The 72,089-nt window shown below is 38.5% G+C and overlaps 2 non-coding genes across 2 annotated transcripts; one reads left to right on the plus strand and one right to left on the minus strand.

Annotated features, from left to right (window-relative positions):
* Positions 1-6,080: 6,080 nt before the first annotated feature.
* LOC112787826 (small nucleolar RNA R71) lies at positions 6,081-6,184 on the plus strand. Its single transcript, XR_003195216.1, has one exon. It is a non-coding gene; the product is annotated as a small nucleolar RNA R71 (small nucleolar RNA).
* Positions 6,185-48,202: 42,018 nt separating this feature from the next.
* On the minus strand, positions 48,203-48,306 carry LOC112787793 (small nucleolar RNA R71). The gene has a single exon (XR_003195185.1). It is a non-coding gene; the product is annotated as a small nucleolar RNA R71 (small nucleolar RNA).
* Between the last annotated feature and the right edge of the window lie 23,783 nt (positions 48,307-72,089).

The following is a 72,089-nucleotide window of genomic DNA, read 5'->3' on the forward strand; positions in this document are numbered from 1 at the left end:
TTAGTTTTTATTATATTTTTATTAGTTTTTATTCAAAAATCACATTTCTGGACTTTATTATGAGTTTGTGTGTTTTTCTGTGATTTCAGGTATTTTCTGGCTAAAATTGAGGGACCTGAGCAAAAATCTGATTCAGAGGCTGAAAAAGGACTGCAGATGCTGTTGGATTCTGACCTCCCTGCACTCGAAGTGTATTTTCTAGAGCTACAAAAGCCCAATTGGCACGCTCTTAATTGCGTTGGAAAGTAGACATCCTGGGCTTTCCAGAAATATATAATAGTTTATACTTTGCTTGAGATTTGATGGCCTAAACTGGCGTTCCAAGTCAGCATAGAAATTCTGGCGTCAAAACACCAGAACTGGCATGAAAGCTGGAGTTAAACGCCCAAACTGGCTCAAAAGCTGGCGTTTAACTCCAAGAAAGGTCTCTACACGTGAAAGCTTCAATTTTCAGCCCAAGCACACACCATGTGGGCCCCGGAAGTAGATTTTTACACTAACTATTCTAGCTTACTCATTTTCTGTAACCCTAGGTCACTAGTTTATTATAAAAACTACTTTTAGTGATTCATCTTGTATCTCATGACACTCTACACATTTCATATTGTATCTTCTATGGCGTGAGTCTCTAAACCCCATGGTTGGGGGTGAGGAGCTCTGCTGTGTTTTGATGAATTAATGCAATTACTACTATTTTCCATTCAATCACGCTTGCTTCCATTCTAAGATATTCACTCGTACTTCAACTTGATGAATGTGATGATCTGTGACACTCATCACCATTCTCAACCTATGAACGCGTGCCTGACAACCACCTCCGTTCTAGCTTAGATTGAGTGCTTATCTCTTAGCCTCCTGGTTCAGATCAGAGTCTTCGTGGTATAAGCTAGAATCAACTGGCAGCATTCTTGAGATCCGGAACGTCTAAACCTTGTCTGTGGTATTCTGAGTAGGATCTGGGATAGGATGACTGTGACGAGCTTCAAACTCACAAGTGCTAGGCATAGTGACAGATGCAAAAGGATCAATGGATCCTATTCCAGCATGAGTGAGAACCGACAGATGATTAGCCGTGCGGTGATAGCGCATTTGGACCATTTTCACTTAGAGGACGGATGGTAGCCATTGACAATGGTGATCCACCAACATACAGCTTGCCATGGAAGGAACCTTACGTGCATGAAGAAGAAGATAGTAGGAAAGCAGAAATTCAGAAGACAGAGCATCTCCAAAACCTCAACCTGTTCTCCATTACTGCATAACAAGTTTTTATTTCATGTTCTTTTACTTTTTACAATTAAATCTAAGAATTATTGATATCCTGACTAAGAGTTACAAGATAACCATAGCTTGCTTAATGCCGAGAATCTCCGTGGGATCGACCCTTACTCACATAAGGTATTACTTGGACGACCCAGTGCACTTGCTGGTTAGTTGTGCGGAATTGCAAAAGTGTGATTGTGATTTCGTGCACCAGTGGGCAATCTTGGCCTGATCTAACGTTAGTGACAAAGGTGAGTATCACTAACGTTCGCGATCTCTTCTCACTCCACGTTAGAGTTCACGTTAATTGAATTAACGTGACTCTTAACGTGGCTATGTGTGGCCTTTTGGAACGTTAGTGGTGTTCACTTTTACCACTAACATTGGAGCTCCCCCTTTCTTCTTATGATGGCATTCGAAGGCGTTATTGGTGGTAACTTTTACCACTAACATTGCAAGCTCGCTCCTATTCCACGTTAGTGGTCACGTTAGTGAAGCTAACATGGCTGCAGCGTACAATGCCTTACCTTCTGCACAATAAAACATCACTAAGTGATGTGTTAAAGTGAAGAGAGGCCAAGAAGACAGAAAGCCAAGAGGGTTATCGCCCGATAATGTTAAATTGATTCATGCATCATCCATATTATCATTCAATTCCTGCATAATTCTCATGAAATCATGTAAAGTTCACAATTTTTGCTTGAATCAAGATGTAAGAGTATATTTACCCAAAACTTGCTTATTTACTAAGAAAATGCATGAAACTATCCTAAAATAGTAAAGAAAAAGGTTAGTGAAACTGGCCAAAATGCCCTAGCATCATAACACTAAAATTAAAGCTTGCTTGTCCCTAAGCAAGTACTAAAACATAAGAATGATGAATGAAAGAACAAGAGAAACAAGTTCTTATTATAGAAGTAAGGTTCTTGGTTTATGGAGTTTCATGCATAGCAACTTAGGTTCATTCTTTTACTGGTTTTCAGGTCCTTATCATGCTCTTGAATACTTGCTTGATTGCATCCTATGAGATCCTTATACCTTGATCTCCCCCTTCTTTTCAGGGTTTATTGCATTTTTAGGCTAAGTGCTTTGTGAGGGGGCAACTCTTTAAAATAAGCTTTCAGCCAACACTCCCGAACCAGTTGGTTCAAGGTGCTAGGTGTTGAAACACCCCTAAGGACTTACTCCCTCAAGTCTCTCTCCCCCATACATGTACACCACAGGCATATGATTTGTTATTTTCTTTTTACTTGAGGCCTTGGTGTCCAGCACCTCTTTGGGTTACTAAGTGTTCTGTAGCAAGGTTACTCTTGATAGTGGATTTTCAGTTGATAATCCCGGGTTAGTTAACCCAAGTTACTAAGTGATGAGGCACTCCAGAGAACTTATTCATCCAAGCAGATCCTTTGCACAAGAACACCATAGACACATGCTTCAAGATTCAAACCCATGGTGCCTAGCCTAATTTCTTTTTCTTTCTTTTTCAACTCTCACTGTTCTTTTCTTTTTTTTTCTTATTAGGATCTTGTTGTTTAGCTAGTCTCATAAAATGTGCTTCAAGCATATGATTCAGAACATCTAGTTGTCTGTATACCTTGTTGGGAAACCAACTTAGCTAACTAATTACCACACCACAAACATTAGGAACTTACTTCACAAGATGAACTCCACTATGGTTTTTCATAACATTTTCTTTTATTTAGCTTAAAGGACAAGCATACATTTAAGTAGGGTGAAAATGACAACAAGAAACTTAGACTAGCACACATAGACTTAAGCAATGAAATCTTAAAGACAGAATTGAAAATTCCTAAGCTACTATGGATGCATGTTCTATTTCATACATGATCTTCCTTATTTTAGGCTTTGAAAGAAAGAAAATGAAAAAGGAACTCCGCCACATTTTACTCATGAGGGTGCCCACGCTCTCTCTCTTGTTTGTCCTCTTTCTGTCCACTTGCGTTTCCTTGTGTTCGTGTCATTCTGGCTCTTTTCCAATCCTCTAGTGCCTTCCTTACTGATTCATGACTCTTTTATGCTCTTTCTCTTTCTTCTCATGCTAATTCATCCTTCCAATGTTGCATGACAACATTTCCCAATGCATTCCCTTAGAAGAGATGTGTATAGTCCCCCTTTGTGAAGTGGCCGAACCTCCCTCTCAAATTGTCTCATCAATTCTCTTCAATCCTTCCTTCATTTCCTATATAAGACAAAAAGGAAAGCAAAAGTTAGCATTGAATTTTTGGTGGCAAAAGTTTTAAGAGTGGACTGACTATTTTTCAAAATTTTGTTTTTAAATAACTAAATGCTATTCATGAATACAACCCAACTGACCGATTAATTGTTCATGTATGCAACATTGGTGACACCAAACTTAGTTTGTGACCATGTGGTGTAAAAAGAGTTGATTAAGTCTCTAAGAGTAACACGATATGAATTGTGTTTTTGTCCTCTTAGTGTGCCTGGAACACCAAACTTGTTGTTCACTATACGTTGCATACAAGGATTCATCTAAGTGTTTGTCAAAGTTGATTTGGAATTCATGAACCTTGCTTTATTAACTACTTTAAACATCCTAAAAAAAACTGAAAGGATATAAAACATGGGTTGCCTCCCATGAAGCGCTTCTTTAGCGTCATTAGTTTGACGTTTTGCCTTTGTCAGGGTGGTTGGTAATGCCTCAAATCCTCCCCTCTCGCAGTGAATCTATCTCTGTTGGCTTCATTAAGAATCTCCACATGTTCCAAAGAGAGAATTCTGCTGATGGTGTAAACTTTAGGCAGCTGAGATAGAATGGTGGAGAGATGAGGTAGAATAACTGAGAAATGAGCAGAGATTACTTTATCCCCTGGAGAGAAATCCTCTGTAGGGATCTTTTTGTTCCTCCATCCCCTTGGCGCCTTCTTCCTTGTTTCTTTTAATGCTATCTTGCTCCTTGTGACCTCTTTTCCCAGGGAGATTTTGTTGGTGGTCTCATATGACTCTAGTGGGTTTATCTCCTCTTGGGTTTCCTTTAGCTGTTGTACCTTCTGACTATATTATTTGTCAACCAAAGGGATTCCCAGGGGTATTGTTCGTGCTTCAGTGCTTGTTTCTTCCACCATTTCTTTATTGTGATCCTCCCTTGATTCCTTGTTTTCTTGATCTGCTTCTTGTGAAGGTCTGAAGACATTGAAGGTAAGTTGTTCATCATGTATCCTCAATATTAGCTCTCCTCGCTCCACATCTATAAGTGCTCTGGATGTGGCTAGGAATGGTCTTCCCAATATGATTGGATGGAGGTGACTTTCTTCCATCTCCAAAATAACAAAGTCTGTGGGAATGAAGTAGTTCCCAACCTTTACCAGCACGTTTTTAACCACTCCTATGGCTTGTTTTTGAGTTTTGTCAGCCAACTTGATGACTACGTCTGTGGGCATTAGCTCATTGATCTAAAGCTTCTTCATGAGGGATAAAGGCATTAAGTTGATGCTTGCTCCCAGGTCACAGAGTCCTTTATCAATTCCTGTTTATCCTATAGCACAAGGGATGTGAAAACTCCCTGGATCCTTCCTTTTTGTAGGCAACTCTGTTTGAATGAGAGCACTACACTCCTTATTCATCAATTTTGTTTGTCCTCCCTTTAGTGAATTTTTCTTGGTCAGCAGCTCCTTCATACATTTAATGTATGAGGGCATTTGTTGGAGAGCCTTGATGAATGGTATGTTTACATGGAGAGATACAAACATGTCGAGAAATTTTGAGTACACTCTCCTTTCTACACCACCCTTGAGTCTTTGGGGGAAAAAGGTGCATATGGGTTCAGAATCTCCTTCTCCCTTAACCCCTTCTTCTGTGTGGAGTTGGTTTCTTGGTCACCCTCTTCCTGCTTCTCTGCTGTAATATCTCGAGAGTGTTCTAAGGATTTGTTCAGTTCTTCCACACTCACCTCATCACTTATAGTGACCATCTTGCATTCTTCCCATCTTACTTTCTTTGCTTCACCTCTCGGGTTTTTCTCTGTGTCACTTGGGAAGATATCAGTAGGTTTAGAAATCTTCTCAGAGAGGTATCCCACTTGAAATTCTAGCCTCTTGATAGTGTCTCCCTGGTTTTTGATATTAGCTCGCACCTCATCCTTGAACACTCTGTTGTCTTGGATTTCCTTGCATATACCTTCAAGTGGAGTCTCAATTCTGGAGAGTCTATCTTCGGATGGTGATGGTGAGTTGAGGTTGGAGAGGTGAGAAGGGCCATTTTGGTTTTGATATGGATGTTGAGAGGTATTGTTGGGTAGGTGTTGATATGATCTCTGTGTGGGATGTTGGTGAGTTGCATTGTTGTTAGGGTTGTGACGTCTCTGATCTTGGCCTTGATCTTGTTGATTTCCCCACCCAAAGTTTGGGTGGTTCTTCCAACCAGGATTATAAGTTTTGGAGTATGGATCATGGGTTTGCCTAGGTGAGTTCCCAATATAGTTGGCTTGTTCCTGGTCACCCTCTTCCACTGCATTCACTCCTTCTTGAGCTGCTGATGAGGTGGTGACTGCTGCAACTTGGTTTCTTTCCATCTTCTTGGTAAGGTCAGCCAGCTGCTTGGTGATCATCTTGTTTTGAGCCAGCAGCGCGTCCATGTTGTTCAGCTCCATCACTCCTCGAGTATTGCCCCTTTCAGAAGCATAGAAGTAGTCATTCTCAGCTACAGTCTCGATGACATCTATGGCTTCTTCAATGGTCTTCTTCTTGTTCAGATATCCCCCGGATGAGTGGTCTATTGCCTTCTTTGATTCATAAGAAAGACCCTCATAGAAAATGTGTAACTGCACCTATTCATTCAACATGTCTGGCGGGCACCTTCTTGTTAAGTCCTTAAACCTCTCCCATGCTTCATAGAGAGTTTCACCATCTTGTTGCCTGAAGGTTTGTACCTCAGCTCTCAACCTTTTGATTCTTTGAGGAGGGTAGAATCTCGCCAAGAATTTTTTCACCACATCCTACCAGGTTATTAAACTCTCCTTTGGGAAGGATTCCAGCCATTTAGATGCTTTGTCCTTGAGTGAAAAGGCGAACAGAAGCAGTCTATAGGTGTCGGGATGAACACCATTAGACTTCACAGTATCACATATCCTTAGGAAGGTGGTTAGATGTTGATTGGGGTCTTCTTGGGCACTTCTTCCGAATGCACAGTTGTTCTAAACGAGGGTGATGAGCTGGGGTTTTAGTTCAAAGTTATTGGCATATATGGTTGGCTTTTGGATGCTACTTCCACAATTGCCTGGGTTTGGATTGATGTAAGAGCCTAGAACTCTTCTCTGTTGCCCAGCATAATTTACTGGACCTCCTATGGCATGGTTGTGAGCTTCTTCTTCATGGTGGTTCTCCATATTCGCCTCCATGTCTGTTTCAAAATACTCTTCCTCTTCCTCAGCACCAACTACTTTCTTCCCTCTTGCTTCCCTCCTTAATCTAAGGAAGGTCCTCTCAGGTTCAGAATCAAAGGAAGTTGAAGCCCCGCTTCTTCTAACTATCATACAACCCACAAAGCAAAAAGCAAGAAAGAGAAAAAAAATGAATGAAGAAATTACTCTTGTTAGAATGGCTGTTAGTGTGAGTGGTGCAATGTATCAAACAGTTAGTGGGTTAGTAAACTAAATTGTAAATAATGAAGAAAACACAACAAACGGGTAAGGGATAAAGGAAAAAAAATAACTAAAACTGAAAGTAAATCACTCAAATGAAATTAAACAAAACAAAAGAAAAATGCTCAATCTAGTTATCCTCCAAGTTAATCATTGTCGATACAAAATCAATCCCCGGCAACGACGCCATAAACTTGATGCACGGAAACTTATCTCTCAACAAATTTCCCTCGGCAAGTATACCAAATTGTCGTCAAGTAAAAACTCACAATAGAGTGAGGTCGAATCCCACAGGGATTGATTGGTCAAGCAACTTTAATTAGAGAAATGTTCTAGTTGAGCTAAGCAGAAATTGAGTTGAGGAATTGCAGAAAATTAAATGGCGGGAAAGTAAATAACAGGAAATGTAAATGCTGGAAATAATGGCAGAAAGTAAATTGCAGAAACTAAATTTCAGAATCTTAAATGGGGATTTGGGGAGATGAGCATAAAAATAAATGGCAGAAGGTAAAGAGAATGGGTAAGATCAGAAATGGGGGATTCATTGGGCTTAGTAGATGTTGCATTCTCTGGATCAAGTTCATTCTCATCTCTTCCTCAATCAATGCATTCATTGATCTCCTTGGCAATCTTAAGTGATTGGATCCCAATTCCTTGGCAACCCAATCTCTCTAAGCTTGAATAATTGCCCAATTCCTTGATTTAATTGCTCATGGGAAGAGATGAAGTATGGTCACTGATTATACCACATGCATTCCCAAATCAAAGTGTTGGTAGGATTATATGTCACTATATCCATCTAAACCCCAATTTGGTCCATCATGAGAAAGCATTTCTAGCATGATCTTTTTATTCCTCTTCCAAGGTTCCGAGGAGATCCAATTATGGAGAGCTTCTCTTCCAAGATAGCTAACCAATTTGATGAAGAACGAAAGCTTTATAGTAAAATCAAGAGAAAAGAAAGTGGAAGAATAATGAAAACTATAATTGATCCATCAAATTACAACAAATCTCCCTAACCCAATGAAAATGGGTTTAGTTGTTCATAGCTCTGGAAATGGAAAATCATTAAGAAGAATGCATTCCAGCCTTCTTTTCAATTCAAAACTATCCCTATATATAATACTCTTCAGATCTTCTAGTTAGCTCTTCAAGTCTTGGATATGGGCCCTTGATCTTTAGTTGAAGCAGTTACAATCTTTAGTGGGCTCAGCTTTGCTTGCAAAGAAAGTGCGAGTTAGGCATGATGGGAAGTTAGTTAGGACATTAGTGGCGTTAACGTTAAGTATAAACTTGGGTTCGAGAGCGTTAGTGATGATAACTTTGTCACTAACGTTCCAAACTAGTTGATCCACGTTAACTTCAACGTTAGTGGTACTAACGTAGCCACTAACGTAGCCTCTTAGCCCTTTGCAAACGTTATTGGCACTCACTTTTACCAATAACGTTGCTCTTTGTCCCTCTCTTCCATGTTAATGGTCCACGTTAGTGTAACTAACGTGGCCTTTAACATGGGCTTGCCAAGGCTTCGAGAGTGTTAGTGACACTTACCTTTGTCACTAACGCTTCAAAGTGCCCCCTTTTTCCACGTTAGTGCCTCATGTTAATGGCATTAACGTGACCACTAACGTGGGTGTGCTTGCCATGTCCAATGTTAGTAACAAAGGTTAATGTCACTAACGTTGGCACATCATTCTTTTGCTCCACGTTACCCTTCACGTTAGTGGTCTTAACGTGACCACTAACGTGGGCAATCTTGGCCTGATCCAACGTTAGTGACAAAGGTAAGTGTCACTAACGTTGGCGATCTCTTCTCACTCCACGTTAGAGTTCACGTTAATTCGATTAACGTGACTCTTAATGTGGCTATGTGTGGCCTTTTGGAACGTTAGTGGTGTTAACTTTTACCACTAACGTTGGAGCTCCCCCTTTCTTCTACGGTAGTTCCCACGTTAGTGTAACTAACGTGGTAACTAACGTGGGTTATGATGGTATTCGAAGGCGTTATTGGTGGTAACTTTTACCACTAACGTTGCAAGCTCGCTTCCATTCCACGTTAGTGGTCACGTTAGTGAAGCTAACGTGGCTGCTAACGTGGTTCTTCTTTGCTTCCTTTGTCCTGAAATCAAACAAACAAGGTACATCAAAGGTTTGTTTCAAGTCATGAGATCATGCATCATCCATATTATCATTCAATTCATGCATAATTCTCATGAAATCATGTAAAGTTCACAATGTTTCCTTGAATCAAGATGTAAGTGTATATTTACCCAAAACTTGCTTATTTACTAAGAAAATGCATGAAACTATCCTAAAATAGTAAAGAAAAAGGTCAGTGAAACTGGCCAAAATGCCCTGGCATCACGCAGACGTGTACAATACGCATACGCGTCGGCATACACACTCCTTCCTCACGCGTATGCGCGCTTGGCGCTTCCGTGTCCATCTCCTCTTTTGGCCATCCACGCGGACACGTAATGGACTCGCACGGGTGGGTTCAAATCCATTAACCCCATCTACGCGAGACTAACCTAGCCATTCGTGCACCCTCAGGCTCTCCTCTCCTCCAACGTTCTCTCTTCCCTCCTCCACAACTCCCACAACCACCACCGTCCGGCGCCGAACCCGCCACCGTCGACTACCCCTCTTCTTCTGCCCTCGCTTTCTCTCTTCCCCTCTCCTCACCTCTACATCTCTCTCTCCCTCTTTCTCACCGCTTCGCCTCCTGCACCACCCAGCCCCACCACAACCACCATCCATCGCCGGCGAGCACTACACACCACTCACACCCTCCTTTCCCTTCTTCCCCACTGCTCAGAACCCTGTTAGGCACCCCGTCCTCTTCACCCTGCTCTGCCCGCACTATTCCCTGCGTCACCTTCTGCGCCACCGCGAGCCACCCCATGCTGCCATCTCTGGGTGGCCCTGCATCCTTCTTCCTTTCCCAACTCCATTCCTCTTCTGCTCTATCCCCAGGTTACACCCTGACCTGCCCATTTTCCATTCCTTTCACTCTGATTTTCAGTTCTTTTTTAGTGCATTCTGTTTTAGTTAGTAATGTTTAATTTCTGCTTGTTAGGATAGTTAGATATACATGTTTTATTTGATCCTAGGAGGTTAGGTAGATAGGATGTGGTTAGAAGATCTTAGGCCTGATAAGTGCTCCGTTCCTGCTTATTTGAATTGGCTAAATTGAAACTATGTGCTGCATGGTGGTTGAAATTTTCTCACTGCTGTATTAAGTGCTGATTCATGAGGATTATATCACTGCTACCCTGTTACTTTCACTTGTGTCATCTGATTAACATTGTCTAAGCATATGCAATCCCTACTTGCAATTGTGTTTAACATATTTTTGGATTCATATGTGATTTTTGCTACTTTTGTTATCTGGGAACGTCCAAACTCCTGCCAAAATGCTGCCCAAAATTTTTGAAAACTGCCTAGTGTTAACTTGCAGCTGTGAAGGGATTTGGCATCTCTTGATTAGTAAACCTATTTTAGCCCATGCCAAGTTCAATTCATATGCTAAATTGGCCAGCATTTCCATTTCCATTCCTATTCCCTTATTTGTGTGATTAACGATTGAACCTTGTTATGTTTCCACTAGTGCCAGTTTTATTCAAATGCTTCAAGACCTCTATGGTTTTGTCAATTAACCCAAACCTCTGCCTTTTTTATTAAGGTTCATTCTTTGGTGATATTTGGTGCATTCCACTTCTGTGACACTTTTTATTTCATATGGTTTTCAACTTGCTTTAGTCACACAAAATGCATTTCAGTTTTTGCACACCAATTATCATAAACTTGGTGACCATGGCATTTTTGATGACTGTTTTCTATTTGATGCTTCTATGCAAACTCATATTTCATCATCAATGACTGCATCATCCTCATGATTGTGGGCATGCTTGTTTTTTTTTATATAGACTTATTTGGGCTTCTCTTGGTTAAGTTCCATCATTGTCATGCCACTGATATATGACTTAGTTTTCTAACTTTTTGACCTTGTTAACATTCTAACTTGTTAACATTCCAACTCTCTCTTTAGTTTTCTCACTAACACTTATATTCTTTTGGGCCTGATAACTATAGTTGCTTAACAAACAAGCATTCTGTTATCATTACATGACATGGTTGCAATTGATTTGAATTTTGTATGCTCTTTGCTTGCATTCCAAGCCTTCATTCTTTTTGCCTCACTTTATGAACATGTCAATCATCTTGCCCTTTGTATATGCTTAATGCCTTGCTTTATTTTCCTATACGTGGCTTAATTGTTTATATCATGTATATCTATTTTTCAGGATGGCCGATAGAGGAAAAGCCAAAGTTACTTCTAGAAAGCACAAGAAACCTCAGCCCTCCACTATTTCTCCTTACTATGACTATGCTAAAAACTCTCTTAATGAGGAGGACAAAGCTAACCAGCAGCTGCCGCCTACAGAGGTGTATAGGTTCCCTAACCTATACTGTGAGATCCGCTTTCCGACATACCGGAAGAAAAATCTGAATATAGAGAAGAAACTGGTCCTCCCAATTAACGTGCGGTGAGCCATTACGACACGTATTCAGGGGATGGGTCTAAGCTTTATTGACAGGGAGCTAGGCAGGGTAAATTCATCATGGGTGAAGGAATTTTACTGTAACTTCTTTAGACACACCCTTGAGTCAGTTCACCTGTGAGGCGGTCAGATATTGGTTACGGAGGTGGCTATTGAGGATAGACTCCGCTGTCTGCCTAGGACCGGTACTACAGATGCCATTGAGCAGGTAGAGGTGGCTATACATTGTATGACCTTTGATTATGATGCGCTGAGGGATGTTATTGCCACCCCGGATGCCCCTTGGGTGATGGACGCTAACAACAAGAAGCCCAAGGGGATGCTATTTACATATCTTTCGAGGGAGGCCAGGACGTGGCAACAGACCTTTGCCCATTATGTCATGCCGACCACCCACTTTACGGAAATACCGGTGGACATGCTCATCCTGATTGGATGTGTTATGGAGGGGAAGGAGGTCTACTTCCCCCGGTTTATCAGGAGATACATGTGGCGAGCACATGTCCGTGACATACTTCCCTTTCCCAATTTGGTCACCGAGATGATTCAGCTAGCCGGCGCTCCATGGGAGGCAGATGATGAGACACCACCCCCTAACTACAGAAAGGAGGAAGTGATTCTGTGGGGGACATGGGTGCACGAAAAACCTCCATCCCGGCGCCGCTTTAGAGCCAGAGCAGTAGTGGCACCTAGCGCATCTTTTTCCATAGCCGCAGCAGGTCCATCAGCACCACCAGCGCCCCAGCCGACCTATCTCTTAGTACAGCACCTGATCCACTTCATGGAGCACAGTGAGCACCGCATCATGCGACGTCTCGATAGAGTGGATCAGATGTTTGTGGCGCTGAGCGTTGAGTTGCCCCCTCTTCCCGACTCTTCTGCATCCGAGGAGGAGGAGCACGAGGCTGAGCAGGCTCAGCAGGAGGTACCACTACAGGCACAGGCTACCCTGGAGGTCCAGCACCCCCTAGAGGAGCCACAACCTCAGTCCCAGCAGCCAGAGACGACAATTGCACCTCACACTGAGCCCGAGCAGTAGCATCGAGGACGATGCTCCATTTTACGTGTGGGGAGGTCGCCGTCATCGCCGTCGGTGGAGATGCCATTTTGGGTGATGATTTCGGACATTTATCACTTGTTTTATGTTATTCTTAGTACTTTTCACTTTATTTTGATTGTACCTTTGTTATTATTGTGTATATACTTATTATTTTTGAGATTGTGGGATTGTGAAATTGGATCGAAAGCTTACCTAGTAACATATTTTTGAGCTTTGTAAAGCTTTGTGGATCATGCTTGCTATGTAAGTGATTTTTACTTCTATTTTCTTTTTCCTAAGTCGCATAGCACCCATGTGTTCCATTTCTATGTCACTTAGGTGTTGCAAAAAAACTTAAAAATGTGTCATTGTTTGATGTGTGAGCTCTATATTTCATTTGGTTCATTAAGTTACCTTGCACATCAATCAATGTCCATCCATTATCCAATTTACAATTGCTTGATTTTTGCTTGAATGCTTTTATGCTTCTTCACTAGTTGTTTGTATCTTAACTTACAAGTTACCTTGAAGTATTTCAAGCACACTAGGATGAGTGAAGTGTAACTTTCTTTGGTATAATTGTGACATGGAGTTTAAATACTAGGGTGTGAGTTCTAAATCTCGCACAATCTTAGAATTCACACACCTATTTTTCATTAATGTCACACTAATTTTCACTCGCTTAATTCTAGTGATCATTACCTCATTCCAATAATGTATGCTTCCTTGCTTTTGCATTTACTTGTCTTATTATATTCTATTTTCTATTTTCAGGATAAGTCATCACAAGCAAAAATGGAAGCGAAAGAAAGAACACGCAGCACCGGTTGATCCACTAGTTGAAGGTTGCAATTCAGAAAGTTACCGTACCCCCTTGCTCATCTCTGAATGCGCCGAGGACGGTAGAAACTTTTAAGTGTGGGGAGGTCGTCCGACCAATCGGCATTTTAGGGTGACAGATTTCTAATCCCAATACTTTTGCATTTCATATTTAGGTCTTTTAGAATTTTTAGTTGTATTTTCTTATTTTGCATCTATATATAATAAGCTTAGTCAAAATAATAAAATTTTTCAAGAAATTTATCTATAGGGCACCCCAATTGATTTGAAAAAAAAAATTTTAGAACATGCTTGAATTACATATATTGTGGATCATGTTTTTGAGCTAAGAACACAATCATGTGAGTTTTGAGCCTAATTGTGTGGTTACATCATATAACCACTTATTTTCATTCTTGTGTGCATTATTCTCTTTCTATGATTGTAATCTTTGATTTGTTTGATTTTTTATGTCCATTATTTTGTGTATGAATGCACTTATATGATTGAGGCCATTGTTTCAAATAGCTCACTTACCCAAATAATCTTACCTTTTAACTTCCATTGTTAGCCAACTTTGAGCCTATGCTAAACCCATTTATTCTTAATTTCAGCACATTACAAGCCTTAAAGTGAAAAATAATAAATGTCCCTTGCTTGGATCTTTGATTAACTTAGGCTAATGAGAGTGTTTACCATTTAATTGTGGGAGAGTTGGAAACATTGGTTGGGATAAAAGAGTGTTTTTGTATTTTTATTGAAAATATTAGGAATTTGGTACATACTCATGTATCAATTAAATGTTAAACTATATGCATTGATGCCTTTGTATATACTTTATTGCAAAAAGAAAAAAATAAAAAATAAAGAAAAACATATATCAAAAGAAAAAATATATAGAAAAAGAAAGAAAAAGAAAAAAGGAATAAAAAGGGGACAAAATGCCCCAAAGTGAAGCTCAATAATAACTAACGCATATGAGTTGTGATAAAAAAGAGAATGCATGAGTGTGTGAAAAAGTGAAGAATGGGTAGTTAGGTTAGCTTTGAAATTGTATAGGTTGTCATAGGTTAGGTGGGAAGTTTAAGTTAATCAAATATTCAAATTCTAGTCCACTTGACCATATGCACCTTACCTTGACCCTAGCCCCATTACAACCTATGGATATGACCTCATGATATTTGTATGCATGCATGAAATAATTGTTGATTTTTAGATGAAAAACAAATCTTGGAAAGCATGATTAGGAGAGAAGTGAGTGAATCAACCCTATACACTTGAGTGACTTGAGCGGATACACATCCGGTAAGGGTTCGAGTGCTCAATTACAGGTTTTCACCCATGATCATCTCTTTTCTTTCAAGTTTTAAAATCTTTTTAATAACTCAATTCAATTGTGGCTTTGATTTGATTGCTACTACTTTAGCCCTCATGTTCATATATGTATTCTTGGAAATTTATTTATTTTGACCAAGTAGTTGCATTCATTTAGATAGATTGCATGTAGATAGGTTGCATATAAATAGTTTGCATTGAATAAATGTTGATATCTTTTGTTTCTTTCTTGAGTTTAGCATGAGGACATGCTTAGTTTAAGTGTGGGGAGTTTTGATAAACCCCAATTTTGTGATTTATCTTGTGCTTAATTTAGGAAATTTTATCAACTTATTCCACATTTATTAAATGAAATAGCATGGTTTTGTAATTCTCCCTAAATCTGTGCTTAAGTATGAAAACATGCTTTTTAGGCCTTTAAATAGCTAAATTTAATCCACTTTAATTCCATTCGATGCCTTGTTGTGTTTGTTGAGTGATTTCAGATTCATAAGGAGAGGTTTGGATGGATGAACTGAAGAGAAAAGCATGCAAAGTGCAGAATTCATGAAGAAATGAGCATTTGGAGAATTGAAGGCCACGCGCACGCGTCACCCACGCGTACGCATGAGAAGAGATTTGCAAGCCACGCGCACGCGTCACCTACGCGTACGCGTGAAGAGGAATTTTGGCCAGTGACGCGCACGCATCACCCACGCGCACGCGTGACGCTGATCACGTGACCTCATTAAAGTGAATTCGCTGGGGGCAATTTCTGAGCTTCCCAGGCCCAAATCCAACACGTTTCTGAGGCTATTTCATGCAGAATTGAAGATTGAACAAAGGGGGAGCAATTAGTTTTTTGTTAGCATCATGTAGGTTAGTTTTCTAGAGAGAGAAGCTCCCTCTTCTCTCTAGAATTAGGGTTCTTAGGATAATTTCAATCTTAGATCTAGGTTTAAATTCTTGTTTTCATCTTGTTTCCTTTACAATTTCTTGTTCTTATATCTTTGCTCTTCTTAGTTTTCTTGTTAATTTTCCGTTTATGCCTCTTTTATGTTGATGAACTCTTGTTGGATTTGGATTTTCATTTAATGTAATTTATGTTTTATGGTCCCTTGATGTTTAATTGAGTTGTTATTCTTACTTTCCTTGCATTGGGTAGTTGTAGATTTTACAATTTCTTGTCATTTACAATGCTTTCCTTCTATGCCTTCCAAGGGTTTGATAAAATGCTTGGTTGGATGCTAGAGTAGCTTTTTGAGCATTCTTGGCTTGGAAAGAGAAATTGGGTAATCTTGAGTCATTAATATCCAATTTAGATTGGTAATCTAGAGTTGATTAGAATTTTTGGATTGAGATTAACTAGTCTTATTTGACTTTCTCTCGTGTGAAGATAACATTGTACTTTCTTCTATTGTTGGTGTTAACTAAATAGGATAAATTCTTGTTAATTATTGTTATGATTAGTGACTAGGATAGAAAGCCTATATTATCAATCCTTGCCATGAATGTCTCTTTTTATTACTTGCTTTCTTTAGTTACTTGATTTACTTTTCTTGTCATTCATTTTCTTGCCCTTTAATCAAATCAAACCCCCTTGTTCCTTCAGAGCCAATAATTGATCACTTCGTTGCAATTCCTTGTGAGACAACCCGAGGTTTAAATACTTCAGTTTATTTTTATTTGGGTTTGTACTTGTGACAACCAAAAATATTAAAATTTGATGTGAGAGTTATTAGTTGGTTTGGAGCAATGCTTACAACAAAGTAATTCTTTTCTATAAGAGAAATTCTAGACCGACCATAATTCTCACTATCAGTGTACCTTTCCACCTTACAACCAGTGAAAGATGTGGAGAAAAATAATACGAAGGAGAGTGCTTTTCCACCTTCCCCACATTCATACCATGACAAGAGAGGGAATCCTTGATAAACCCCAATTTTGTGGTTTATATTGTGTAGAATTTGGGGGTTTTGTCAATATATTTCACATTTATTCACAAGAATTGTATGGTTTTGTGTTCTCTTCCTAATATTGCTCCATGATGGAAAACAAGCTTCTTTTTCCTTAGAATTGCTATATTTTGATCCTCTTTTATTACCATTCGATGCCGTGACGTGTTCGTTGAGTGATTTCAGAATTTATAGGGCAAGAATGGCCTAGAAGAGAGAAAGAAAGCATGCACAAGAATGAGGAACATGAAGACTTGGATTTTAGGAACTTCAGCATGGGCACGCACGCGTACCTTGCGCGCACGCGTGGATGTGGACAGCTGGAAGCAGCGCACAAAGATTGGCGCATCTGCGCAGATTAGATAAATCCACACCGGTGCGCACGCATACATGGCGCACACGCGTGGATCACAAAATCAATCGGCGCACACGCACGCATGGCGCGTACGCGCGACAAGCTGCACGTGACCTCATTAAAGGAAATCGTGCCTGGCGATTTCTGAGGCTCAAGAGGCCCAAATTCAAGCTGGTTCTGCATGGAAAAGACCCAAGGATGTTAGGGGAAATGGGGGATCATTCATTCACACTTAGACATAATTTTTAGCTAGTTTTGGTTCTTGTTATTCTAGAGAGAGAAACCCTTGTTCCTCTCTAGATCTGGTTTGATTTGATCTTCCCTAGTTGAATTCTGAATTGGATCTTGTTAATTACTAGTTTTGATTGCTTAGTTTGAATTCCTTAGCATAATTTTGTTTAGATCTTGTGTAGTTTTATGTTTTCTTATCAATTGTCATTTTATACATATTCCATGAATCTTGTGAATCTTGAATTGTTAATGTTACATTGATGATTTTCATGGTTAATTGTGTTGTTTGAGTGATTGTATGTTGATAATTGTTAGTGGGTACTTGTTAATTTCAATTTAATTGCGCTTTGAATATGTCTTTTAGTAATTCTCACCATGTGTTTGATGAAATGTTTCCTTTGATTATGGAGTAGTTCTCTTTACTCTTGGCCTAGGCTAAGGGAATTGGGTAAACTTGAGTCATTGGGTCTAATGGATTTGATGATTTGGGAACCCTTAGTGGTCAATTTGATAACCATTGACACTAGCCCACTACTAAGTCGATTAGTAGCTAGGTTGGACCTTATGGGTTGATGTTGAGTAATCCATTTAATATACTTCAAGTATAGAAGTAAACTTAATGAGTTTGGTTCCTCATAATTGTCAAGATATGGTTATTAGACAAGGATAGTGACCCCAATTCCCATGTCTAGCCAAGAGTTGCTTTATTATTCATATTTGAAAACCCAAAAATCCTAATTGCTTTGTCTTAGTCATAGTTATTTGTTTGGTTTTAGAGCAGACTTATATTGGATGTTATCTTATTAGTTTGGAACTACTCACATCTTACTTTAGTTATTTGAATTAGTTTCTTGCACTTCAAGATTACTTGCTTGTTAGGATTCTTAGTTTAATTTCTTGCTCATGACTTGCAACCCTGGAATTCTAACCAATGTTGATGCATATGTTTGCCCATTCCTTGTGAGACGACCCGAGGTTTGAATACTTCGGTTACTTTTATTGGGGTTGAACTTGTGACAACCAATTCCTTCGAAATTTGATTCGCGGATTATTTGTCGGTTGAGGGCTATACTTACAACATGAAAATCTTGTGAAATTCCTTACCGACGGTATTCCGTGACCATCAATCCTTCATCCTCAACTTACCAAATGTGTGAGCAGGACGAAACCACCATCCTCACAATATTAATCATACTCACATGTCAATCTCAAACACATAAGCGGGATTAGACCAACGTCCTTGCCAATCACATTTCAATAAATCAACTCAAGACAAGATAAGTTATTAAATTAGATCAAATTTCCTTAAGTCAAGATTTATTAAATTGAATTCCACGACAAAGTCTCTAAACTTTTAGGGGAGCGACAACCAATCTTTTTTTCGTTCAATCAAATATCCAAAATATAATCATTTTTCTAATTAATTAAACCAAATTCATTCTTTTGAGAAGCAAGTTAAAACCTCATTTTTACTATACCAAAACCCCAAACGACATCAAAACCACTTAGAGATTAAGACATTTTTAAAAATCTCAAAATCCATTTAATTTTTACTAAATCAAGTTCTAAATGCTTTATCTCCTCAAAACAGAATGCTTTAATTGAATAAATTAACTCCAACTTCTTTTCAAACTCGAAAGTCTTCCTCGAAGACATAAAAATCGTTATTCTTGAATATTCATAAAAATTTTGGAAGCACCTCTGGTGCACAAAACTGACTCTGCATGTTTCGCACAGATAGACCGGCAAGTATACCGAGTCGTCCAAGTAATACCTCAGGTGAGTGAGGGTCGATCCCATGGAGATTGTTGGTTTGAGAAAGCAATGCATACCTTGCAGATCTTAGTCAGGAAGATAGAAAATATAGTTGTCACGAGAAAACACATAAAATGGATAAATAAATAAATGTTACTAGATAGGTGTGAAATCAATGGTATGAGAACGGTTGAGGCTTCGGAGATGTTTCTTCCTTCTGGATCAACTTTTCTCAACATCTACTCCAACTTCTGATTGATTCATTCCATGGCAGGCTGTAAATGATTAACGCCGGGTCAGCGGTCAATAATCTCCTCTGCTTGAGATCAAACGACGGGTCAGTGGTCATCTAATCTGAATGGGGGTGAAGCTCTAGCAGTCCATTCCCTTGGTGATACTACTCAAAATGCGACAGATAAGGTCGCATCTTCTGGATCAAAGAATGCTGCTCCTTTGGTTCTAGCCTATAACACAATGGCCCTAATCTCCCCACACCTTGGCTGAACTAATGTCTCAAGAATTCCCAATGAAGTCATGGATTAGCCGTCTAAGAGATGTATAATTAAGCTTGTGGTTCAATACTATCCCGTCAAGAACTCGCAGGAACCCATGTGGAATTGGGATGACGGTCAAGTTACACTCCCAACCCATTAGGATGAAGAATGAAGATACATCTTAGAATAGAATCAAGCATAGATTGAAGTAGAATAGTGATATTATTAATTCATAAGAATCAGCAGAGCTCCTAACCTTAACCTTAGAAGGTTAGTGACTCATACTGTACAGAAAATAATAGTGAAAGGTTCGAATGGGCAAAGATCCCTAACAAGGGTGATCTTTGTTCTATATATACTAGTCTAGCAACTAAGGATTATAGAATATAAGATAAACTAGTCTAGTAGTGCGAAAATTCACTTTTCGGGCCCACTTGGTGAGTGTTTGGGCTGAGCTTGAGTGAAGCCATGAGCTAATGCTCCCTTTTATGCGTTCAATGCCAGCTTTGGACCCCTGAATGGGCGTTGGATGCCAGCTACTCCTTTTTGGGCGTTGGACGCTAGGAATGGGGCTGGTGGCTGGCGTTAAACACCATTTTTGGCTTTCATTTCCAAATCAAAGTATGGACTATTATATATTTATTGAAAGCCCTGGATGTTAGCTTTCCATAGCTGTTGAGAGAGCGCAATTTGGTCTTTTTTAGCTCCAAAAATGCTCTTTCAAATGCATGGAGGTTAAATCCTGACAGCATCTGCGGTCCTTTCTTTGTCTTTGAATCAAACTTTGCCAAAACTCCTCAATTTTAGCCAAAAAATACCTGAAATCATCATAAAACACAACATCTCAAAGTAGAATAAAAAAATGTGAATATAGCACTAAAACCTATGAAAACATAATAAAATTTAAGCAAAACATAATAAAAACTATATGAAAATGATGCCAAAAAGCGTATAAAATATCTACTGCAATTTGATTATAGCTTGAATAGCCATCCAAAAGCAGTAGAATGCATGACCTGGTAGTCTCTCCAGTATTTGATCTATAAATGGTAATGGAAAGTGATATTTTCTGGTGGCGTTATTGAGCTTCCTGTGGTCAATACACATACGCCACCCCATAACTATCCTTGTAGGAATCAGTTCATTCTTTTCATTATGAACCACTGTCATGCCTCCCATTTTGGGAACAGCTTGGACTGGGCTCACCGAGGGGCTGTCAGAATTGGGATAAATAATCCTAGCCTCCCATAATTTTGTGACTTTCTTTTGCACTACTTTCTTCATGGCTGGAGACATCATAGCCATGTCTCTGAGGCCATAATAGAGGATGTTTAATTGCACCCATTATGAAAATATTTCAGTGGGGCATTTCCATAGCATTCTTCTATACCTCCCCCAGGCATCATGAAGAGATTCATTATTCTCTTGCTTGAAGTCTTGGATGTCTAGCTTTAACTAAGTCAACTTCCTTGGGAAAAAGTATTGATTTAGAAACTTGTCTACTAGCTGCCTCCAGGTTTTCAAGCTGGTATTGGGTTGGTTATCTAACCACCTCTTTGCTTGATCTCTTACAGCAAAGGGAAAGAATAGCAGTCTGTGGACATCTTGATCTACTCCCTCAGTGCGTGCTGTATCAGCAATTACTAAAAATTTTACCAGGAACTTAGTAGGCTCTTCCTGTGGAAGTCTAGAGTACTGGCAGTTTTGGTGCACCAGAATAATGAGCTGAGGATTTAGCTCAAAATTACTTGCTCTAATGGGGGGTATACTGATACTTCTCCCATAGAAGTCGGAAGTAGGGGCCATATAGGACCCTAAAGTTCTTCTGAATTGTTCATTCCCATTTGGCTTCATGGTGAAGAAAGGTAGGAGAATTTGGGTATTAAGAAGTAAAAAGGGAAACTAGAATTAAAATATTTTTGTTTTTATTTTTATTTATTAATTAAATTCAAAAAGAAGAAGAAAATTGAAGACTAAGATAATTAATTGATTAAAAAGATTTGAAAATTAAATAGGTGATTTTTCAAAAAGGAAGAGAGAGAGATGTAAGAGATTTTCGAAAATAGAAGAGAGAGGAATTAGTTAGGAATTTTTGAAAAAGAGGAAAGAGAAAACAAGTAACTAATTAAGAAAGATTTGAAAATAGGATAAGATAGGAGATTTGAAAAAGATTTGATTTTAAAATTTTTTGAAATTAAAAATTTGAAAGGAAAAGTCAACAAGATAAGATAAGAATTGAAAAGATTTGTAAAAGATTTGATTTTGAAATTTAAAATTAAGATAAGATAAGATAAAGATTTGAATTTTTAAATTTAAAAGAAAGATAAGATAAGACAGAATCAAATTAAAAGAAAAGATTTGAAAAGATTTACAAAGATAAGATTTGAAATTTGACTTTACTCACAAGAAAATACCAAACTTAAAAATTTTTAAACAAAAATAAGAAAAGAAACAAGATTTTCGAAAATTTTTGAATAAAGATAAAAATATATTATTTTGATTTTTCAAATTAATGAAGAAAGAGAAAAACAACCAAAAGACACCAAACATAAAATTTTTAAATGAAAGGTACTAGTTTTTTCAAAAAAATTTAAGAAAAACATTAAAGGACACTAAACTTAAAAATTTTAAGATTAAAACAAGAAAAGAAACAAGAACAACTTGAATACCAAGAAGAACACTCAAGAACAATTTGAAAATTTAAAGAAAATAAAGAACACACAAGGGACACCAAACTTAAGAACTAACACTAGACTCAAACAAAAGACAAAAAAGATGGATTTTTGAAAAAGTTTTTGAAAAAGAAAACAAAATACACGAAACAAAATAGTAAAAAGTACCCAATCTAAGCAACAAGATAATCCGGCTGTTTGTCAAATCCGAACAATCCCTGGCAACAGTGCCAAAAAATTGGTGCATGAAACTGACTCTGCACGTTTCGCACAGATAGACCGGCAAGTATACCGGGTCGTCCAAGTAATACCTCAGGTGAGTGAGGATCGATCCCACAGAGATTGTTGGTTTGAGCAAGCAATGGATACCATGCAGATCTCAGTTAAGCGGATAGAAAATATAGTTGTCACGAGAAAATGCATAAAAGAGATAAATAAATAAACGTTACTAGATAGGTGTGAAATCAATGGTATGAGAATGGTTCAGGCTTTGGAGATGCTTCTTCCTTCTGGATCAACTTGTCTCACCAACTACTCCAACTTCTGATTGGCTATAAATGATTAACGCTGGGTCAACGGTCATTAATCTCCTCTGCTTCAGATGAAATGTCGAGTCAGCGGTCATCCAATCTGAACGAGGGGGAAGCTTTAGCAGTCCATTCCCTTAGGGATCCTACTCAAAATGCCACAGACAAGGTTGGATCTTCTGGATCAAAAAATACTGCTCCTTTGGTTCTAGTTATACCACAAAGGCCCTAATCTCCCCGCAGCTTGGCTGAACTGATGTCTCGAGAAGTCCCCAACGAAGCCGTGGATTAGCCGTCTAAGAGATGTATAGTCAAGCTTGTGGTTCAATACTATCCCGTCAAGGACTCGAAAGAACCCATGTGGAATTGGGATGATGGTCAAGTTACACTCCCAACCCATTAGGGTGAAGAACGAAGATACATCTTAGAATAGAATCAAGCATAGATTGAAGTAGAATAGTGATATTATTAATTCATAAGAATCAGCAGAGCTCCTAACCATAACCTTAGGAAGTTAGTGACTCATACTGTACAGAAAATAATAGTGAAAGGTTCGAATGGGCAAAGATCCCTAACAAGGGTGATCTTTGTTCTATATATACTAGTCTAGCAACTAAGCATTATAGAAAATAAGTTAAACTAGTCTAGTAGTGCAAAAATCCACTTTCTGGGCCCACTTGGTGAGTGTTTGGGCTGAGCTTGAGTGAAGCCACGAGCTAATGCTCCCTTTTGAGCCTCCAACGCCAGCTTTGGACTCCTGAATAGGCGTTGGACGCCAGCTACTCCCCTTTGGGCGCTGGACGCTAGGAATGGAGTTGGTAGCTGGCGTTGAACGCTAGTTTTGGGCCTTTATTTCTAAAGAAAAGTATAAACTATTATATTTTTATGGAAAGCCCTGGATGTTAGCTTTCCATAGCCGTTGAGAGAGCGCCATTTGGACTTCTGTAGCTCCAGAAATGCTCTTTTGAATGCATAGAGGTCAGATCCTGACAGCATCTGCAGTCCTTTTTCTATCTCTAAATCAGACTTTACCAAAACTCCTCAATTTTAGCCAAAAAATACTTGAAATCATTATAAAACACAACAACTCAAAATAGAATCCAAAAATGTGAATTTATCACTAAAACCTATGAAAACATAATAAAACTTAAGCAAAACATAATATAACTTACGCAAAACATAATAAAAACTACATGAAAATGATGCCAAAAAGTGTATAAAATATCCGCACATCAACCTCCCCTTAAAACATGGACTTTGTCACCCTCTATGGGACCCGTCCAAACATTTCTCAAATAAACACAAAATTCAAATTTCTAACTATCAATTCGTTTGCAATAACAAATCGCTTCCAAAATCAAATCATTTTCAATACATCAACAAAACCAATTCCAATCGTTTCCAATAAATTATTATCACAATTACACCAAACTCAACTCAATGAACTTAACAAAATCCAAAAATTCAAACCACCAATCCAGTGAATTACAATTTAACCAACTTTCATATAATCAATTAAGATCCACAATTTCCGGCCACCTCAACCAATCAATAACTCAATCGAGCAAACAAATTCATTTGTACAGACATAATTCAATTCAATCCATAAGATTTACATAATCATAAAAATATATTTTTCACATTAATATTGACTTGTAACAATTCTTGAAAGTAAAATAAGTTTAAGAAATCGCCCCCTACCTCGAACCATCGAAACCCGAAAGCTATAAAACGCACAAAACACCTTCCTACTGGCACGCAATGGCAGCAGCTTCATCAGTTGATTCCAGCGACTTCTCCCAAACAAAAGTGATGTTCACATGAAGAGGAGAAAGATACGAATACTTTAATCAGATTAGATTTTTTATTGGAGTTACGGATTGCAAGAAATCGAACGCTGAAGGTTGGAGGTTCCATGGTTTCTTACATTCCCTTTCTCTCTCGGTTCATTCCTTTTCTTTTTTTTCTTTCCAAGAGTGATTCGGTCAAGAGGAAAAGAGAATGCTATTTGTGATGTTAAATCATGATTAAGTGTCAAGGTGTTACATATATACAAGCCACGTTTTCCTTTCTTTTCTTTGGTTTTCTTAATGGCTTCGCCAAAAATGAATGAAACTAAGGAAATAATGATTATGAATGGTGATTTAATGAATAACCATGAAATTACAAATATATTTCTTGGGAATATATATTTACTCGTATTAATATATATCAGAACTCTATAATATATATTAACAACTCTATAATATTCGTATTTCATTAATATATATATATATATATATATATATATATATTAAAGTCAAATAGTTATAAAATTAATTTAATTATTTTTAGAAAAATAATTTTTTTTAAATAAAATTATCAACAAATATTATGAAATATAAATAACATACTATCTAATTTCTAAAAATTTGGGGTCTTACAAGAAGCACTTTTCTTAAATTCATTTTATTGTCAATAATTGTTATAAATCAATATTGATGCAAAAAATATATTTTTAGTGATTATGTGAGTCTTATGAATTGACTCAGTTATTTTAAAAAAATGTGATTGTTTACTTGATTGAATTCTTGATTGATTGAGTTGGCATTGTGATAGTTAGTGAAAGCTTGATTTGGAAATTTGATTGTCATATTTCTATTGAAAAATGAGTTACATTGGAAATCTGGTTTATATATATTTATATTGAGGAATGATTTGATTTTGAAGCTGTTTGAGAAGGCTGAAAATTTCGATTTATTGATTAATTTTGTTGAAATTGGTTTAAATTGTGATTGATGAGATTGGTTGTTTGAGTTGTGGACTTTGTTGATTTTCATGAGTTGAGTTGGTATTGTTATGATATTGAGTTGAGTTTGATTTGGTTGGGTCCCATGCATGAAGGGTGGCAAAGTTCAAATTTTAGAGGGGATGCTGTCAAATTTTTTATAAAAATTGGAGACTTTGTTTGAAGTAATTATTTAGAAAGATTTGGATTTAATAATTATATTATTTGATTTTGATTTATTAAGAAAAGAATTATGTTTTGAGTTTGATTTATTAAGAAAATAATGAATTATGTTTTGAGTTTGAATTATTGAGAAAAGAATTGTGTTTTGAGTTTTATTTATTTAAGAAAGAATTTTACTATTTTTAGTTAGATTTATTAAGAAAAGAATCATGTTTCATGTTTGATTTATTTAAGAAAAAAATTATGTTTTGAGTTCGATTTGATATGAAAAGACTTATATTTTTAGTTTGACTAAAAAGTTACCTTTTTAGGAGTTTTGGTGAATTTATGGTATTTGAATTTGATTGGTGAAGAAAGATAATTTTTGCGCCTCTTGAAAAATTATTGAACTTGAGAATGAAGTTGAAAGTGAGCTTTATGTAATTATTTCTAATATGAGAGTTTTGCTTTTGGAGATTTCAAATGGAATTGAAGAATGGATTATTGCAGTTAAATTGAGACTTTTGATTTGGTGAAAATGAGTTTTAGGAAAGAAAAATAAATTTAAATTATATTTTAAAAAGAGATTTCAGTATTTCAGATGTACCTGCCTGGGTAGATGCTATAGAGTGATTCTACTTGTTCTGGGATGTGGTTGAGATGTACCTGCCTGGGTAAATACAGTAGAGTGATTCTACTTGCTTCGGGATGTAGTTGAGATGTACCTTCTTGCGTAGATACATTAGAGTGATTATACTTGCTCCGAGATGTGATTGAAACGTAACTGCCTGTGTAGATGCAGTGGCATGGTTCCACTTGCTCTGTGTTTAGCGAGGATAGTAGTTGATGTAGGTTACTGTCGGCTTTGAATTTCTTCTCGGTAAGAGGAAATAACTTCGTTGCAATTATAGTTCCAAACTGACAAACAACACTCAATCAAAGTTTAATTTTGTTTATCACAAGTGCAAACCAATAAAAATAACCAAGAGTATTAGATCTCGGGTCATCTCTTAAAGAAATTGTAGTGAGGTATGCGCATTATTGGTTATGAGGTTCTCAAAGGGGTTTGCAAATAAGGGGACAAGAAATTTAATGGCAAGAAAATAAAGCAAACAACTAAAGATAACAAATACTAAAAAGAGGCATTCACGGTAAGGATTGAGAATCAAGGCTTTCTATCCTAGTCATTAATCATGATACAATAGTTAACAAGAGCTAATCATATTTCGTCATATCCAACATCGGAAGAAGGTGCAATGTTATCTTCACATTGAGAGAAACTCAAATAAGACTAGTTAATCTCAATCCATAAGTCCTAATCAACTTACTAATTGAATTAGCAAGAGATTAGAGTCAATGAAAACAACATTAACTAACAACTCTAGATCACCAACATAAGCTGGGTATTAATGACTCAAGATTGCCTAATTTCTCTTTCCAAGCCAAGAATGCTAAAAAAACTACTCTAAAGTCCAACTAATCATTTTTTCAAATACTTGGAAGTTATAAAAGGAAAGTATGGTAAAATTGCAAGAATAATAAAATCTACTACTACCCAATGCAAGAAATTAACACTAACAACTCAAGAAAGAAACATTAAACATGAAATACCTCAAATTGCATTAAAGAAAATCCAAATCCAACAAGAGTACATCAACATAAAAGAGGCATAAAAAGGGAAATTAACAAGAGAACTAAGAAGAACAAAGATGTAAGAACAAGAAATTATAAAGAAAATTAGATGAAAACAAGAATTAAATCTTAGATCTAAAAGAGATTAACCTAATTCTACCCAAATTCTAGAGAGAAGAGGGAGCTTCTCTCTCTAGAAAACTACCTAAAGCATGATCCTAAGCTAATCTAATTGCTCCCCCTTTTGTTCTCTCTTGAATTTTGCATCGAATAGCTTCATAAATGAGTTGGATTTGGGCCTGAAATGCTCAGAAATTGCCTCCAGCGTATTCACTTTAATGAGATCACGTGACCAACGTCACGCGTGCGCGTGGTCGATGCGTGCACGTCGCTTGCCGAAATTCCTCTTCACGCGTACGCGTGGGTGAGGCGTGCGCATCGCTGGCTGATTTCCTCCTCATGCGTATGCGTGGATGACGTGTGCGCGTGGCCTTGAGTTCTGCAAATCCTCATTTCTTCACGAATTCTCCACTTTGCATGCTTTTCTCTTCACCTCTTCCATCCAATCCTTGCCTTATAAGTTTGAAATCACGCAACAAACATATCAAGGCATCGAATGGGATTGAAGCGAATTAAAATTTGAAAATTAAAGGACCAAAAAGCATGTTTCTAATTCTTCAGCACAAATTAGGGAGAATTACAAAACCACGCTATTTCATTGAATAAATGTGAGATAAGTTGATAAAAACCGCTAAATTCAACACAAGATAAACCACAAAATTGGGGTTTATCAAACCTCCCCACACTTAAACCAAGCATGTTCTCATGCTAAACTCAAGAAAAAGACAAAGGGTATCAACATTTATTCGATGCAAGTAAACTATCTATATGCAATCTATCTACATGCATGCAATTTGTAACACCCTAACTACCAAAGCTCACGCTTCCGGCTGCGCAACTCTGATAGCTCGGGCATTACGACGACACTTATACTATTTAATACTAAAATATGAGCCTATTTGAAACTTTAAACCGCAATACCGCTCCCAAAAATACTTTCGTTCGATAACGTACATCCATAAATACCATACAACTTACAACAACTCATAAAGAGTACAGCCATATATATACATAAATATATATAAATAATATTACAAGCAATAACCAATACAATTCCTATCCCTCTTACAGAATATATCAAGATAAAGGCGAGGGTTCAATAAACCATTACTAAAATAATACAGAGCATCTCAACAACTAAATAAACTCTTCGTGACTTCTGCGCCCATATCCGGAAAGGGGAAAAATGTAGGGGGTGAGAACATCATCCTCGAAAGGGTTCTCAGTAGAGGGTTTTTGGGAACTACTGTAATAGGATACGTGAAGATAAACTGTACCAGTGATTACTACCCGTCTTATGCCTCTTTTCAAAAACAACAATTTACATTAAAAGTAAAATCGGAAATCTTTTCTAAAAGAGGAACCGTTCAATTCTCAAAAACTCAAAAGCCTTTCAAAAAGGTTTAACCATGCTGAACCAAATTAGCATTTCACACTTTTCCAAATCAGAAACACAAAACCAAAACCAACCATCGGTCCATCTCAATTCAACCACGGTCCTAGGCCCAACCAATCCAACCAACAACCAATCACCACAATCCAACAGAGTCCCAGATGCGAACACAGATAGGAAGTTCAAGCACAAACAAACAGTTATTACAGGTAGAACAGTTAGCAATTAATCACATAGGCAAACCAAGTATAATATGCACACCCAACCAATGTCACATAAATGCATATGATGCATGCCTGTCCCTAGTGGCTGATGATATCATCTGTCGGTTATAGAGCCAACCCGACAAGTCCTGGTATCTAACCATTGGACTGTCCCTATGTCGTGTCTCCCCAACTCGAGTTATACTCAATATAAGTTTGATCATAATCATGATCCATATCCATCACCCTCACTGGTGAATATTTATGGGGGTGAGCTCATCCGGGGCTTTCACAGTGCCCGGCCACCCTGACGACATAGGGTAAAAAGAGCTTCGAGTCTCAACCTGGAGCACGTGGTGGCTAGCCACTGCTTCCTCCCAGGGAAACTCTTATCTCCGATAGTGGAAGTGCAACATCACAACTTATCAAAATCTCAGCATAAATGCTTTCATTCTCAATCATGGATCAACATCCATCTCAGCCATCCGGCTCACGGTTTAATCCAGAACCAGCCAATATTCATAATCATACACAGCCATTCCGGCTCACAACAAAACAGCACTTCCACATTCAAAATCATCAAATTCATGAAATCGGCATTTAAGCCATAAATCATTTTCTCAATTCATTTCACCTTGAAATCAAATTTCAACTCTTTTCAGCCTTGGCTTTAAAGATCTAATTTCTCAAATCATCTCAGGCTCATAAGCCAAATTTTATTCAAAGTGAGTTCCCTTTTTAAAACAAAGTCGCTCTCGGCATTCTCTTTCCAAAACATCCAAAACCATGAAAAGTTAAAGATTCATTTTGAAACATTCAAAATCATCCATCCAACAATGGAATTTTATAACAAAGTTTCTCGGCAGAGTCCCAAGTCTTTAGGGAAGGTCAACCTATATCGATTCCTTAAAATTCATTGAAACTCTTAAAATCGTGGATTCTCGGTTCAAGTAAATAAAACTGAATTTATTATGAAACCGACCATACAAAATCACAAGTTCTAACCCGGTCTAAAAATCAACTCATTTGAAAAGGAACCGGTTCATTTGAATCAAACCACTTTCAGGTTTCTTTTTGGAACCCATTTTTCTAACTCTTCCAAAACTCCTCAAACTTAATTACTCAATCAAAAGTCTAGATTTCTTTGAAATCACTAAAAGCTACTTTTTATATTGAAATCAATATTAGAGTATTATTCTTTCCTTCAGTGATTCAAACGGTAAAAATAGTTCATTTCTAAATAAGTCAAACTCGAGGCATAAAGTTCACTAAATAAATTAAGCTTGAAAATATAATTATTCTCTTAATAAATCAGATAATACAACTTCTCAAATCTAATCCTTTTTAAATAACTTTTCAAACAAGACTAGGATTTTGTAGAAATTTCGGCAGCACCTCCCCTAAAACTTGGACTTTTGCCACCCGGTTCGGGTCCCAACTAAACCGTTTCTCATTCCTTTTCAACAGATCAAAACCAGAAATAAATTCAAAGCAAGCTAAATCCAACAGTCGCCTTAGTGGCTTATCTCAAGAAAACCATTTCAAAATCAACTCAATATCAACTGATTTAACTCGTTTCCAAAGCTTTAAAGAAACGGTTCAGTAACAAATCATTTGTCCAAGATCAAGTCAATTAAAGTAAACCAGGCTGAATTGAAGAGTGCATTCGACTTTTCACATCATCAAATGATTGACTCAAATCAAATCAATCCTCAACGGATTAAACTCATTTCAAATCTTTAAAGAATCACTTCAAAACATTACATTTCACAAAGCCGCACAACAATTCAACCAAACCAACATCCATAATCACTCGAGTCAATCAAATAACACATAAGGCAGATACAATCACCAAATACACAATATCTCACAACAGTATCCATATGTAATAATTCCAATACTTAAAACATAGTTTTTGGAAAGCGCCTCTACCTCGGCAAGCAAAACTTAACCCAAGCGTGTCAACTGCACTCTTTTCGCTCTGCCCGAAATCACCGGTAATTAGAACTCGGCTCGGCTTGCTCTCTCGAAAGCAGAAACAGCTACAAGCGGCATAAGCAAACCGGATTCTAACTCCTAAAACCATTAACATCGCAAATACCTTATTACACGGAACAGAGCACTAACGCAGGGCTTTCAGAAATCGAAATACTCACTGAAATAACAAAATAAAGCAGCCGCAGCTCCCTATTAACCCGGCAGCGGCTCCGTTAGTAACCCCAAGTGACAATCGCGAGCAAAAACACCGGTGACGGTAACTGTAACAGCCACGCGGCGTTAACCTTTCCAGAATTCCAACAGAACAGAAACTAAACTCAAAAATCTTACCGGCGGTGGAACACGGTGGCAGCAGGGTTTCAAGTGGCAGAAGCTCAGCCCGGAGCTCCGGCGGTTATCCCGAAAGTCACATAATCACTCCCGGCAGCCCAAATCACGGTGACTCAGCCTGCTCCTCTTCCTATAGTGATTCCCGCAACATCACAAGCCCAAAGAGCAGGGAGTAACAGAGCTCAACCATGGTGAAGCAGGGCGGTACAACGGCGGCCAAGCACAACCCCTCAAACGGCACTGACGCGGACACAGCTCCTCTTCTCCGTGCTCGTTGGCAACTTGTGAAGTACAAAGGCAGCATCTTCCCTTTCTCAGCGGACCAGAACAACGGAGACAGAAGGATTCATCTTGCTCCTCTCTCGCTGTTGGCAAGGATGACGACCACACGACTTCAGTGGCGGTTCCCGGCGACCCATCATCTGCGGCGGCGCTGAGCAGAGACGGCGATGACGCAACTAGCGATGACGGGCTTAGACGATGACCCAGGCAGAGATGGTCTCCCCTGTCGCGCTCTGCCTCTCTCTGCTGTGCAAAATCCCACCTCCCTCTCTCTTCGTGCTCGCCGACAGAGGCAAGATGGCGGCGACTCAGCAAGGATGAGCTTCTCTGGTTCGGTGACAGAGGCGCGGCTCAGGCTCCAAAGACCAGTTGGCAATGGCAGCGACGACATGGCTCAGCAACCACGTGGTGACAGCGCGAACAGATCCTTCTTCTCGCTTCGGATAGCAACGGCGGCGACGGTAGGACGCGTTGGCGCGGCGGCGAGGCAACGGAAACGCGGTGAGCTTCCTTCTGCCTCTCCTCAGCCGCAACTCAATCTCCCTCTCCTTCTCTGCCTCAGTTCCTTTCTTTCGTGGAAATGGGAAGCCGGGTGTGCTGCGATTTGTTGGGGGAAGGGGGAAGATTCGCTATTGTTGCTGAGTGTATTGGTTTGAGGAAAGGGGAAGTGTTGCTGCTGCTGTTAGAAGAAAGGGGCTGCAGCAGTTGGGGGAAACCGGGTCGGGTTACGGTTTCTAAGGTTAGGGTTTCATTTTTAAAAATTAGGGTTAGGGGCATTTTAGTAATTTCAAATAAAATTGGGAATAATGTAGTAATTGAAACCCAAATTAAATCCAGCACTAATTGTATATAGAAAAATACTATTTGCTCATCAATCTTACAAATTATTTTCCATAAAATGCCCAAATCAAAATAATTAGAAATAATATAATTAAACCCTTTATTTTCCAAAGTAACAGTATTAATAGTTAAAATATTAATTATTTAATCTGAATCATATAAAAATCCTTATTATTTCACAACTACCAACTTTATAATATAATTATAGAAAATAATCCAATAATTATCAAATTGGATAATAAATCATAACTTGTCTCAAATTCAATAAATCACAACTTGCCTTAATTATCTTTAATAAAAATGATTTCCGAAATTAAGGCTATAAATAACTATATGATTTGAGACTTGATCATAATAAGACTTTTCAAAAGTTCTGGGTCTTACACAATTACTTGGTCATAATAAATCAATTCCCAAGAATACATATATGAACACAAGGGCTAAAGGTATTAACAACCATGTCAAATCCACAATTGAATTGAGTTATTGAAAAGAATTTACAAACTTTCCAGATGAGAGATGATCATAGGTGAAAACATGTAATTGAGCAATCGAACCCTCACCGGATGTGTATCCGCTCTAGTCGCTCAAGTGTATCAGGTTGATTCACTTAATTCTCCTCTAATCATGCTTTCTAAGATTTGTTTTTCATCTAACAATCAACAATTATTCAATACATGCATACAAATATCATGAGGACTTATTCATTGGTTGTAATGGGGCTAGGGTCAAGGTAGGATTGTATTTGGTTAGGTGGACTAGAATTTGAATCTTTGATTAACTTAAACTTCCCACCTAACCTATGACAACCTATACTATTTAAAGCAAACCTAACTACCCATTTATTCACTTTTTCACACACTTATGCATTCTCTTTCACTTCACAACCCATATGCATTGTTATTATTACTTTACTTTGGGGTATTTTGTCCCCTTTTTTATTGGTTCCTTTTTCTTTTTCTTTTCTTCTTTTTTTTTTACATTTTTACTTTTATTTTTCTCCTATTTTTCTCTTTTTTCTTTTTGATGAATTATATACAAAGGTACCAATGCATATGGTTTAAATATTTAATGCATGAGTATGTACCCAATTCCCAAAATTTTTAACAAAAATACAAAAATACACTTTTATCTCACCCAATGCTCCCAAATTTTCCACAATTAAATGATAAACACCCTCACTAGCCTAATCTAAATAATGATCCAAATAAGAGACATTTATTATTTTTCACTTAGGGGTAGTGATGTGCTAAAATTAAGAATAAAAGGGGTTTAGCATAGGCTCAAAATTGGTTAACAATGGTAGATAAAAGGCAAGGCCATTTGGGTTAGTGAGCTTAATGAAATGAAGGCCTCAATCATATAAGTGCATTCATACAAAAATAATGGACATAAAAAATTAAACAAATCAAAGATTACAATCATAAAAAGAGAATAATAAACACAAGAATGAAAATAGTGGTTATATGATGTAACCACACAATTAGGCTAAAAAATTCACATGCTTATGTGTTCTTAGCTCAAAACATGTTCCACAATATATAATTCAAGCAAGTTTAATGAAAAACATTTTTACTCAAATCAATTGGAGTGCCCTATAGATAAAATCCTTGAAAATTTTTATTATTTTGACTAAGTTTATTATATATATAAAGAGAAATGCAATAAAATGAGAAAAATGCAACTAAGAATTCTAAATGACCTAAAAAATATGAAAAGTGTTGGGATTAGAAATTTGTCACCCAAAAATGACCGATTGGTTGAACGACCTCCCCACACTTAAAAGTTTGTACCATCCTCGGTGCATTCAAAGATGAGCAAGGGGTACGGCGACTACATGGGTTGCCACCTTCAGCTGGTGGATCAACCGGCTGCTGCGTGTTCTTTCTTCTCGCTTCCTTTGTTGCTTATGACAAATCATCCTGAGCAATAGGAAATAGGATATGACAAGACAAGTAAATGCACAAGCAATGAAGCATATATTATTGGAATGAGGTGATGACCACTAAAATGAAGTGAGTGAATAGTATGTGACATGGATGAAAACGAGTGTGTGAGTTCTAAATTGGGCGCCGTTTGGAACACACACATTAGCATAGAGAGCTATGTCACAATTACACAAAAGAAGTAAGCACTTCACTCATTCTAGTGTGTTTGAGATAACAGCCCAGACCACCCGCTAGCACGATATTGTCCGCTTTGACACACAAGGCCTCACGGTTTTACCTTTGACGATAGGGATGATACCCAAACCCCCCCACACTCACTCGTCAAAACGCATCATGCTAGGGAGAGGTATCCACACCCTTATAAGGCATACTTCGTTCCCTCCCCAACCAATGTGGGACCTTACAACCCACCCCCCTAAGAAAACTTGTAGGTCAAGACAACTAAACAAGTAGTGAAGAAGCATGAAAGTATTCAAGCAAGAATTAGGCAATTGTAAAATTGATGATGAATGGACATTGATTGATGTGCAAGGAAGCTTAATGAATAAAATGAAATATGAAACTTACACATCAATCAATGACACACTTTGAATTTTGATTTACATCACCTAGTGGACATAGAATGGGAAACACGGTTGCTATGTAATGTAGTAAAAGAGAGATATATGTTGAAAATCAATCACATAGCGAGCATGATTCATGACTTGAGAATTTCAAAAGGATGTCCCTAGGTGAGCTCACAATCCAATTTCACAATTGAAGCATTATGCGAAAATGACTAGTTTCAAGTATGTGTAGAGCACATAGTTAAACAATTAACTGTCAACATGTCATTAAGGCATAAGCATAACATATGGATGCATATGATCAAGCAACACAATGCATTAAGGTAAATGCACAACATCCATCAAGGAATTTCCTATTCAAAGAAAAGAATTCAAATCACATGGTGGCCAAACATGCAATTCAAAATATGTAGAATGCTCGAAGGGCAATTCACAAATACTTGGTGTTCACAAATGTTCAACATGAAAAACTTAAAACCAAGTAACAAAATATAACCTCAACAATGAAATCCAACAATGCGTAATAGCAACAATGATGCTAAAATAGTATCTTATCAGTAATCAGCAGTAACAAACCGTAAACAAGATTAATAATCCAACACTTACCATCAAAATAGAAAATTAAACAAAAAATTAAACTAGCTAAATAACTAACTAATTAACTAACAGAAGAAAATAATGGTGAATGGTAAATGGTGGTGGTAGATGATGATGGAAGGGTGGAAAGAAAAGAAGAGAAGAGAGAAGAAGGAAAGAAATAGAAAGAGGAGAAGAAAAGAAGGTGAGTGGAACAGAACAGAGGATCACGCGTACGCGTCATGTCACGCACATGCGTGAATAGCGGAAATGGGATACAACGCCTACGCGTGGGTCACGCATAGGCATGAGAGAAGAGAAGAGGGTGTGACGCATACACATGGTCAACGCGCACGTGTGAGTGAAGAGAGAGGAATGTTATGTGTACGCGTGGGTGACGCGTACATGTGGGGCAAAATTATGCTAAATCCAAAATTTCAGCACATTACGTGCACAACTCTCTGGTTTTGTACTGCTGATAAGAGAAAATTCTCACCGGTTCGGAATCGATCGAAACTAGAATCAATTCGTTGATAGCATAGTCCAAACCAGTAATGAATTCTCAAAATCAAATAATAAATTCAAATTCAAAATAACCGAGAGTAATTCAACCTCGGGTCGTCTTCCCTTAGAGTTGTAGATGGAGTGTCATGTTATTGGCTATGGGAGAAATGGGGGTTGGAAGATTGCAATTGGCAAGAGATGTAAATAGCAAGAAATGAAAGTTCAAGAAGGTAACTTAGCATGCAAGAAATTAAAAGTCAAAGCAAGTAAAAGCAATGAAAATGGAAATTAAATACTAAAAAGGGCTCTTGGCAAGGACTGGATAATTAGGGCTTGCTATCCTAGTTGTGGACCACAAACATGGTAATTGTGTGTGAATTAATCCCAATTAGTCAACCCTACATCGAGGATAATTCAACTAGGCATAATTAATCTCAATCCTTAAGTCCTAAGTCAACACTAAGGAGTCACATAGAGTCAAGGAAAACCAAATTAATTAACAACCCTCACACAATGTGGAATGGACATCCACCACTCAAGTTCACCCAAACCACACAATTTCCCAACCAAGAGTGAGAAAAACTAAGCAAAAACCCAACCAAGCATTTTATCAAACACTTGGTGGGCATGTAAAGAAAGCATGGTAAAATGACAAGAAATAATAAATGCTACAACTACCAAGCAAGAAAAGTAAAGATAACAACTCAATAAAAGCAATAAATGACATCAAAACATAAATTTCATTAAATGTAAATTAAAATAACAAGAGTGTGCATAAACATAAAGAGCAAGGAAAATGAGAAGTTAACAAGTTAACATAAGGAAATTAGGACAATAAAACAAAGAAAGGTAGAAGAAACTAGATTAAAACAAGAATTAAACATAAAAATTACAAGAAAATTAAACTAAAAACTCTAGGTTCTAGAGAGAAGGATGAGCTTCTCTCTCTAAAAAATGAAATACATGATTAAAATCTAACCCTAATTTGCCCCTCCCTTCTCCCAGCTTCAATTCAGCATGAAATAGCCTCAAAAACATGTTGGATTTGGGTCCTGGAGGCCCAGAAATCGTCCCCAGTGATTTCCATTAAGTGGGTCACGTGCTGGCTGTGACGCGTACGCATGGGTCATGCACACACGTCGTTTGGCGAAATGGACTCCCACGTGTACTCGTGGGTCACACGTACGCGTCGCCAAACTTGTGCGTGTGCGTACGCGCGTATCACTGTGCGCACGCACAGTAGCTGAATCTTCCAAAACGTGATTTCTTCTTGCTTTCTCCCTTTTTGCATTCTTTCCATCACTTCTTCCATCCATATTAGCCTTGTAGACCTGAAATTACTCATCAAACACATCAAGGTACCTAATGGAATAAAAGTGGAATAAAATGATTAAATTAAGCACAAAATAGCATGTTTTCACAATTAAGCTCAATTTAGGGAGAAAACACAAAAGCATGCTATTTGGATGAATAAGTGTGAGTTTATATGATGAAATTCACTCAAATCAAACCAAAATATACCGGAAAATATGGACTCATCAATTCTCCCACACTTAAACAATAGCATGTCCTCATGCTAAACACAATTAAAGGAGAAGGGTAAAAGGGTAAGCAATTTATTAAACGCAACTACCTATATGCATGCAAGTATGCTATATAGTATCAATATATATCTATGTATCTATACTTCCTATCGATTTGGTGAAAGTAAGAATCAAATTCCAAGCAAGTGTATAGACATATAGGGCTAAGCAAAGAAGTAGCTCAATGCAATCAAAATCTAAAGAATTGATTCAACTCATCAAAAAGAAGCAACTTGTAAGAATGCATGATAAGAAGGGTGGAAATATAAAATTGAGTAATTGAACCCTCATTAGGTGTGTATACACTCTCATCACTTGGTGTTTAGGGTCAATCCACTCAAATCTCCTCTAATCATGCTTTCAAGAATTTGCCTTTCATCTAACAATCAACAACACATGATGAATGAATGCAATTATCATGAGGACTTATTAGGGTTGTAATGGGGTTAGGGTTAAGGTGGGATAGATATGGCTAAGTGGACTAAAGAATTGGATCCTTAATTAGCTCAAGTATCTCACTCAACCTATATCAATTAACCCACAACAAATGCATTCTAGCCACCCATTACTTCTTTTCACACACATTCATGCCTTAGTTTCTATTCAAAACACATATGCATTTCTTATTCATTCATTTTTTTTTCTTCGGGGCAACCTTTGTCCCCTCTTATTATTTTTCCATTTCAATTTGTTTTCTTTTCTATTCCCCCTTTTTTTCCTATGACAAATGCATATGGTTAAAGTAATTTGACACAGGAATGTGCACCCATTTTCCAAATTTTTCAATAAGTACCCAAACCAAAAATATTTCTCTACCAATGCTTTCCAAAATTTTTTTCACACTTAAATGACACACATTCTTCATCCTAAGCTAATCAAAGATGCAATTCAAGGTTATTCATAGTTTTCCGCTTAGGGTTGTGATGTGCTAATAATTAGAAAAAAGGGGATTAAAAAACTCAAAAGGGGTTAACAAAGGTAAATGCAACGGTAAGGCTATATGGGTGAGTAAGCTTAATTCAAAGATGGCCTCAATCATGCTAAATGCATTCAAGACATCAAACATCAGAAAAAAAGAATTAAGCAAAACCAAGATCACAATCATAGAAGGGATATAGCACACAAGAACAAAAATTGTGGTTATAATATGTAACCACTCATTAAAGCTCAAAAACTCACAAGGTGTTTGTTCTATCTCTCTTCTGTGTTCCAAAATAAAATCATTCAAGCAAGTTGAAAATAGTTTTCCAAATCAATTCAATAAAACGCCCTAAAAACAAAAATCTTGGAAATCTTTGTTGTTTTTCACCAAAATTATTTCCTATATGTATGTATGATGTGATGGATGCAATTTTCAAAAATTTTTCTAGTTCTATTCCTAATTTTCAACAATGCAAAACTAACATGAACAATTAGGACAAAATTGAACTAGGTGCTATACTATTCACATCATCCAATCACAACTTTTATCTATAGAATATATACTAAGAAAAAGATGAAAAATGCAATAGATATAACTATGATATATATACCAAAAGAAAATGCAATGCAACAGTTAAAAACACTCTAAATATGTACAAGAAACATAATAAAAAAAACAAAAATAAAGTGCAAAGTGTTTGGAAAAAGAAAGTTTACACCCCAAAATGACGAATCCTCCCCCACACTTAAGCGTTGCACGGTCCTCCGTGCACGAATAAAATTCGGGGAGAATGTCTCTAAGTTCCTCCACCTTCGGTTGGCGGATGCGGGGATTTGGGTTGTGGAGAAAACACCAAGTCCAATGTATGCTCGGCATCTCCCTCCTCGGTGTCCTCCTCATCTCCTGGCTCCATGCCTTTATGTCTCATCCTCAAAAAGAATGAATAAAAGGGTAAAGGAGTAAGCAAATAAGCGTCTAATTGAGGAAGTTTGCATAGTTGTGTGGTATGATGAAAAGATGAGCCATCTGTGTATTCCAAGTGTGCACAAGGTCAGAATACATACGACGGCCGATTAAGATGGCATCCACACACTTAAGAGTAATAATGAGTTCCTCCATTAAATGGCCTAAGATGTAACTAAAAGATGATCATCAATTAAACATAAGCAAGCTTAGGCAATTGCAACAAGAGTGAATTGGATTTAGAAAATATTGGATATTGAAGGTGTGCAAGTGAAAGTGCAAGAGTGATAAAATAGCACAACAAACAATAGCCAATTAATGATGAAAAGAAAATTACTTATTCATCCTTAGAAAAAATCAAATAATCACATGGTTAAAGTGTTTGTTACAAAAAGGTGACAAACTTGATAGAATCAAGTTAAGTCAACTCAAACAAATGCGAAGCATTAACAAGAAACAAGGACCTTGTGATGTGATTACATTGACTTAAAAACCATGATGAACAAGCAATTCAATTCAATTCACTAAATTTCATGTCCACTCATAAAAGTTTCACCTAATATGCAATAAAATGTAATTGTGCAAATCTGATTAGGTGATAGTAATTGAAGGCAAAGTATAAGTGCATCAATGAAATTCAATCATCTAGCAACCCAAACAATCAACAAGCGATCACTTGCAACTTATTTAATTAGAGACAACTTAAAAAAAAACTAATATAAGTATTAAGATGAAAAAAAATGAAGCACAATGAAAACTAAATAAAACAAGTAAAAAATAAGGTAAAAGGTAGCGAAGAGAGGGGTGGAGGGGAAAAGAAGAGAAGAAGTAGAGAGAAGAGAAGAAAAGAGTGTAGTGGTGAGAAAACAGGGGCGTGCGTGCGCACAAAGGGATGTGCGTACGCACAGGGTGTCACGCGTACGAGTCAGGGACACGTGCGTGTGGTTTTGCGAAAGGAGGAGATCAACGCGTACGCGCAATGGACGCGTACGCGTGGGTGAGGGAAAAAGCAAGGTGATGCGTACGCGTGAGGGACGCGTACGCGTCGATAGGAAAACTCAAAATTGTTGTGCGTTCGCACCATACGTGCTAACGCCGCCACCAGAGGGCATGTTTTGAGGTGTGCGTGGGCACAGAGCTGTGCCCACGCACAGAAGGCCGAAAATTTTTTTTTTTCGAAACGCCAAAATGGCCAGCTTCCACGCCGTCCGTGCGTGCGCACACAGGCCAGTGCGGACGCACAAAATGCAAAATGGGGAGGATGCGGGCGCACAAGGCGTGCTAACGCTCCCAACAGAGGGTGCATAAGCTTGTGTGCGGGCGCACAAGAGGGTGCGCGCGCAGAGAATGCAAACCACACAATTTCCCAACCAAGAGTGAGAAAAACTAAGCAAAAACCCAACCAAGCATTTTATCAAACACTTGGTGGGCATGTAAAGAAATCATGGTAAAATGACAAGAAATAATAAATGCTACAACTACCAAGCAAGAAAAGTAAAGATAGCAACTCAATAAAAGCAATAAATGACATGAAAACATAAATTTCATTAAATGTAAATTAAAATAACAAGAGTGTGCATAAACATAAAGAGCAAGGAAAATGAGAAATTAACAAGTTAACATAAGGAAATTAGGACAATAAAACAAAGAAAGGTAGAAGAAACTAGATTAAAACAAGAATTAAACATAGAAATTAAAAGGAAATTAAACTAAAAACCGTAGGTTCTAGAGAGAAGGGGTAGCTTCTCTCTCTAGAAAATGAACTACATGACTAAAATCTAATCCTAATTTGCTCCCCCCTTCTCCCAGCTTCAATTCAGCATGAAATAGACTCAAAAACATGTTGGATTTGGGTCTTGGAGGCCCAGAAATCGCCCCCAGCGATTTCCATTAAGTGGGTCACGTGCTAGCTGCGACGCATACGCGTGGTTCACGCGCACGCGTCGTTTGGCAAAATGCACTCCCACGCGTACTCGTCGCCAAACATGCGCGTGTGCGTATGCACGTATGACTCTGCGCACGTACAGAAGCTGAATCTTCCAAAACTTGATTTCTTCATGCTTTCTCCTTTTTTGCATGCTTTCCATCACTTCTTCCATCCATATTAGCCTTGTATACCTGAAATTACTCATCAAACACATCAAGGCACCTAATGGAATGAAAGTGGAATAAAATTGATTAAATTAAGCACAAAATAGCATATTTTCACAATTAAACTTAATTTAGGGAGAAAACACAAAAGCATGCTATTTGGATGAATAAGTGTGAGTTTATATGATGAAATCTACTCAAATCAAACCAAAATATACCGGAAAATATGGACTCATCAAATACACCTGCAAAACTTTGGAGGTCACACATACGCGTGGGCGAGGTGTACGCGTGAGTGGTTGGAAACTTGGGGTCACACGTATGCGTGGGTGACGCATATGCGTGGCTGGGTGATGCTGGCGGAAATTGGCGAGTTAAGAATGATTATAAAATATGCATTGCAAGTATAGTTCTCAACCAACCAGAAATCCACTTATCAATTTAGAAGGGTGTCACAGAAATTAAAATCAAAATAATGGGAGTATGAGTCCCAGGTTGTCTCCCAACGAGTTGCAGAAAAGTGTGCTATTTTATTAATCATATGTTTTCAAAAAAGGGTTGAGTTGAATGGTAGAAAATTAAATTAGAGGATTTATATAAATTTAAATAAAAACCTTGACTGGGAGTTGATTAGTTGGAAGCCTTATTCTTGTTGCAGTACTCTCAAGACTAATTGATAATTGGGGATTATTCTGTTTAGTTGTCTCTCACTAAGTAAGGGAAAGTTAAACAAGTTGGAATGCTATTCTATCCACAAGTTTCAATCCGCTCTTGGGAGGATTGGTGCGAGTGACTAGAGAGCAATCTAACAATAAACCCAATTACAATCTTTCTCTTGAGCATCCCAACTCAATGGTTTCTTTCAATCAACTTCCCATCAAGTTAGGGAACTACTCGCTCATTGTAAATGAAGAATTCATAACATAAGGAAGGGAATTAAAGAAAGACATGATAAATAATAATCAAAAGATTAATTAAAAATAAAAGTAATTCTTGTATTGATAAATGCTAAAATAATCCAATGGTAAAATTAAGTAAATTAAGGAACATGGAAGAGTAAGAGACAAGTAAAGAGAACGAACTAGAATGTCGAAGTCTTGATGATGCAATAACTCTTCTCAATATCCCAATGCAAAAACAATGAACATAACAAATCCTAAAAACTATGAATGTATAGAGAGAAAACCTAGAGGAGAGAAAAACTAGATCTACAAACTAAAACTATGCGGAATGAATGTTGTTGTTAGTTTCTGCATGTTCTCTGGCTCTAGTTTGCTTTTCTGGGCCGAAAACTGGGTCAAAATAAGGCCCAAAATCGCCCCCAGTGATTCTGCAGATTATGCAGATCGCGCATGTCACGTGGTCACGTCATCCATGCGGCCGTGTCATTCGGCTTTCTGCTTTGCCACACGGTCGCGTCATCCATGCGACCGCATCACTCGTGCTATTACATGCCGCGCGGTCGCGTCATCCATGCAGCCGCGTCACTGCGATTTCCTTTCTTTCGCGCGGTCGCGTGATCTATGCGGCCGCGTCGCTTCTCGCTGGTCATCTCCTCAATTTCTTGTGTTCCTTCCATTTTTGCAAGCTTCCTCTCCAATCTCCAACTCATTCATGCCCTATAAAGCCTGAGACACTTAACACATAGATCACGGCATCGAATGGAATAAAGGGAAAATAAAATATATAATTAAAAGTCTATAGGAAGCAAGTTTTCAATCATGCAATAACTTTAGGAAGGAATTATAAATGCATGCTTATTTAACGAATAAGTAGGTAAAGATCATGATAAAACTACACAATTAAACACAATATAAACCATAAAATAGTGGTTTATCACTGGGTGCTCTGTTTTTCAAAATTTTCCAACTTCTAGCACCAAACTAAGCATTTCAAACATCCAAACAGCTACCAAAACACCATCAAACCTTATTTAACATACTAGACTACCAAATAAACTTAACTAAGTAAACTAAACATGAAATTAAACTAATTTACCATGCAACTAAGCAATATATACAAGAGTATAAAAGGAAGAAAAGTACCTAACAATGGCAATTCAATTCATTCATTGATTATATATACAAGAGAATGGCAATAATTTACCATGGTAGGGTGCCTCCCACCTAGCACTTTTATTTTAAGTCCTTAAGTTGGACCATTGATGGGGTTCTTGTCATGGTGGCTTATACTTGAACTCTTTCTTGAATCCCCGCCAATGTTTGCATATCCAATGTCCACCGAGATCCTAAATTAGGTACACAGGGCCTTCAAGTAAGCTTAAGCAAGTGACAAGGCCCCAAAGTTGTTGATTGTTGAAGTGAATTCCGAGGTCCCAAACCTTGTTTTTGCACCCGTCTTCTTGATCTTCATTATTCTATTTGGGTGACAAGGCTTGTGAATTTTCAATTGAGCATCCAAACACCTTCCTAGACCCATTCAATGTAGCACTACACCAACCATTGCACTTAGACTTTGGTGATTCAAACATAGTGAATCTTGAACTGTGATGCCTACCACTAACCAACCCTTACTTTCTTTCTATTCCACAAAGAGCTCTAAGTTGGCCATCTTTTTCAAGCAAACCATATTCAAGTGGAATTACAAAGCTTAGAGATATGAATTTTACCCACTTGAATGGTGTAAAGGATGATGGTGACTTAGGAAGAGAGGCCTCCTGATGAGCGGATAATTTATACGCTTTTTGGCATTGTTTTTAGTATGTTTTTAGTAGGATCTAGTTACTTTTAGGGATGTTTTCATTAGTTTTTATGTTAAATTCACATTTCTGGACTTTACTATGAGTTTGTGTGTTTTTCTGTAATTTCAGGTATTTTCTGGCTGAAATTGAGGGACTTGAGCAAAAATCAGATTCAGAGGTTGAAGAAAGACTGCTGATGTTGTTGGATTCTTACCTTCCTGCACTCAAAATGGATTTTCTGGAGCTACAGAACTTGAAATGGCGCACTTCCAATTGCGTTGGAAAGTAAACATCCAGGGATTTCCAGCAATATATAATAGTCTATACTTTGGCCAAGAATACACGACGCAAACTGGCGTTCAACGCCAGCTCTCTGCCCAAATCTGGCGTCCAGCGCCAGAAAAGGAGCCAAAACCAGAGTTGAACGCCCAAACTGGCACAAAAGCTGGCGTTCAACTCCAAAGAGGACCTCTACACGTGCAACACTCAAACCTCAGCCCAAGCACACACCAAGTGGGCCCCGGAAGTGGATTTATGCATCAATTACTTACTTCTGTAAACCCTAGTAGCTAGTTTATTATAAATAGGACCTTTTACTATTGTATTAGGCATCTTTGATCAGTTGTATGCTATCTTAGATCATGTTTGAGGGCTGGCCTCTCGGCCATGCCTGGACTTTCACTTATGTATTTTTAACGGTAGAGTTTCTACACTCCATAGATTAAGGTGTGGAGCTCTGCTGTTCCTCAAAGATTAATGCAAAGTACTACTGTTTTCTATTCAATTCATCTTGTTTCGCTTCCAAGATATTCATTCGTACTTCAATCTGAATGTGATGAACGTGACAATCATCATCATTCCCAATGAACGCGTGCCTGACAACCACTTCCGTTCTACCTTCGACTGAATGAGTATCTCTTAGATCTCTTAATCAGAATCTTCGTGGCGTAAGCTAGAATGATGGCGGCATTCAAGAGAATCCAGAAAGTCTAAACCTTGTCTGTGGTATTCCGAGTAGGATTCAATGAATGAATGACTGTGACGAGCTCCAAACTCGCGATTGCGGGGCGTTAGTGACAGACGCAAAAGGATAGTAAATCCTATTCCAGCATGATCGAGAACCGACAGATGAATAGCCATGCCGTGACAGGGTGCGTTGACCATTTTCACTGAGAGGATAAGATGAAGCCATTGACAAGGGTGATGCCTCCAGACGATTAGCCGTGCCGTGACAGGGCATTAGATCATTTTCCCGAGAGATGACCGAAAGTAGCCATTGACAGTGGTGATGTATCACATAAAGCCAGCCATGAAAAGGAGTAAGACTAATTGGATGAAGATAGCAGGAAAGCAGAGGTTCAGAAGAACGAAAGCATCTCCATTCGCTTATCTGAAATTCTCACCAATGAATTACAAAGTATTTCTATCCTTACTTTATGTTTTATTTACATAATATATTGTAGCCCATATGAGTCAACTTAACTGAGATTTACAAGGTGTCCATAGCTTGCTTCATACCGACAATCTCCGTGGGATTCGACCCTTACTCACGTAAGGTATTACTTGGACGACCCAGTGCACTTGCTGGTTAGTTATGCGAAGTTGTGAAGATATGTTTAGACCATGGTTCTGTGCATCCGTTTTTGGTGCCATTGCCAGGGAATCAATTTCGAACAACAATTCACAACCTAAGTAGCAATTTCGCATACCAAGTTTTTGGAGCCGTTGCCGGGGATTGTTCGAGTTTGGACAACTGACGGTTCATCTTGTAGCTCAGATTAGGTAATTTTCTTTTTGTTTTGTTTTCAAAAATTTTTCAAAAATCTTTCAAAAATTTTCTCATCTGTTTTCGAAAAAAAAAATGTTTTCAAAAATATATTTTTCTTCAGAATTTTTAAGAATGAATTCTAGTGTTTCATGAAGCATGTGAAGCATGGCTGGCTGTAAAGCCATGTCTAATTCTTTTGGATAGAGCATGTTAAGCTTGTCATGTCTGAATTACACTCATATTTTTTAAAGCTTGGCTGGCTATTAAGCCATGCCTGACCCTTTGATTGGAGCTTTAAGACTAACATGGCAAGATTCCTGGAATTCATATTAAAAATTTTGTAATCCTTATTTTTATTTTTCAAAATAATTTTCAAAAAAAAAATAAATAATAATAAAAATACAAAAAATTAGAAAATCATAAAAATCAAAAATATTTTTTTGTGTTTCTTGTTTGAGTCTTGTGTCATGTTATAAGTTTGGTGTCAATTGCATGTGCATCTTGCATTTTTCGAAAATTCATGCATTCATAGTGTTCTTCATGATCTTCAAGCTGTTCTTGGTAAGTCTTCTTATTTGATCTTTGCATTTGCATGTTTTGTGTCTTTTCTTGTTTTTCATATGCATTCTTGAATTCTTAGTGTCTAAGCATTAAAGAATTCTAAGTTTGGTGTCTTGCATGTTTCCTTTGCATTAAAAATTTTTCAAAAATATGTTCTTGATGTTCATCATGATCTTCATAGTGTTCTTGGTGTTCATCTTGACATTCATAGCATTCTTGCATGCATCACATGTTTTGATCTAAAATTCTCATGCATTGCACATTTTTCTTGTTTTTCTCTCTCTCATCATAAAAATTCAAAAATCAAAAAAATATCTTTCCCTTTTTCTCTCATCAAATTCGAAAATTTGGATTGACTTTTTCAAAAAATTTTAAAATCAAGTTGTTTCTTATGAGTCAAATCAAATTTTCAATTTGAAAATCTTCTCTTTTTCAAAATCTTTTTCAAAAATCAAATCTTTTTCAAATTTCTTAGTTATTTTCGAAAATTCCAAAAATTTTTCAAAAATCTTTTTCTTATTTTTATCACAAATTTTCGAAAATAACAATAACAATTAATGTTTTGATTCAAAAATTTCAAGTTTGTTACTTACTTGTTAAGAAAGATTCAAACTTTAAGTTCTAGAATCATATCTTGTGATTTCTTGTGAATCAAGTCATTAATTGTGATTTTAAAAAAATCAAATCTTTTTTCAAAAACTAATTTCTATCATATCTTTTCAAAAATATCTTCTTATCTTATCTTTTTCAAAATATGATTTCAAAATATCTTTTCTAACTTCCTAACTTCTCACCTTTTCAAAATTTGTTTCAACTAACTAACTAACTTTTTTGTTTGTTTTTTATCTTTTTCAAAACTACCTACCTAACTTTTCGAAAAAACTACTAACCTTTTTCAAAAACTATTTTCAAAAATCACTAACTCTTTTTCAAAAAATTATTTTCGAAAATTCCTTCTCTCTCATCCCCTTCTACTTATTTATTCATCTACTAACATCTCTTCCTCACACCACCAAAAATCCGAACCCTCTCTTCCTCTGAGTTCAGATTTTTTCTTCTTTTCTTCTACTAACATAAGGACCTCTATACTGTGGTATAAAGGATCCATATTATTATTATTATTATTTTTTCTGTGCCCTCTTCTTTGTCATATGAGCAGGAGCAAGGACAAGAACATTCTTGTTGAAGCAGATCCAGAACCTGAAAGGACTCTGAAGAGAAAATTAAGAGAAGCTAAATTACAACAATCCAGAGATAACCTTTCTGAAATTTTCGAACAGGAAGAGGAGATGGCAGCCGAAAATAATAATAATGCAAGGAGGATGCTTGGTGACTTTACTGCACCTAATTCCAATTTACATGGAAGAAGCATCTCCATTCCTGCCATTGGAGCAAACAACTTTGAGCTGAAACCTCAATTAGTTTCTCTGATGCAGCAGAACTGCAAGTTTCATGGACTTCCATCTGAAGATCATTTTCAGTTCTTAACTGAATTCTTGCAGATATGTGATACTGTTAAGACTAATAGAGTAGATCCTGAAGTCTACAGGCTCATGCTTTTCCCTTTTGCTGTAAGAGACAGAGCTAGAGTGTGGTTGGATTCTCAACCCAAGGATAGCCTGAACTCTTGGGATAAGCTGGTCAAGGCTTTCTTAGCCAAGTTCTTTCCTCCTCAAAAGCTGAGCAAACTCAGAGTGGATGTTTAAACCTTCAGACAGAAAGAAGGTGAATCTCTCTATGAAGCTTGGGAGAGATACAAAGGACTGACCAAAAAGTGTCCTTCTGACATGCTTTCAGAATGGACCAGCCTGGATATATTCTATGATGGTTTATCTGAGTTATCAAAGATGTCATTGGATACTTCTGCAGGTGGATCCATTCACCTAAAGAAAATGCCTGCAGAAGCTCAAGAACTCATTGACATGGTTGCAAATAACCAATTCATGTACACTTCTGAAAGTAATCCTGTGAATAATGGGATGCCTATGAAGAAGGGAGTTCTTGAGATTGACACGCTGAATGCCATATTGGCTCAGAATAAAATATTGAATCAGCAAGTCAATATGATCTCTCATAGTCTGAATGGAATGCAAGCTGCATCCAACAGTACTCACGAGGCTTCTTATGAAGAAGAAGCTTATGATCCTGAGAACCCTGCAATAGCAGAGGTGAATTACTTAGGTGAACCTTATGGAAACACCTATAACTCATCATGGAGAAATCATCCAAATTTGTCATGGAAGGATCAAAAGCTTCAACAAGGCTTTAATAATGGTGGAAGAAACAGGTTTAACAATAATAAACCTTTTCCATCATCCACTCAGCAACAGACAGAGAACTCTGAACAAAATACTTCTAATCTGGCAAACTTAGTCACTGATCTGTCCAAGGCCACTGTGAGTTTCATGAATGAAACAAGGTCTTCCATTAGAAATTTGGAAGCACAAGTGGGCCAGCTGAGTAAAAGGATCACTGAAATCCCTCCCAGTACTTTCCCAAGCAATACAGAAGAGAATCCAAAAGGAGAGTGCAAGGCCATTGACATAAGCAAAATGGTCGAACCCAATGAGGGAGAGGAGGACGTGAATCCCAAGGAGGAAGACCTCCTGGGACGCCCAGTGACCAATAAGGAGCTTCCCTCTGAGGAACCAAAGGAATCTGAGACTCATCTAGAGACCATAGAGATTCCATTGAACCTCCTTATGCCCTTCATGAGCTCTGATGAGTATTCCTCTTCTGAAGAGAATGAGGATGTTACTGAAGAGCAAACTACCAAGTTCCTTGGTGCAATCATGAAGCTAAATGCCAAATTATTTGGCATTGATACTTGGGAAGTTGAACCTCCCTTGTTCATCAATGAACTAAGTGACCTGGATCAACTGACATTGCCTCAGAAGAGACAGGATCCTGGGAAGTTCATAATACCTTGTACCATAGGCACCATGATCTTTAAGGCTCTGTGTGACCTTGGTTCAGGAATAAACCTCATGCCCCTCTTTGTAATAGAGAAACTGTGAATCTATGGGGTGCAAGCTGCTAGAATCTCATTAGAGATGGCAGACAATTCAAGAAAATAGGCTTATGGACAAGTAGAGGACGTATTAGTAAAGGTTGAAGGCCTTTACATCCCTGCTGATTTCATAGTCCTGGATACTGGAAAGGAAGAGGATGAATCCATCATCCTAGGAAGACCTTTCCTGGCCACAGCAAGAGCTGTGATTGATGTTGACAGAGGTGAACTAGTCCTTCAATGGAATGAGGACTCCCTTGTGTTTAAAACTCAAGGATCTCCCTCTGTAACCATGGAGAAGAAGCATGAAAAGCTTCTCTCAAAACAGAGTCAACCCAAGCCCCTATAGTCAAACTCTAAGTTTGGTGTTGGGAGGCCACAACCAAACTCTAAGTTTGGTGTTGAACTCCCATATCCAAACTCTAAGTTTGGTGTTGGAGAGTTTCAACAATGCTCTGAACATCTGTGAGGTTCCATGAGAGCCCACTGTCAAGCTATTGACATTAAAGAAGCGCTTGTTGGGAGGCAACCCAATGTTTATTTATCTAACTCTATTATTCTTGTTTTTCATGTTTTCTTAGGTTCATGATCATGTGGAGTCACAAAATAAATATAAAAATTGAAAATGGAGTCAAAAACAGCAGAAGAAAAATCACACCCTGGAGGAGCATCTGCCTGGCGTTCAACGCCAGAACAGAGCATGGTTCTGGCACTGAACGCCCAAAATGGGCAGCATTCTGGCACTGAACGCCCAGAACAAGCATGGTTCTGGCGTTCAACGCCAGAAATGGCAACAAATGGGCGTTGAACGCCCAAAATGGGCACCAACCTGGCGCTGAATGCCCAGAGTTGTGTGCAAGGGCATTTTACATGCCTAAATTGGTGCAGGGATGTAAATGCCTTGACACCTCAGGATCTGTGGACCCCACAGGATCCCCACCTACCTCATCATCTCTCTTTCCATTCATGATCATCCCTTCTGTTTTTCATTTACCACTCACATCCATACACCCACTACCTTCAAAATTCAACATCTCTCTCCCACCCAATCCCACCCATATGGCCGAATACACACATCCATCCATCTCCTCCATATATTCTTCTTCTTCTTCTATTCTTTCTTCTTTTGCTCGAGGGCGAGCAACATTCTAAGTTTGGTGTGGTAAAAGCATAGCTTTTTTGTTTTTTCCATAACCATTGATGGCACCTAAGGCCAGAGAAACCTCTAGAAAGAGGAAAGGGAAGACAAAAGCTTCCATCAAGGGTCTATAGCTCAGTGGTAGAACATTTGACTGCAAATCAAGAGATCCCTGAGATACCTCATGGGATACATTTTCTTCCACACAATTATTGGAAGCAACTAAGGGTGGAACATCAAGAGCACTCCATCATCCTTCATGAAATCAGAGAAGATCTAAAAACAATGAAGGAGGAGCAACAAAGACAAAGAAGAGACATAGAAGAGCTCAAGGACATCATTGGTTCCTCAAGGAGGAAACGCCACCATCACTAAGGTGGATTCATTCCTTGTTCTTATTTCTTCTGTTTTCATTTTCTATGTTATATGCTTATCTATGTTTGTGTCCTCATTACATGATCATTAGTAGTTAGTAACTATGTCTTAAAGTTATGAATGTCCTATGAATCCATCACCTCTCTTAAATGAAAAATGTTTTAATTCAAAAGAACAAGAAGTACATGAGTTTTGAATTTATCCTTGAACTTAGTTTAATTATATTGATGTGGTGACAATGCTTCTTGTCTTTTTGAATGTATGCTTGAACAGTGCATATGTCTTTTGAACTTGTTGTTTGAGAATGTTAAATATGTTGGCTCTTGAAAGAATGATGACTAGGAGACATGTTATTTGATAATCTGAAAAATGATAAAAATGATTCTTGAAGCAAGAAAAACCAGTAAAGAACAAAGCTTGCAGAAAAAAAAATATAGAAAAAAAAATAGAAAGAAAAAGAAAAAGCAAGCAGAAAAAGCCAAAAGCTCTTAAAACCAAGAGGCAAGAGCAAAAAGCCAATAACCCTTAAAACCAAAAGGCAAGGGCAAATAAAAAGGATCCCAAGGCTTTGAGCATCAGTGGATAGGAGGGCCTAAAGGAATAAAATCCTGGTCTAAGCGGCTAAACCAAGCTGTCCCTAACCATGTGCTTGTGGCGTGTAGGTGTCAAGTGAAAACTTGAGACTGAGCGGTTAAAGTCAAGGTCCAAAGCAAAAAAAGAGTGTGCTTAAGAACCCTGGACACCTCTAATTGGGGACTTTAGCAAAGCTGAGTCACAATCTGAAAAGGTTCACCCAGTTATGTGTCTGTGGCATTTATGTATCCGGTGGTAATACTGGAAAACAAAGTGCTTAGGGCCACGGCCAAGACTCATAAAGAAGCTGTGTTCAAGAATCATCATACTGAACTAGGAGAATTAATAACACTATCTGAACTCTGAGTTCCTATAGATGCCAATCATTCTGAACCTCAATGGATAAAGTGAGATGCCAAAACTATTCAAGAGGCAAAAAGCTATACGTCCTGCTCATCTGATTGGAGCTATGTTTCATTGATAGTTTAGAATTTATAGTATATTCTCTTCTTTTTATCCTATTTGATTTTTAGTTGCTTGGGGACAAGCAACAATTTAAGTTTGGTGTTGTGATGAGCGGATAATTTATACACTTTTTGGCATTGTTTTTAGTATGTTTTTAGTAGGATCTAGTTACTTTTAGGGATGTTTTCATTAGTTTTTATGTTAAATTCACATTTCTGGACTTTACTATGAGTTTGTGTGTTTTTCTGTGATTTCAGGTATTTTCTGGCTGAAATTGAGGGACTTGAGCAAAAATCAGATTCAGAGGTTGAAGAAGGACTGCTGATGCTGTTGGATTCTGACCTCCCTGCACTCAAAATGAATTTTCTGGAGCTACAGAACTCGATATGGCGCGCTTCCAATTGCTTTGGAAAGTAGACATCCAGAGCTTTCCATCAATATATAATAGTCCATACTTTTGCGAAGAATAGACGACGCAAACTGGCGTTCAACGCCAGCTCTCTACCCAAATCTAGCGTCCAGCGCCAAAAAAGGAGCCAAAACCAGAATTGAACGCCCAAACTGGCACAAAAGCTGGCGTTCAACTCCAAGGAGGACCTCTACACGTGCAACACTCAAAGCTCAGCCCAAGCACACACCAAGTGGGCCCCGGAAGTGGATTTATGCATCAATTACTTACTTCTGTAAACCCTAGTAGCTAGTTTATTATAAATAGGACCTTTTACTATTGTATTAGGCATCTTTGATCAGTTGTATGCTATCTTAGATCACGTTTGAGGGCTGGCCTCTCGGCCATGCCTGGACTTTCACTTAGGTATTTTTAACGGTAGAATTTCTACACTCCATAGATTAAGGTGTGGAGCTCTGCTGTTCCTCAAAGATTAATGCAAAGTACTACTGTTTTCTATTCAATTCATCTTGTTTCGCTTCCAAGATATTCATTCGTACTTCAATCTGAATGTGATGAACATGACAATCATCATCATTCCCTATGAACGCGTGCCTGACAACCACTTCTGTTCTTCCTTCGACTGAATGAGTATCTCTTAGATCTCTTAATCAGAATCTTTGTGGCATAAGCTAGAATGATGGCGGCATTCAAGAGAATCCGGAAAGTCTAAACCTTGTCTGTGGTATTCCGAGTAGGATTCAATGAATGAATGACTGTGACGAGCTCCAAACTCGTGATTGCGGGGCATTAGTGACAGACGCAAAAGGATAGTAAATCCTATTCCAGCATGATCGAGAACCGACAGATGAATAGCCGTGCCGTGACAGGGTGCGTTGACCATTTTCACTGAGAGGATAAGATGAAGCCATTGACAAGGGTGATGCCTCCAGACGATTAGCCGTGCCGTGACAGGGCATTGGATCATTTTCCCGAGAGATGACCGAAAGTAGCCATTGACAGTGGTGATGTATCACATAAAGCCAGCCATGGAAAGGAGTAAGACTAATTGGATGAAGATAGCAGGAAAGCAGAGGTTCAGAGGAACGAAAGCATCTCCATTCGCTTATCTGAAATTCTCACCAATGAATTACATAAGTATTTCTATCCTTACTTTATGTTTTATTTACATAATATATTGTAGCCCATATGAGTCAACTTAACTGAGATTTACAAGGTGACCATAGCTTGCTTCATACCGACAATCTCCGTGGGATTCGACCCTTACTCACATAAGGTATTACTTGGACGACCCAGTGCACTTGCTGGTTAGTTATGCGAAGTTGTGAAGATATGTTTAGACCATGGTTCTGTGCATCCGTTTTTGGTGCCATTGCCAGGGAATCAATTTCGAACAACAATTCACAACCTGAGTAGCAATTTCGCATACCGCCTCCCTATAATTTGACAATATGAGGTCCACTCCCTTGTGCTCTTCTTTAGTTACCTCCACCTCTTGACAAGCATCTTCCATTTCCACCTCTTGAAAAGGTTCTTCACATTTAATCACTTCCTCACCAACCTCTTCTAGCTCTTCTCCATCTTTCATGTCACAACTTGGAGGTAATGTGGAACTTATCTCAACATCAACCTCAATTTTAATGGGAGAAGACTCCTCAAACTCAAAAGGATCATGTGTTGGTGTGGAATCATCATTAAGAGGAAGATTTGTTGCTTGCTCAACTTCTTTCAGTTCTTCATCATTCATCCTATGCTTTGGAGGTTGCACACCCTCCTTAACATTGCCTTCAAGTTCAATGGAAGAAGGATCAATGGGATCTTCAAGGTGATTTGTTAGTGAGGACAAGAACTCATCAATGATTGAGTCCAATTCTTGATCAACCTCTCCTAATTCTTCAACCGCTCCTTCCAGCTCAATTATCTTAACTTCCTCCTCTTGTTGCAATTCTTGCTTCAACTCATCTTTTTCACCTTAAAGATCCAAATTCACTCCCTCACTATGCTCCTTGGTTGATCCTCCACATTCATATGGGAGTGTCTTGAATATATGAGCTTAGGTAGGAGGTAATACAGTTTGCGGCATCAGTCATGGTGGCCAACATGGTTTCTAACCCCTTCTGCTCCTCTTCTAGCTTTTGAAGGCGAGAGTAGAGATTTTGTTGTTCTTGCATGAAGGGTTGGAAAGCTTCATTCACCGATGGTGATGGTGAGAAAGAAGGTTCGTTGTTTGGAAAAAAGGGTTCATAACTGGAAGAGTATGGAGGTGATGTATATGGAATTGATGGTTCTTGAGAATATTGATGTTGGAATGGTGGTGGCTCCAAGTATGGCTCATATGATTTTTGGTATGGTGGATATGGGTTAGGATCATATGGAGGTGAACGGTGATATGGGGCTTGTGAGTAGGGTTGTTGATGGCTTTGTTGAGGACAATGAGGGTCACCACATACATTAGTTTGGTAAGCATTAGGAGTTGGATTATACCTATAAGAAACCGACGGAGGTTGTTGCCAAGGAGAGTATCCATATGCTTGGGGCTCCTCTCACCTTTGATTTCCAAATCCTTGATGCAAACCTCCATTGAAGCTTTCATTTCCTACAACATAGTTTGAAACAAACTCATAGCCAAAGTGATGAAAATTCATGGTGAAAAGAGAAAACAAAAACAAAAGCTAACAAGAAACAAGACAAAGTCCTACAACTAGCAAAACTAGCAAACAAACCAAAAATCAAGCTATTCACAATATTGAGATATATATAACAACCAATAACAAGCACACATTGCAATTTCCCAGCAACGCCGCCAAAAACTTGATTTAGGTTACCGTCAGCTTCGAATTTCTTCTCGGTAAGAGGAAATAACTTCGTTGCAAGTATAATTCCAATCCGAAAAATAACACTCAATCAAAGTTTAATTTTGTTTGTCACAAGTGCAAACTATTAAAATAATTGAGAGTATTAGATCTCAGGTTGTCTCTCAAAGGAATTACAGTGAGGTATGCGCATTATTGGTAATGAGGTTTTCAAGGGGGCTTGTAAATAAGGGGACAAGAAATTAAATGGAAAGAAAATAAAGCAAACAACTAAAAATAACAAATACTAAAAAGAGGAATTCATGGCAAGGATTGAGAATCAAGGCTTTCTATCCTAGTCATTAATCATGATACAATAATCAACAAGACCTAATCCTATTTCGTCATCTTCAACATCGAAAGAAGGTACAATGTTATCTTCACATTTCTAGTTAATCTCAATCCATAAGTCCTAATCAACTTACTAATTGAATTAGCAAGATATTAGAGTCAATGGAAACAATATTAACTAACAACTCTAGATCACCAACATAAGTTGGGTATTAATGACTCAAGATTGCCTAATTTCTCTTTTCAAGCCAAGAATGCTCAAAAAACTACTCTAAAGTCCAACCAAGCATTTTGTGAAACACTTGGAAGGCATAAAAGGAAAGCATGGTAAAATTTTATGAATAATAAAATCTACTACTACCCAATGCAAGAAATTAACACTAACAACTCAAGAAAGCAACATTAAACATGAAATACCTCAAATTGCATTAAAGAAAATCCAAATCCAACAAGAGTATATCAACATAAAAGAGACATAAAAATGGATATTAACAAGAGAACTAAAAAGAACAAAGATGTAAGAACAAGAAATTATAAAGAAAACTAGATGAAAACAAGAATTAAACCCTAGATCTAAGAGAGATTACCTAATCTACCCTAACTCTAGAGAGAAGATAGAGCTTCTCTCTCTAGAAAACTACCTAAAGCATGATCCTAAGCTAATTTAATTGCTCTCTCCTTTGTTCTCTCTTGAATTCTGCATCAAATAGCTTTAGAAATGAGTTGGATTTGGGTCTGGAAGGCTCAGAAATTACCCCAGAGTAAGAACCACAACTAATCAACCGATTAATTAAGTAATTAATATTGCCCAAATTAGGCTTTGAAAAGTTGGAGTGAGAATTTGAGGATTTAAAGGTGATTTTCGAACTCAGTAGGTCTTTCTGAGTCAGAAAATGTGCTTTCTACGAAAAACTGTGAAAAACCGCGAATCGGCAGTTGAACCGATTGAACCGGTTCAAGTCTACCCGGTACCGCACGAGAAAAAGTGAAAACCGGCGAAAACCTTAGAAAAATGTTAGGAATGGAAAACCGGGCGTTAATTTTAAAGTTTTGGCCCGATGTTAGGCCAAACGAGCTAAAAACGCTAACGAGTTGGACCGGGCTCAAGTTGGGCCCAAGCCCAACATATAAAAGGGTTCATAAGTGAACCTATTTCAGCATAACATATAAACAAACACACTCACACAGCTGAAAAATAGAAGAAGAGAGAAACCCCATGGTTACTATTCATCTCAATCTTCCAAAGCTCATATCTTGAGCTAGAGAGCTCCGATCGCGGCACCGTTTGCGGCTATGCGTTCCTCGTGAAGAGCTATAAAAAAACCATGTACGAAATTGGTAAGGAAAATTTGAAATCTTCTCAGTTCCTCTCTTGAAAATTTCGGTTCCTAGGGCTTTGGGGTTAAATGAGTTTTTGTGATTTTGGATGTTTAGGTTTGCTCTAAGCCTTGCTTAGCCTTGGGTTTTGACATCCAAATCTGTTGGAAGAGGTAAGAGTCACTAAACCCTTGTGAATTTATGTTTAATTGGAACCCTAGGTTGATTTGAAGCAATTTATATGTATATATTTTGATTATTGTGGCTTTGGGAGCTCTTGGAACTTAATTGTGCTTATTAGAGTGGAATTGAAAGCTTGGATTGTGGTTGGAAGCTTCTTTGTGCTAAGTTGGAATTTGGGTGCATAAAAGGAATCGGCCAAGGTATGGTTTCGGTTTCCTCTATGTAGTATATAATATTCATGGACACTTAGGCTAGTGACCAATAGGATAGGTATGAATGATTATGGTTGATGAGTTGTGAATGTTGATGTATGATGATTTACTGTGAATTAGTGATGATATGGTGATGATGATTGATTATGTGAATTTGATAAGTGAATTGTGATAATATGTGTGATGTTGGGATTGATGAATTGGTAAGTGGTTGGGAAATGTGAGAGAAGATTGATTAGAATGTGTATTATGTGATATATTGATGTTTTGAAGGAGGAGGATGATATGTGAAGGAAAATGTGGTAATGTCGGTGCATTGTGGCACACCAATTAATTTTGATGCAAGATGGAGTGTGTGAATGGTTTAGTATGATTTGGAATGTGTATGGTAAGAATTTGTGTAAATGGTGAAATTTGGTAAATTTGGGATTTTGATGAACTTTGTTCGATCATAACTTTTGCCTCGGTTTTTAAAATTGATTGAAATTTGTTTATAATTAAATACCTTTGAAAACCCTTTAAATCGATATAAAGTTTGTGAAAATTGGAATTTTGTAGAGGAAGTTATGATCCGGAAAAGTTGGTGTTAAAAATTTGAAATTCTGCAATTTTGTAGAATTTCATGATTTCTGATAGGTGCGGGCGCACACTCTTGTGCGGACGCACACCCTACAAATATTTGCACGCACATGCAGGGAAGTGCGCTCTGTTTGCAGCGCTAGCAAAGCTTGTGTGCGCACATATCTAAGGAAAAACTTCAACCAGTGCGGACGCACAAGTCTGTGCGGATGCACACATCGGGAAGGTCAGTCTGTTGGGGGCGCTAGCACAGGTTGAGAATGATTTTGTCACCAGTGCGTACGCACCCATCTTAAAATCTCCTGGGCGTGCGCACGCACACCCCCCTGTGCGGCCGCACACGTCCTGTTTCTTAAATTTTTCTTGTTTTTCAACTATTCTACCTTCCCAACAAGGTTGTAAGCTTCTAAAACATCATTTTAAGAGTTTTGGGCTTAATTTTGAGTATTAGAACATGGGATATAACTTAAGGGTTCTAGAACATGGTTTTATGATAAATTAGAAAACGGAGGCCTAGGTTTCTGGCGTGCTGAGAATGATTTGACGTTGGGTGGAGGATAAGTGATATATGAGATAAGGAATGATGAACTTTTGACATTGGAAACTGAGTTATGAATGGATAGTGGTAGAGATGAGTCGAGGACTCGAATTGAGATGATGGACCTCTGTATACTGAAAATGTTTTCTGAAAACCACTGAAACAATATTTTTACTGAGATTATGAGACGCTATGCGCCCGGTAGGGACAGTGGTTAATCTCGCCTGTCGAGGTAGCGGCGGTGGCATAAGGACGGTGGTTAATCCCGCTTACGTTGAGATGTGAGGTTTGAGGCAAGAGTATCCCGCTCGCATCCCTTCGAATTTATAGGGTGAGTAGGCGCCGGTACTTGGACAGTGATCCAGGCACTATATCTCGGGGGTTCCCATATGAGAAATCCGAAGGGCGACGTCTCCATGGAGATGTGTCGGGTTGGCAGTTGAACTGACAATGTGATATCATAGCCAGTAGGGCAAGCATTCATCATATGCATTTTTTATCTGTTTGTATGCTTTGATTACTTGTAATGGCTTGCCTAATTGAATAACATGCATAATTGCTATCTGAATTATTTGCCTTATATGCTTCTCCTTGTGTTTTACTTGCATTGTATATTATCTATGCTTTCTACTGGGATTGAGGAGGTTCGGAAGGCGGTGGTGATGGGATCGCATGGAGGATAGGTTGGTGAAGGCTGTGGGACAGCGGTGTTTGATTAGAGTAGAAATTCCCTAAGATAGATTACCCGGTTCATTTATGTTAAGGTTATGTTTTATGCTTAATTGTTTTAGAATGCTTTAAGTGTGAACTCTTGTGATGGATATGGAGCTTAGGATTGCCTTTGGTGTCTCGGGGTCTTAAATCCTACATAACTGGGCACTGTTACCATACTGAGAATCTCCGGTTCTCATACCATATTTCTGTTGTATTTTTCAGATGCAGGTCGCAACCCACCTCGGTGAATTGCTTTGGATGGTGATAGAAGCAGAGGATCTTAGATTCTTTTGGAGTCTCTTTGGTTTAAATTGTTTATAAATCTCTCTTTTTGTATTTTGTTTAGCCTAGAGGCTTGTATTATGAGAGAAAAACTTGTATAAGTTGTTTTTTTTAAACTGTCAGGTTCCTATATGGTTCTGTATACTTGTATATGGCTAGCCGGCTTAAACTTCGCGAGTCATGGCTAGTTTCCTATGATATTATATACTTATCTTTTGATATATCTTATTTGTTTCTTGTGCCTCGAGCTAGTAGCTTTGTTAGTAGGTTTTGCGCTTTTCAAATCCAAAATTTGAGCTATATCTTTCATCGGCCTTCTAGATATTATATTATTCTTCTATATATTATACGTATGAGCTTAGAACTATCGTAACCTCTGATTAACCTTTGCTTTACAATGCGAGGTAAGGCTTAGCCTAATTAGGATGTTACACCCATTGTATTCACTTTAATGAGATCACGTGACCAACGTCACGCGTGCGCGTGGACGATGTGTGCGCGAAGTCGACGCATGCACGTTGCTTGCCAAAATTCCTCTTGACGCGTATGCGTGGGTGACGCGTGAGCGTCACTGGCTGATTTCCTCCTCACACGTACGCGTGGATGACGCGTGCGCGTGGCCTTGAGTTCAGCAAGTCCTCATTTCTTCACTGTATGAACCGGCATAACCGTTTTAATAAAATAATAATTTTAAGTGCGCGAAGTAGATTCAAAATTTAGAAGTTTTAATTTGAAAATTTAAAGGCGAAATTTGGATTCAGTGAATTTTTCTAAGTTGGAAAACGTGTCTTTTGCGAAAGATTTTTTGTAAAAATGTGTATCGGTTCTTAAGCTGGCAGTATCGGCTCTAGACTGTCCGGTACCGTGTTTTTAGAAAAATAAGATTTTTGAAAAATTTAATTTATCGTTTTGAAAAGGCAAAACATAATTTAAAATAAAAAACCAGACATTAATCTTAAAGATTTTGGCCCAAACAGACCAAAAATGCTAACGGGTTGGGTCGGGCCCAAGGCCCAACATATATGTGCTCATTAAATGAGTATTTCAGCTTATTTTCACCCCAAAATAAGAAATAGGGCGCTGCTGAGTTGAGAGGAGAGAGAAGAGGGGTTTCACTATTCACCTCCATTTTCCTCAAGCCATAACTTGAGGTACGGAGCTCCGATTGACGAGTCGTTTGCGGCCACGCGAAGCTCTTGTCGAGATCTTCGTTTCTATCTAAGCAAATTTGGTAAGAAATTGCATCTCAAGCTCCAGTTTCCAGCCCTAGAATTTTTGCATTTTTGGGTTATAGTTTTGAGTAGATTTTGTGGTTTTGCTTGTTTAGGTAATCTCTAGTAGTGGGTAATTGTCGGACTTTGCCTAATCACCATTGGATAAGGTAAGGAACCTCTATATCCTTGCAGTTTGATATAGTGTGAGCTTTAGTTGATAATGCATGGTTATGTTGTATGTGTGAAGCTTGTTTTTGGAGTTGGTGGTGGCTTTTGGTTTGACTTTGATGGTTTGGACCTTGGTGGAAGCTTGATTGGAATCAAGTTTGGTGTTTCAGCATATTGAGAATCGGCCAAGGTATGGTTTTGGTTTCCTTTATGTAATATGTAATGTTTCGTGAACCTTAGACTAGTTGACCTTAAGATAGGATTAGATGTTTGGGTGTATGTTTAATTGTATGTGATTTTGATATTTGAAGATAAGTTATATGGTGGTGATGATGATATAGAATTTTGGGATGTGAAATATATGAATTTTGATGTTGATTGTTGGTATTTAATGACTATAAAGGTTGATGATGAATGTTGTGATTTATTATTGTTGATGAAGGTTTGTTGAAATGGTTGATGAATAATAATGAATATTGATGTTGTTGGTAATTGAAGGTGAGTGTTGAGATTGTTGATAAATGATGTGGATTATGAATTTTGGATGATAATAAATTGATGCTTGGTGTTGATAAGTATTGATGGAGATTTGTTATATTAATGAATAATGAGGATTATGAGAATTCATGGTAATAAGTTAATGTCAAATGTTTGTGATGGTTTGGATTGAAAGATATTGATGATTATGATGTGTGATGATATATATTGATGATGATTTTGGATTTTGGATCTTGTGGTTGGTGTGGATATTAGATGGTGGTTGAGGAAATTTGATGTGAACTTAGGTTGAATTTTAAAGTTGGATGAGTTGAGTATTAAATGGTTTAGATGATTGAATGGTTGATTTTTGAGAAATGAGTGGTAGGAACCTTTTGTGTTGTTTTGGTTTTATTTGGAATGTGAGTAGTTTGGTTTTGAATTGAGAGATTTAGTGAATTTGAGTTTTTAAGGTTTTTGGTAAAAATGAGTTTTGGGCTAACTTTGACGGATCATATTTTGAGCTACGGTTTTTGAAATTGAATGATTTTTGTATCAAAATAAAGATAATTCAACGAGCTTTAAAATGGTATCAATTTTGTAGAAATCTAAATTTTGTAGAGAAGGATATGATCATTGAAATTTGGTGTCTGAAATCTGAATTTTGTGAATGATGCAGAATTTGTGATTTCTGGTTTTTGAAACTGTGCGCACGCACACTCTTGTGCGTGCGCACACACGGGGATATGGCTGCTGTTGGGAGCGCTAGCACGCTCTGTGCGTGCACACAACTAATGAAGTTTTGCAAGCTGTGCGTACGCACACGTTGGACGGTGCACTCTGTTGAGGGCGTTCGCACGCATTGTGTGAATGAGCAGAGTTGGAAATTTTTACTCCTGTGCATACAAACACCTCTATACACACGCACACTTCTTCAAAATCCTTCTGGGCGTGCGTACGCACAACCTTATGCGTACGCACACTGTCTGATGACCGAAATTCACACCCCATTCAAAATTAGTGAATTAGTCCTTTTTGCAAGCGCACCAAAATTATCGTCAAGTAATAACCCACAGTGGAGTGGGATCGTATCCACAGAGATTGGCAAATTCGAGCAGTTTTAATTAATTGATGAATTAGTCAAGCGGATCAATAGGATTGTAGAGTGCAGAATTGTAAATGACATAAATGTAAATGACTAGAATATAAAGAAAAGCGATAAAGTGAAGAAATATAAATGGCAGAAAATAAAGTGCAGAATCATAAATGACTTGAATGTAAATGGGAATGGGAAATTGCTGAATGTAAAAATAAGCTGTAAAGAAATGGATAGATAAGAATGGGGAAATTCATTGAGATTGGGAGATGTTATCTCTTTGGATCAAGTCTAGCTTATATCCTCTTCAATCATGCAACTCATTGACCTCTTGGCAATCATGATTGATTGAGCCCCAATCCCTTGGTGACTCAATCTCTCAGATCTTGATCAATAGCCAATTCCTTGGTCTAATTGCTCATGAAGGGAGATATGCTTGGTCCCTGATTATACCACACACCATCATAGGTCCAAGTAGAGGGAGAATTATATGTCACATATCCAAACACCAAAACCCAAATTCTACACTAGTGTGAGAAGGGATTTCAAGCATGGTTTCATGTTTCCTTTCCCAAGGTTCCCATGAAACCTAATTGCATTCAATCTATTTCCCAAGATAATTGAACACTAAGCATTAAGAATGAAATTCCTTCTAGCAAATCAAAGAGAAGATGAATAGAAGAAGGATTTCACTATCATTCATCCATCAAGTACAACAGAGCTCCCTCTCTCAATGAGAGGGAAGTTAGCTACTCATAGCTCAAATGGTACTCAAAAGTGAAGTGTGAAAGTGGATCTAAAACTGACTGCTTAACCCCCTCTTCAGTACTCCTTGGGGGTATTTATACTACTCCTAGTAAGATAAAAGAATTACAAAAGTGAAAAAGGAAAATTACATTTTGGAGGGAAAAGAAAACACTCAATAAGCATGACTTCTCAGCTGGCGTGTGGCTGGCGCGTCTCTGCCGTATCACGTGCCCTTCATTTCCAGCTTGGCATGCCATGCCCAATCTGTCAAGTGGCACGCTCGTCCCTCTAGCAACCTTGGCGTGCCACGCCTTCGAACTCAAGTGGCACGCCCCTTGCCTTTCTCACTTCTCTTTGCCTCTGGAAACTTGTACTGGCATGCCACGCCCTTGCTTTATGCTTGGCTAGGCTTCTCTGGAAAGTTGAACTAGCATGGCATGCCAGACCCTGGGCGTGCCACGCCCCTCTTGTGAGTGAGTGGTTGCTCTGTTTGGCGTGCCACGCCACGAACTCAAGTGGCACGCCCCAATGCTTCTCTTCTGAATAACGCTGGCAAGCCACGCCTTCGAACTCAAGTGGCACGCCCCATGTAATTGGCCTCTTTCATCCCCTCTGGAAACTTATACCAGCATGCGACGCCTAAAGGCTGGCGTGCCACGCCCATGATCTTGTCTTGGTTCCAGTAGTTGGCGTGTCACGCCTCAGCCTTCAAGTGGCACGCCATAGTGAAATGCTAAGGTTGGTGTGCCACGCTTTCGATACTAAGTGGCATGCCTGGTTGCTCAAGTGGCACGCCCAGTCTTCAATTGCCTTCAGCCCCTTCTCTGGATTGTTGTACCAACGTGTCACACCATGCTGCTCAAGTGGCACGCCCATGGGTTTTGTGAACTCTTCAAGCTTGGCGTGCCATGCCTGGGTTCTCAAGTAGCACGCCCAAGTGACTTCTTTGTGCTGGCGTGCCACGCCTTCGACACCAAGTGGCACGCCATAGTGAAGGTTCTTCTTTGAATGGTGAGTTGGCGTGCCACGCCCCTTTGCTCAAATGGCACGCCCATAGTAGTTGATGAGTTAGGCGTGCCACGCCCAGCTTGGCGTGCCACGCCCTTTTTGTGTCCTCCATTGTAGCTCTCTGGAATTTTGTATCAGCGTGCCACGCCCATTCTCTGGCGTGCCACGCCCATATGCATGCTTTGAATCTCTTCTCTGGACTTTAGTACTGGCATGCCACGCCCAGCTCCTGGCGTGCCACGCTAGTGCGTTTTTGTGGCGTTTGCTTCAAGTGTCACGCCAGTTTCACACGCCCAGCTTCTTGTTTGTCTTCTACCCCATTTTTGATGCTTTTCTCACCTGAAATTCAGCACAACTCATCTCAAAGTAGTGTACCATAATATTCATCAAATAATGCATGAATTGTACTGATTAAATGAGATTTATGCTCTTTAATGGTCTTCTTTATGCAAGAAAGAAGGGTAGATGATGCAAGTCATCACAACACCAAACTTAAGTTTTGCTTGTCCCAAGCAAATCAATGTGAGTAAATTTTTATAACTTGAGGCCTTGGCTTTGAGTGATTGCAATACAATTAAGAGTAAGGCTAAGTATTCAACACATGCATGAATGTTTTAATGTCATGAAAAGCTCTTGGATCCTTGAGGGTTCTTTCAGGTATAGGCTTTAGGGGTCCTTTCTATTGATTGTCACCTTGAAGTAGTAAGGGTTGTTTTGATTTCTTGACCACGACTCTATGTGTTTTGTCTCAAGACAACCCTTTAATTAAGCTTTCAATTAGCACTCCCAAACTAGTTGGTTTTAGGGTACTAGGTGTTGAGACACCCCTAAGAATTTACTTGCCCATGTCTCTTCTTGACACATCTTCACCACAGGCATCTACCAAGATTTTTTTTATTCTTTTTGAGCTTTTTAATGTTTCTTTTTCTATCCCAGTAGTTGATGCTCAGAGCCTTGGGTCTTTATTGCCTACTACCTCTTGGTTCTATGGATATTCAAGGAACACCCCTTAACCTCCCCCTTGTTATACCTTCTAGGACTAGTTGCTCTTCCATGATTCATTTTCTTTTTAGTTCACCCAAGGTCTTACACTTGGTCACTTATATCTTAGTTTATTTCATAATCCATCTTGGCCTTGGTCTCTCTCACTATTTTTGCACAACTCACAGTGACTCTTATGGGGATAAACTCTACTTTTATTTTTGTTGAAATGAAGACTTGAAATACATGGCATTTTCTTTCTTGAAAAAGAAGAACTCATAAAGACCTCAAACAGGAATTTAAAACAAAGCAAAAAGAATAAACTATCCTAGCGTGATTATTTATTCAAAAAGTAAATAAAGCAAAAATTTAAACAAGATTTCAGAAATTGGAAAGTGTCAACCATGGGACTCAACAACCTTGAGCAGCTTCATCTTTAATTCATTGGCCTCTTCCCTTTGTCCTTCTTCTTGGAGGGGGAAGAGCCACCTTCATCTGGTTTGGAGGAGCCTTCTTGTGCTTTGGCATCCTTGGGTTTCCAAAATCCTAGCCTCCTCATGTAGGATTTCATATTCTCCTTGTGTTGGTATGCTATTTCTTCTTGCCTTGAGCTGAGTTCCTCTAATTTCTGCATATAGGTGGGGTAATTGGGGTTCATGTTAGCTACTGCATTGCATAGGTAGCTCAACTTTGTTTGAGCATAGCAATCATATTCCCCTCTGGCTACAGTTCTTGCTTCATAAAGGTGTCTGAATTCAGCAAGGCTATCCATTTGTTGTAATTGCCATCTCAGAATCACTCCTAAGCTGCCTTGCATTTCTCCCTAATTAATTTGATCTTGCTGCTCCTTGAGATCCTCAAAACTCCCTTGGAGTTGTTGAATGTTTTGGTTGACTTGGCTCCATTATTGTTGTTGAGTTTCCTTGAGTTGATTGACATCTTCCCTCAAGTGGTGTAGATTTCCTTTCATTTGGTGTACATCTCCTTGCAGTTGCTCCTAGTTGAATCCCTCTGAAAATTGCTGATATTGATATTGTGGTGGTGGTTGAAGTGCCAGAAATTGAGGTTCCACTTCTACATCCTCTTGTTGTTGTTGTTGTTGTTGTTCATGGGCCTGAGCTCTTCGTTCTCTGGCCCTGTGGAGTGGGTGTACAGCTACCACCTTGGCCATCTTTTTGGCAGTTATGAACTTGTCTTGCTTCACAAGCACTTCATCAATGATCTTTTCAACTCCAGCCTCATCACATAGCCTCTGTATAATACTGGGGAATGCCAACCTTATGTTGTCACTGGTGCTTTTCAGCACTTTGTTGATGTTGTTGGCAATCATCTCCCCCACGTTGATGTTCTCTCCTTTCATGATGCTGTAGATGAGTACAGCTCTTTCCTTAGTCACCTCTGAAGTGTTGGATGTGGGTATCAGGGACCTCCTCACAAATTCTAGCCACCCTCTAGCTTGGGGGCTCAAATCTCTTCTCCTCAATTGATTAGGTACCCCATCCTTGTCATTGATCCAACGCACATGCATCACACAAATCTCATTTAGGATTTTATCAAACCCAGGGTCTTGCTGCTTTATTCTTTCTTCATAGCTCCGAGTGGAGCTTGTCCTCTTCACCATTAGCATCCTTTCTATGCTAGAGGGACTGTAGTCAATGGACTTTCCCCTTACAATACTAATGTAGCCATAGTGTTGCCCTGGTTGAGGCACTGCGTTGGCATAGAATTCCCTCACCAAGCTCTCTACCACTTTCCTTGGTGGGTTGCATAGAAGTGACCAACCTCTATTGTTGATCTCAATGTTGATTTCAATGTGCTCGTTCCTCCCTAATTGGAAACCAACTTCTGGAATGATCTCCATCTCACTCACCCAACCATAGAATTGGTTTTGGTTGAATGTGGAGAGGAACTTGTAGTCATTGAAGGAGCTTGAGAACTCAGAGGTTGGTTCCTTGACTTTTCTTTTCTTTGAAGCTGAGCTTTGTGGTGCCATGAGTTTGAGAGAGTATGTTTGAAAGTGAAATAGAGTTGTAAGAAAGAATAAGCAAAATAAGGTTTTGCTCTAACACCAAACTTAGGACGTGATTATCCCAATCAAGAAAAAAAGAAAGAAAGAAAGTAGGGAAAGAGATGATAAAGGATGAAAAGAGAAAGGAAAGGGCTGTATGCTCTTCGTGTGTGAATGGGGTTGCTGAAGTGGAGTAGGAGATAGGGAAGTGAGGTTTTTATAATGGGTGAATGTTGTGGTGGGAAGGGTGGGAAATAAAAAAAAGTAAATGTTTTCCCACTTGGGGAGTGGCGCCTAGCGTGGGAAGAGGCGCCAACTATTTTCTTACTGTGTCTTCTGCGTGTGTTGAGATCCAAAGTGTAAGTACACTTTGACTTTCTTGCTTTGTGAGTTGTTTACCATGTGGGCCCCATCTTCTCTCCTGAAATAAAACTGAACCCATTAGTAATGACAAAAGAACCCTTTAACATTCCTTCTCATCAAGAGTGAATTGGATTGCAGCTGATGGGTGTCCCTTGGGACACCAAACTTAATTCTTTGGCATCTCAATAAATTGGTTTTATCATTGTGTATTTAATGTGTTCATAAGAGTGGAATAACATAAATCTTTTCATTCTCTTTTGATTCCAATTCTTCTGAACTCATTAAACCACATTCATGTTTTTACCCAAAGCATTAAGTGCTTTCAAATTGGGTGACTTGGGCTGCTAGATGATTCTTGGTGGTGGCCACACCAAACTTAATCCTTGGGCTTACTCTTCAAATCAAGATATAAATTATCTGTAAGCCTAGATTAAGTGGATGAGAGGCCACACCAAACTTAGCAATTTAGCTAGTCTTCAGCTCATTCACTCATCATGATCAATGCCTTCATCAAGTTGCAATTCCGGAATAGAAAAAATGTAACGAAAATCTAGCTACCAAAGCTAAAATCAACGTTCTAATCTGCAATTGTAAACTACCTACTATGGCAATGTAAGATAAAGGGAGACTGAGAATTAAACTACCTAATGCAACAAATTTTTAAACTACTTCTAAGAAAATTAACTAAATCAAAAAGGATCAAGTGTTGGGGTGCCTCCCAACTAGCGCTTCTTTATTGTCATTAGCTTGACATTCCTTCATTTTCAGCTGAGCTTGTAGCTCTCTCCCTGCTCCTCTAAGGAGCCTCCCAAGTAGTGTTTGAGTCTATGGCCATTGACAGTAGAAGTTCTCTGAGTCTTGTCCTCCAAGAGCTCCACATGACCATAGGGAAACACCTTGAGTATGGTGAAAAGTCCTGACCATCTAGACTTCAGTTTTCCAGGGAAGAACTTGAGTCTTGAGTTGTAGAGTAACACTTTCTGTCCTTCGGTGAACTCCCTTCTTGCTATCTTTTGGTCATGCCACCTTTTTGTGTTCTCTTTGTAGATTTTTGCATTCTCATATGCTTGATTCCTAAACTCCTCCATCTCATTGAGTTGCATTAATCTCTTTTCTCCAGCAGCTTGCTCATCATAGTTTAACATCTTTGGAGCCCAAAAGGCTCTATGTTCAAGTTCAACTGGCAAGTGACAAGCCTTGCCATATACCAGTTGGTATGGAGACATCCCAATGGGAGTCTTATAGGCTGTCCTGTAGGCCCATAGTGCATCATCCAGCTTCTTAGACCAATTCTTTCTTGAGCTTCCAACAGTTTTTTCAAGGATTCGTTTTAGCTCTCTGTTGGAAATTTCAGCTTGCCCGTTGGTCTGAGGGTGTTATGGAGTTGCAACTTTGTGCTTCAGTCCATATATGAGAAGGAGTGCCTCGAGTTGTTTGTTGCAGAAGTGTGTCCCTCCATCACTAATGAGAGCTCTGGGGACTCCAAATCTACTGAAGATGTTCCTTCTCAAGAAGCTTATCACAACCTTGTTGTCATTTATTGCAGTGGCTATGGCTTCTACCCATCTTGAGACATAATCAACAGCCACCAATATGTAGCTATTTGAGTAGGAGGTTGGGAAGGGTCCCATGAAATCAATCCCCCATACATCAAACAGCTCCAACTCTAGTATGAATCGCTGTGGCATCTCATTTTTCTTCGTTTAATTACCAGCTCTTTGGCATTCATCACATCTTGACACCATTTCCTTGGCATCCTTAAACATTGTTGGCTAGTAAAATCCATATTGAAGCACTTTTGCTGCTGTCCTTTCTCCATTAAAGTGACCTCCATATGCAGATCCATGGCACTGCCATAATACTTCCTGCCCTTCTTCATGGGGTATACACCTTCTTAGGATTCTATCAGCACACTTGTTGAACAAATAAGGATCATCCCAGATGTAGTGTTTGGCATCCTTGATTAGCTTCCTCCTTATGTGCCTATAGATGTTGGTTGGTAGCTCTCCAATAGCCTTGAAGTTGGCTATGTCTACAAACCAAGGGGCTACTCAAATCATCATCAATTGTTCATCAGGAAAGCTTTCATTGACTGCTACTTGTTGCATCTTTTCTTCTTGTGGGATCCTTGAAAGGTGGTCAGCTACCTTGTTTTCTGCTCCGCTCCTATCTTTAATCTCAATATCAAATTCTTGGAGCAACAAGATCCACCTTATTAGTCTGGGCTTAGATTCTTGTTTGGTAAGCAAGTATTTGAGTGTTGCATGATCAGTGAACACGATTACTTTTGAGCCAATAAGATATGATCTAAACTTGTCAAAAGCAAAAACTATGGCTAAAAGTTCTTTCTCCGTGGTAGTATAGTTCCTTTGATTCTCATTGAGAACCTCGCTAGCATAGTAAACAACATCTATTAGCTTGTCTTTCCTCTGTCCTAGAATAGCACCAACAGCAAAATCAGATGCATCACACATTAGTTCAAAGCGAAGGTCCCAGCTTGGTGGTGCTATAATAGGTGCAGAGGAGAGTTTCTTCTTAAGTTCATCAAAGGCTATCATGCACTCTCTATCAAAAACAAAGAGAGTATTTGAGACAAGTAGGTTGCTAAGGGGTTTTGCAATTTTTGAAAAATCTTTGATAAATCTCCTATAGAACCCAGCGTGTCCCAAAAAGCTTCTGATTGCCTTGATATTGCAAGGTGGAGGTAATTTTTCAATTACTTCCACTTTTGCCTTGTCCACTACTATACCATCTTTTGCAATCTTGTGACCAAGAATCACCCCTTTAGTCACCATAAAATGGCACTTCTCCCAGTTTAAAACTAGGTTGGTTTCTTGACACCTTTTTAGCACAAGAGCAAGATGGTATAGGCAATTAGAATATGAGTTCCCAAATACAGAGAAGTCATCCATGAATACTTCTATGAACTTCTCAATCATGTCTGAAAAAATGGAGAGCATGCACCTTTGGAATGTTGCAGGTGCATTGCATAATCCAAAGGGCATTCTCCTATAAGCAAAAACACCATATGGACAAGTAAATAAAGTTTTTTCCTGGTCCTTGGGGTCTACAATAATTTGGTTGTAGCCCAAATACCCATCAAGGAAGCAATAGTACTCATGTCCTACCAATCTTTCAAGCATCTGGTCCATGAAAGGTAAGGGAAAGTGGTCCTTCCGGGAGGCTTCATTAAGTTTTTGGTAGTCAATGCACATACGCCATCCGGTCACTGTCCTTGTGGGTATCAATTCATTCTTCTCATTTGCCACAATAGTGATCCCTCCCTTCTTAGGGACTACTTGCACCGGGCTTACCCAAGGGCTGTCTGAGATAGGGTATATCACCCTTGCTTACCATAGTTTCAACACTTCTTTCTGAACCACTTCATTCACAGTTGGCTTCAGCCTCCTTTGTTGTTGTCTTGAAGGTTTGGAATCTTCTTCAAGCAAGATCTTTTGCATACACATTGAAGGACTGATCCCTTTTAAATCTGCAAGTGTCCAGCCTATGACATCCTTGTGTTGTCTCAGCACTTGGATGAGCTCCTCTTCTTTTTCCTTACTCAGACTTGAATTTATGATCACTGGTTGGGTGTTGTTAGCATCCAGATATGCATACTTCAAGCTGGGTGGTAGTGCTTTCAGTAGTTTTGGTGGTTCTGCATCTTTGTTGCTTGTAATGGTTGGCATGATTGAGTTTCTCATGGTTGCTTGTGGTGATTCTCCATCTGGTGCTTGTTCCAGCTCAATGGTTTCTCCACATTGTTCTTCTTCCAAGACTTCTTGAACTATTTGTTCCATGGTGTCTACCAGCATGCATTCTCCTATGGATTCCTTGGGGTAACTCATTGCTTTGAAGACATTGAAGACCATTTTCTCTTCATGCAACCTCAAGACTAGTTCCCATTTTTGCACATCGATGATGGCTTGATAAACCCATATTTTATGATATATTTTGTGCTCAAATTAACTGATTTATTCAATCCTTCACTCACTTATTCGTGAAAATTGCATGGTTTTACTTTTCCTTCCTTATTATGTGATGTATGTGAAAAAACATGTTTCCTATGCTTTAAAAATAATTATTTTAATTACCCTTTATTTCCATTCAATGCCGTGATTCGTGTGTTGAGTAGTTTCAGATCTTCTAAGGCAGGAATGACTTAAAGGATGGAAAGGAAACATACAAAAATGGAAGGAAAGAACAAAACGGAGTTTTTGGATAAACTGGCAGTGACGCGATCGCATGGACGACGCGGCCGCATGCCAGCGCGAAATGGCAGTGACACGACCGTGTGATTGACGCGATCGCGCACCTTAAGCGAAACGCATATGACACAGACGACTGACTGAAGCGACCGCGTGATAAGGAAAACTCCAGATGACGCGACCGCGTGACCCACACGGACGCGTGACAGAGGCCACACATAAGAAATTACAAAAAACACTCCTAGCAATTTCTGAAGCCCTTTTTGGCCCAAATCCAAGTCCAGAAGGCACAGATCAGGGGTTATGAAGTGGGGGAATGCATCCATTCGGGAAGAGTCTCCAATTATTAACTATTCATGATTTA

This window comes from Arachis hypogaea, chromosome 20 (genome assembly GCF_003086295.3).
Source record: "Arachis hypogaea cultivar Tifrunner chromosome 20, arahy.Tifrunner.gnm2.J5K5, whole genome shotgun sequence".
Classification (NCBI taxonomy): domain Eukaryota; kingdom Viridiplantae; phylum Streptophyta; class Magnoliopsida; order Fabales; family Fabaceae; genus Arachis; species Arachis hypogaea.